Source organism: Erpetoichthys calabaricus, chromosome 3 (assembly GCF_900747795.2).
Source record: "Erpetoichthys calabaricus chromosome 3, fErpCal1.3, whole genome shotgun sequence".
NCBI classification, from domain to species: domain Eukaryota; kingdom Metazoa; phylum Chordata; class Cladistia; order Polypteriformes; family Polypteridae; genus Erpetoichthys; species Erpetoichthys calabaricus.
The window spans coordinates 19408598-19469545 of record NC_041396.2 but is presented as its reverse complement, the minus strand read 5'-3'; the positions used below and the strand labels follow the sequence as shown (position 1 = coordinate 19469545).

At 41.5% G+C, this 60948-nt stretch overlaps 2 protein-coding genes across 2 annotated transcripts in view; both read left to right on the top strand.

Moving 5' to 3' along the window:
- Positions 1 to 482: 482 nt before the first annotated feature.
- rabif (RAB interacting factor) lies at positions 483 to 13713 on the top strand. Its single transcript, XM_028796418.2, has 2 exons — positions 483 to 644; positions 13203 to 13713. Exons 1-2 carry the CDS (start codon positions 522 to 524, stop codon positions 13455 to 13457), a joined length of 378 nt encoding a protein of 125 aa, XP_028652251.1. The 5' UTR covers positions 483 to 521; the 3' UTR covers positions 13458 to 13713.
- Positions 13714 to 40599: 26886 nt separating this feature from the next.
- The window catches only part of LOC114647783 (tubulin alpha-8 chain), a 20459-nt gene continuing 110 nt past the window's right edge, over positions 40600 to 60948 (top strand). The window contains exons 1-5 of the mRNA XM_028796417.2: positions 40600 to 40761; positions 51960 to 52182; positions 52423 to 52571; positions 54747 to 55427; positions 60593 to 60948. The exon at positions 60593 to 60948 is cut by the window's right edge and continues 110 nt beyond it. Coding sequence (XP_028652250.1) covers positions 40759 to 40761; positions 51960 to 52182; positions 52423 to 52571; positions 54747 to 55427; positions 60593 to 60886 — 1350 coding nt within the window. The 5' untranslated portion in view covers positions 40600 to 40758 and the 3' untranslated portion in view covers positions 60887 to 60948. The remainder of the gene's footprint in view (positions 40762 to 51959; positions 52183 to 52422; positions 52572 to 54746; positions 55428 to 60592) is intronic.

Here is a 60948-nt window from a genome sequence, read left to right as displayed (position 1 = left end):
GCCAAATTTTTATACCGGATGCCCTTTCTGACGTATCCCTCTCCATTTATCCGGGCTTGGGACCGGCACGAAGAAACACTGGTTTGTACATCCCTATGTGGCTGGGTTAATAACAATATTTTCTCTCATTCAGTTTTTAGATTTAGAAATAGAAAAAAGAACAGATACAGAAAAAATAACTATATTTAAACAGACTGGGATAGACTTTTGGTCATTCTAGAAAGTAATTATGTAATTCCAAAATAAACTGCTCAAAAAATTAAAGGTACACTTTTTCAGTTTTGTACTTGAATGTGATGAAAACAGTCTAGTTATATCTATTTATTGTGTCCATGGATGTAAATAACAATAACTATTCACAATTTAACTTTTTGTTTCATTAGTGTAATTTTTGCAGACCTGTGTAAGCGGCCATTCGGAACCATAGAAGCGTTGCATTGCGTTGCTGTGCTTCCACCCGGTCGTGTATAACCGAAGGACGCGATCCCGTGTGTAGCTGCCCTGCTGAACAAGTTGCCGCCATGGAAGCGTCGGACCGCTCCGCGTTGGTGTCGGAGGACGGCAAGAACAGCAAAAGCGTGCAGTGCGGCCGCTGCGGTTCCACTGTCCTTAGTGCGGGGGCCGCGCAGTTTGCGGAGAGACAGGTAAGCCCACCTGGGAATGTGTGGTTCTTCTCTTCGGCATGCGATAGGACAGCGTCTGAGGCAGTTGACTCCGGTATTTGTAATGCCCCGCTTTTTAAATGTATTTCTGCATGCATAGCTTTTAAATAGTCGACGTAGGGAAGTGTAAACTGAATTTTCGTATCTTTAGCGATAGTTTTCAGGCGCAGTAATATGTGATTGATTAGGCGTATGTTTTTAATTCTTCATATGTATGACAAAATCGTACATACGATACTATACAAAACATTTAAATATATGTAACAGTACTACGGAAGCGTATTGGGACCACAGTGAAGAAAAAGAATACGGACACAATGAAAAAAAAAAAACAAAATGTCGAGAATAAAGTCGACATTTCCACTTTATTCTCGTAGTTTATTTTGTCATTAAAGTAGAATGTCGTAAATTAAACTTCATCTTAAAATAAATATTTAATGTACTAGATTTTCTCAAACCCCGTCATGTTATGTAGCACATTAAAATGCTTTGTGTTAAATGTTCCCCTACCCAGTTGTTAATCACTACGCTACGCGCTTCTTAAACGGACTTCCTCTTGCACTGAGGAGGCGCAGGCAGCGATCGCCGCACATAATCTATTCACTTCATGATATTCCTGCTCTCTGAATATTTAGAATGCTAAGATAAATACTTGATATGATTTTCATGATGAAATGCATTAAAGCATGTATTAAACATGCACGGAGTGTTCAGAACTTTTAAAAATCTTCATTATACATTTTTAAATATGCCATGCATTCAGGGTTGCGCCCATCCCAGCAAGCATCGTGTGCCAGGCAGGAACAAATCCTGAACGGGACGCCAGCTCATTGCATGGTGAATACGAGCAATACATACCCCAGGGTCAATATAGCATAACAAACTCCCACTGCCTACATGACTTTGAAAGGAAACTGAAGCACGCCGAGTAAACCCACCAGGAAAACATGCAAACACAAGGCAGGGTACACCCGGGACCCCCTTGCTGCCAGGCAGCAGTGCAACCTCTATACCACCGTGCCCCTACATGATTAGTACATGCTTTAAAGCATTTCATCATGATAATGATATCAAGTATTTCTCGTAGCATTGTAAATGTTCAGGGAGCAGGAATATCATGAAATTAATGCGTTCTGCATGGTGATTGCTGCTTGCGCCTCCTCTTAGTGCAGAGGAAATCAGTTTAAGAAGCACGTAGTGATTAATATGGCTTGAGGAATGCTTAACACAAAGCATTTCGTGCGCTACATAATTTATGACGGGGTTTGGGAAGATCTACTAAATTAAATATTCGTTTTAAGAAGAAGTTTAGTTTACAATGTTTTACTTTAATGACAAACTACGAGAATAAAGTCAACATGTCGACTTTATTCTCATCATAAGCATCGAGATTAAAGTGGAAATGTCGAGAATAAAGACATGTCGACTTTAATCTCGACATTTAGTTTTTTCTTTTTTTTCTTTTTTCTTTCACCGTGGCACTAATACGCTTCCATACAGTACAAATAGTACATTCGACTATTAAATGTGTATAATGGAAACTAATAAAACAGACATCAACAGTAATCTCATTAGAGTAGAAATCATTGTACAGATCGAAAAGCTGTATTAAGCAACTTTTTAGCTTTGTGGCTTATAATTTCACTAAAGAAATTTTACATATATAAATCATTCAGTAAGGAAAAGATTACATGTGATCAGTTTGCAGTTAGGAATGAAACTAATATTATTTAAAAATATGAATTTGCGTAAGTCGTCTTAATTACGGGTGTTCATAAGAAATGTAATGGTTTTGCACATAATAAGAGTAGCTGCTCTAAGCATTTGTAATATTAACATTTTCAGAAAGAAAGAAAAGCTTCTGATATGGCTAAAGAGAGCTGTCACAGTGGGGCATTCTAAGGGCCATTGATATGAAGGAGCCCCCGTGAGGTTTCTTTACACACTTCTCTATTGACTAGTCATTTGCTCAGTTTCTAGCCCACTTTTTAGTGAACAGGGTCATGGTGGGTGTGCTGGAGCCTCCCCCAGTTAGCATAGGGTACAAGGCAGGAAAAAACCCTGGAGAGGACACCAGTCCATCGCAGGGTGAACACACACACACACAAACTGGAGACAATTTTTAGTGTCACCAATTCATCTAACCTGCATGTCTTTGGACGGTGGTTGGAAACTGACAGTAGCATTGAGACTGTAGAACTCTGAGTTCTAATACTTGATGAAAGAGCAGGAAAACAGACACCTCAAAACGGTGACAGCAGGACACGGAACTTCAGAATGAAGTATAGTCTACTGAACAGGGTGAAAAACGCCCATGATAAGGACAGCAGGGATAAGGATCTTATGCATGTAGTTTAGTGGGATTGCAAGTGAGTTTAAAAAAAAAAAAAAAGGACAATATCTAGAAGAGGACACCAAGTCTTAGACTGAGTATAGTTTACTGGACGGAGGGGGAGATGACAGATCAGGACATGGAGAGACTCGAAACTCCAGCTAATTTAGACATCAGTCCCACTGTCTCTGCTATGCTTTAATATTGAAGTTTAGTGCCCTGAATTTATGATTGGGACTGTAGAACTGTGGACTTTAATACACAGTAGAGCAGGGGGTTCTCAATCTCAGTCCTAGGGCCCACTGTGGCTTCAGGTGTTTGTTTCCACCAGATTCACAATCACTGACAACAACTGATAACTCTGATCTCATTTAGTTAGCTTGTCTTTTTCTATTTTCAGCAGGACATGGAGCTTTAAAACTGAGGAGAGTTTGCAGAGCAGGTTGACAAACACCAATAATAAGCATAGCGGAGTTTGGAACACTCAAGACAAGAACAGGCCATTCAGCCCAACAAAGCTCGCCAGTCCTGTCCACTTATTTCTTCCAAAAAAACGTTGAGTTTTGAAAGTCCCTAAAGTCTTACTGTCTACCACACTACTTGGTCGCTTATTCCAAGTGTCTATCATTCTGTGGGTTAAGAAAAACTTCCTAATGTTTGTGTGAAATTTACACTTAATAAGTTTCCAACTGTGTCCCCGTGTTCTTGATGAACTCATTTTAAAATAATGGTCTCGATCCACTGGACTAATTCCCTTAATAATTGTAAACACTTCAATCAGGTCTCCTCTTAATCTGTAAAGGCTCAGCTCTGTTAACCTTTCCTCATAACTCCTCTTCTGTAGCCCCTCTAATCCAGCTCTTCTCTGGACATTTTCTTCTGCTGTTATGTCCTTTTTGTAGCCTGGAGACCAAAACTGCACCCAGAACTCCAGATGAGGCCTCACCAGTGTGTTATAAAAACTGAGCAGAACCTCCTGTGACTTGTACTGCACACATCAAGGTGCTATATAACGTGACATTCTGTTAGCCTTATTAATGGCTTCTGAACACTGTTGGGAAGTCGATAGCTTAGAGCAGGGGTCGCCAACTCTGGTCCTGGAGGACCACTGTGGCTGCAGGTTTTCATTCTAACCCTTTTCTTAATGAGTGACCTGTTTTTGCTGCTAATTAACTTCTTTTAAACTAATTTTATAATTGATTTGCTCTTGAAGACTCAGACCCCTTAATTGTTTTTTTCCTTAATTAGCAGACAAACAATAATGATATACAAAATGAGCCAAAACAGCTGGTGTCTAAAGTACAGTATCTGAAAATAAAGAAAGATGACGGTCTCGGAAATGTTGATCTGCTCAGGTCCCCAAAACATTTTAACAGGGCTCTTATAGAAAGAGAAAATCAACAATTTCAGAAATGCCTGCAATTGCACCACAAGAGTAGCAACAAGCCACAAAATTAATGAACTGGTTTAATTAACGACAAGAATTGGAACCTCATTAAGCAGCTGATTGGAGTTTGAGGCCCTGACTTAGGTGGTCTTCTGTTGCTCACTCACTTCACATTTCATTTCTGTTTGGGCGCCATTTAAGGAAAGTAATGAAGCAATTCAGAGGAACGATGAAGAAATTCAGGGAAACGAATCTTAAAAAAGCAATTCAATTAAAATGAATTCACAAGAAGTTAATTAGCAGCACAAACAGGGCACTCATTAAAAAGAGGGTCAGAATGAAAACCTGCAGCTACGGTGGTCCTCCAGGACCGGACTTGGCGACCCCTGGCTTAGAGTCCACTGAGACTCCTAAATCCTTCTCATAAGGTGTACTCTCGATTTTCTGACCGCCCATTGTGTATTCCAACCTCACATTTTTACTTCCTATGTGTAATTCTTTACATTTACTGACATAAAATTTCATCTGCCACAAATCTGCCCAAGCCTGTATGCTATCCATGTCCTTCTGTAATGATATAACGGAGTCCAAATTATCTGCTAATCCACCTATCTTGGTATCATCTGCAAACTTAACCAGCTTGTTATTTATATTCCTATCGAAATCATTTACATTTATTTATATAATATATATTTATATTATCTTTAAAATAGCAGTGGGCCTAGCACTGACCCCTGCTGGACACCACTCTTAACATCAGCCAATTCTGAGAAGGTTCCTCACACCCTCATCACCCTCTGCTTCCTGTGTCTGAGTCAAAGATGGCAGCACTAGGGCCTTTGGGATTCAGTTTAGACATTTTCTATGTGTGTTTTAATATTTTCTGTTGTTTAGCATTGGTTCTCATTGACATCCTTTGTATTAGGATTTGTTATTTTGTTACAGTAACCATTTTTCTTGGCTGTCACAAAGTACAACACGGGGTAAATAACATTAAAGAAATACTTTTAAAACATTGATTTAATTATTAGAACCCAGGAAGTGTAAAAACAGGTGCTTCACAATCATAAAAAAAGAAAGGAGACTTCGAGCAAAATCCAAAAATGAAAAAATATAGCCAGAGCAATTTACTATGTCAAAAGACAAGATGTACGACAGTAAACACTGAATTGTTTAAAACTAAATAAGTAAAAATTTTGCATCTCATATTGATTCCCGGGTGCTGGGATATGTAACTGACATGCTCTCCTTCATAGTACAGCACGTGGGAATTAAATGAAGATGCTTAAATAAGGCTTTAACAACTGTAAAGGGCCTACTCAAGCAGATCAAGCATTGACTCAAAAACTAGTAACCACTGGCTGACCTCGCCAGAAAAACCATCCAGCCTTTTAACTTGATAGTCTTGTACAAATATTCTGAACTCTGTTCTGTTTCAACTAGCCAAGTGATCTCCCTCTGCGGTTTTTATCCTAAATGGTTATACAATCGTGTGAAAAAGTAAGTGCATCCTGTTGAAACTAAACAGAATATCTTTATTGTCATTGTAACAAATACAATAAAATTAGGTGCAGTCCCTGCGGTGTCAAAATATAAATAAATATAATTACAAAAGGATAAGAAATAAGGTAGAACACAAACATTCAACATAAGACCTTAATTGTACATGAAACACTATTGCACAAGATGTCATCTATTGCACTGCTGCATTGGAGGTGCTTAGGTGGCATTCAGTGCCCTAATAGCAGCAGGGTAGAAACTGCTGTTCAGTCTATTAGTCTTTGTTTTGATGCTCCTGTATATTTTGCCTGATGGCAACAGTTGGAACATGTCATGAGCAGGGTGTGAGGAGTCTTTTAAGATGTTTTCTGCTTAGGCAGGCAGTGTGGTGTAGTGGCAAAGGCTTTGGGCTTCAAACCCTGAGGTTGTGGGTTCAAATCCTTTTACTGACACTGTGTGACCACAAGCAAGTCACTTGGCCTGCCGCTGCTCCAATTGGAAAACCAAAAGGTATGTAACCAAGTGTATCATAAATGTAAGTTGCCTTGGATAAAGGCATTGGTCAACTAAGTAAATGGAAATGGAAACCGTTGACTTTTCCAACATGTTTGAATGGGTAAAATGGTAGATCGATCTTCATGCAAACGGTGCCTAAAGATAAAGGTGATCTATTTGAATGAAAATGTAAGGAAAATCTGCTTTTTTTTATTTATTAATCCTATTTATGTTGAGTAAATCAATAGATGTAATGGTCTATTGTGGAAAAAGTATATCCACCCTTTGCCTCAGAAACTGGTTTTACACCCATAAGCAGAAATGACTTCTTGTAGATATTTTGTGTAAAAGCCCACCAGTCTCAGACAGCGACTCGGTGAAATTGTGAACACGTCCATGCAGTTATTTCAGTTGCAAGATGTTTGTGGGTTTCCATGCACTTACTGCCTATTTTTAAATCTCACCACAACACTTCAATGAGATTCAAATCGGGGCTTTGACTAGGCCAGTCCATCACCTTCCATTTCTTCATTTTAACACTAGAATTACCAGAGTCTATGAAAAACCTCATAGATCCGGCCCACCTTAAAACCATTCGCAGCTCTCTTTTGTCTTCTAAATGTGCCGATTAAGACGAGCCAGCAAGCAGCCGGCTATTCCATCCCCCACCGTCGCAGAGCGTTCACTAAGTTTTCCCAGCTCTTGCCTTGTTTGATTATCTGGGAGTGACTGATCTGCTAGAGTTTTAGTGTAGAAATAATAGATCGCTATTTGAAACACACACAGTTCATGTGTGTTCCATTTCTACAGCAATCTGTGTAAACACATTTTTAAAACAGAAACGTTTTTCATATTTTAGTAGTAAATGACAAAATGTAGGCATAAACTATATAATGTATGAAGCCTGAAGTCCAAAGATCAAGTAAAAACACTTCCACAAAAGGTTCAGGACTGATACAATAGCTTCCGTGGCGTAGCGGTAAGATTTGCTGACTTGTAATTGAGAGTCCCCGGTTCGATCCCCACTCACTCCTATATTTGCCGTTTTCAGTAGTGAGCTCCTCTTTTTGTTAATATTATACAGTACACACATACATTTGGTTTGCATCTGTAACACACGGTGTGCATTTATAGGACTTGTAAAAGTTACCGTTTTTTTTATACTTTTATTCTCTCTAAATCACTATCACGATACATACTACCGCCCCCCCACCCTCCAGTGATCTGACGCTGTTATTTTTTATTTGAAACGGAATAACTGGAGATGTGAGTGGTGTTTTGAGACAATGGAACTGGACATTCTCTCATATGGAGGGATAAAAGCTGACACACAAACGCTGGCAAATCTGCCTTCTTCGTATCTCACCGTCACTTGATTTTTTTATTCGGTTTTATTGAGTGTTCCTGCTCATGCTGAATTAGAGTGCACCTTATGGTGAATGATGTCAAAACAACAAAAAAACACAGACGTAGGTATATATGATATTTGGAATTATTCGTTTTATGACCTGTATAGTACATTTCGGAAAACTTTGTGGCACGGATGCAACATTATTCATATTATTCATATTCATTCGCATAACATCTTGCGTTTTGTAATCAGTGAATGCGTATTTTTTTTTCCCGATCTTGCCAGTCCCGACATGTTGCTGTATGCTGTTTCTTTTGTATACTCCAGGACATGCAGAGGATAGAATAGTACAGAGCAGTAAGTTCAGCGTTATATGCAATAATCAGATTCAAATGTTAACTGTTCACACACACGCAAGGATAGTCTTTCCTACATTTACAATGTGTGTACCTGTTACAATGTACACGCTTCTCTCTATGCTGTGGTTCCTATTACACACCTGAAAGAAAGCGACAATATATGTGAAAACATCATCGCACTAATGCAATATTATTTGAAAACGAACAGCGTCAGATCGGGTGTGGATTTATGTTGGCGCTATTACTGAAAGAAAAAAAGATCAACATATGCGTTGATCCAGCAGAACTAAATAAGCTCACGTGCTTGTTAACTTTAAAATGTCAATTGCGGTTATTTCTGTTGATTAATTCATGCTTTTTTACTTAGAGTCAGAACAGAAGCTTTTTCAGCTTATTCAGCTTCTGATCTGACTCAAACAGCGGCTGTATAACTTCACATCCGATCTGACGCTGTTCGTTTTCAAATAATATTGCATTACTTCGACGATGTTTTCTGATTGGTACTATTCGCGTCATAAAATGATTTCTTCAAAACGTCACATATATTTGTCTCTTTCTTTTTTTTAAAATGTGCATTGTAGCACTCAGCAACTGGCCACCTGCATGTTCTTGCGCACACTGAATAAGACAGCGCTATATGCAATCATCAGATTCAAATGTTAACAGTTATATAGCACGGAATGGAAATCAGCAGTTCTTAGCATTCCACCACGCAAGCTGTCATATCAACCGCCTACTGTAACTTGCTTTCTGTTTTCTTCGGTTATAGTCTTGAATAAATGTGCACTTGTTTTGTTATACTTTTACATCAACATATGTTCCTGTGTTTGAGCTACGTGGGCATGCTCAAAAAATACACGTGTAATGCCACGAAAAGTGCATGCAGACACTTCAGTTCGCAAGCATTGGTATGACAATGCAGCCACAAGTACACTGCAGAGCTTTAGCGCGTCTTTATGTGAAAACAGCAGTATCAGATGGGGAGTGTCTGATGATTGCATATAGCACTGAAGTTACTGCTCTTTACTATGCTTTCCTCTGCATATCCTGGAGTACAAAAGAAACGGCATACAGCAACACGTGGGGACTGGCAATATTGGGGGAAAAAACATACGGTCGTATGTATCGTGATACACTGCAGAACTATAGCGAGTCTTTATGTGAAAACAGCAGTGTTAGATGGGGTAGGAAAGGATCCTGAACGCGACTGAGACAATGAAAAGTGAATTTAAAAAAAAAAATAAAGCTAACCTTTACAAATATCATAAATTACACTGGCTGTTACAGACTGAAATCAAATGTATCTTTTTATTCTAAAATAGTGAAAATAAGAACACTTCTCAAAAGGGAGTTGTGCAGGATCGAACTCATGACCTTCTGATTCCCAGTCAGCGACTGATACTGTTGCGCCACGGAAGCAGTGATAGCTAATGCGTGTCATGTCACACACTAAGGCGGCTTTTTTTGGCGGTGGCTTTTTTTTTTTTTTTTGTACCTTTTGTGAAAGTGTTTCTTTGATATTTGGACTTCAGGCTTCATACATTATATAGTTTATGCCTACATTTTGTCATTTGTTACTAGAATATAAAAAACGTTTCTGTTTTAACAATGTGTTTACACAGATTACTGCAGAAACGCAACACACATGAAATGCGTGTGTTCCAAATAGCGATTTATTATTTACATTCTAAAACTCCACTCACTCCCAGATAATCAATCAAAGCATTAGCTGGGAAAAGCTCGTTTACGTTCTAAGTCGTTGGGGGGATGGAATAGCCGGCTGCTGGCAGCATGTGTTTATCAGTACATTTAGATGACAAAAGACGCTGGCGGAGAGGTGAGAACGGTTGTAAGAAGCGATTCAAGGTGGGCCGGAACTACGAGTTTTTTCGTAGGCTCTGGTAATTCTAGTGTTAAAGGCATTCCTTGGTTTGCTATTGTACTTCTGATCATTATTGTGCTGAAAGGTCCATATCCATATCCAGTTCAGGTTCAACTTTCAGACAGATGGCTTCCAATCTCCTTAAGTACATTTTGATATGATGCTGAATTCATAGTGAATTCTTGACTGCGTAGTCCTTGAGGCAGCAAAGCAACCTCAAAGCATAACATTTCTACCACCGTGCTTCACAGCTGGTACGAGGTTCTTCTCCTGAAATGCTGCTTTCAGTTTGTGACAAGCAACTCTTATCTTTGATTCATATGTGCAGCGCACAGTATTCCAGTTGGCCCAAACTGTCGGTCACAAACAGTTTATGCAGTGTCTAGCGATGAGTCGCCACTTGCAGCTTGAGCAAGTGTCATTGCTCCATTATGACTTTCATCTGTGATTCCCCTAGGGTAAATGAACCCTTTCCATGGTGAAGATCAGCCACAATGCAACGGGGGGAAGGGGATGACGATTGGTGGCTATTCTCTAAGGGCGATCCCAGGATGACGATTCTGGGTTGCAAAGACACACGAAAGGGAAAAATTGGGTTGCAAGAAAAAAAAAAAAGTATAAGAACCACTGGCCTTGATGTTCAATGACAAACTGTAGTTTTGCTCTAATGTTCTCTTTGGACCACACAGGCTTTTTCCAGGCACACATTATCTGCAGGTCAAATTTGTGCAGTCTCTTTCCGATTGTACAGTAGATGCATGTACTTTGACACCAACAATGCAAGATGTGAAATTTTGAGGTTCTTGGGGACATCTAAGCAACGGCTCTTGGATTGAATTTGCTGGACTGAACAGTCCTGGACAAATTAAGTCGTTGGGTACTTGTGTAGTAAACAGACGGAATGCCGAAAACAAGTGTTTTGACGAATTCAGATATTTGAATATTTAAATATTCGTCCAAATATTCATTTCTCGGGTTGGAAAACTAGAGATACAAAGGTTGTGGCACCAAATTGAAGAGGGGAGTTTGCATAAGGTTTCCCCCTACCCATTCTAGCGTTAGGCTCCGTGGGGGAGGTTTCACTGCCGTCCATTTAGTACACAAGTACCATCGTTTGAAATCTGTACCACTAGTAGATTATTTTTCTTGCAGTGGAATGATTAGTTTCAAATAATTTGGCGATCCTTTTAAATCCCTTGCTTCCTCCTAGATATCCACAACCTTCTTTCTGAGGGTTTTACAGAGTTCTTTTGATTTTAGCATGATGACCCCACAAATGCAAGAAGCAAAGAGAACACCAAACCCTTAATATCTGCACATTTAACTAAGACAGGGTCAACCTGCAGATTCTCTAAGGAAGTTCTAATCATTGGTACCTAATCTTGAAGACCTGATACTAATCTGATGGATGTAAAGTGCTGATAAGTGGATTTACTTTTTCCACATGACAGATCTGAATTTTTGTTCATTTTGATTGTGACAATGAATGCGTCATGTCAATTTTATGTGCCATTCATTCAGGATTTATCAGTGGGCACTGTTTGCATTTTGCATGAATATCTGTTTGACTGCTAAAATATTTTGGGGGAAAAAAAATCAACAAATTCCATGGGGTTTACTCGCATGACTCTCTATATTACGATGTGAGAAGTACAAGTCAAGGGTGGGTTATATTTAAGTTATATAATTAATTACTAAGGTCTCCACTGGAGTAAAGTGCATAGTTTTGGTCTCCAATTTACAAAACAAAATGTGAATTTCCCATTGGGATTAATAAAGTATCTCTCTCTCTCTCTCTCTCTGTCTCTGTCTGTCTGTCTGTCTGTCTGTCTTAGTAGTGCTACAGAAAGTCCAGAGACAATCAATGACGCTGATTCTGAGAGTACAGGGAACAAGTTATGAAGAAAGATTTAAAGAGCCAAGCCTTTTCAGTTTAGTCAAAAGGATATTAGGAGGAGACATGATTGAAGCATTGAAAAACATGAAAGGAATTACTGCAATCGGTCCTGGCAGTTAATTTAAAATGAGTTCACTTTTGGAAACGTAAGGGTTATTTTTGCACAAGAATTGTGATAGATAGATTGATAGATACTTTATTAATCCCAAGGGGAAATTCACATACTCTAGCAGCAGCATACTGATAAACAATAAATTAAGGTGATAAAAATGCAGGTATAACAGACAATAACTTTGTATAATGTTAACGTTTACCCCCCTGGGTGGAATTGAAGAGTCGCATAGTTTGGGGGAGGAACGATCTCCTCAGTCTGTCAGTGGAGCAGGACGGTGACAGCAGTCTGTCGCTGAAGCTGCTCTTCTGTCTGGAGATGATCCTGTTCAGTGGATGCCATGGATTCTCCATGATTGACAGGAGTCTGCTCAGTGCCCGTCGCTTTGCCACAGATGTCAGACTGTCCAGCTCCATGCCTACAATAGAGCCTGTCTTCCTCACCAGTTCGTTCAGGCATGAGGCGTCCTTCTTCTTCATGCTGCCTCCCCAGCACACCACCGCATAGATGAGGGCGCTCGCCACAACTGTCTGATAATGGCAAGTTTTTCTTCACACACAGAACATTTCACACATGGAAAAAGTGACCAAGTAGTGTGATAGACAGCAGGACTCTAGGGACATTCAAAACCTGAATCGATGTTGTATTGGAGGAATTGCATGAATAGGATTACCAAGCTTGGAATGGCTGAATGCCCTGTTCTCATCAAAAGGTTTTATAATGTTTAAATAGGGCCAGGGTAGGATCATCCAACAAAATCATGGTCTAAAAAGAGTGTTGGCTATCCAGGATCAGAGTTTGACACCCCTGTTGTAGGGCATTCCCAAATCATTCTTAAGATGTCTATAGATTTGGAAGAATAGAGAAAAAAAAAAAGGATCTTCAGAAAGACCAGGTTGCCACCATTTCTATGTGGGTGCAAGTGATGTTGCAGTGTCATGCCATTCTTTCACCTGATTTGCTGTACCACCTCTTTAGTGGGATGCTTTTATTTTTTGCTGGTGCCTTTATTCAAACTAACTTTCAAGGTCTGGGTGTTTTTATTTATTTATTTTTTGATCAGTCCAATTGGTACCCTTTTAGGTTAAAGTAATTTGCTCATAGGTACCCAGTGACTCGGAGGTTTACCAGCAGCATTGTGGTTTGTCTTTGCTATTCTTTTGTTTTTTTGTTCTGTAACCCATCATTCTTAGTAACCTATCCTTTTCTTTCCCATTTCCATCAGTTGTTTCTCCCATCAATGCAGAAAAAAACATCACTGGGTGGTGCTGGACATAAAGGAGATGGTGATGGAGACCTGCTGACAGACCACTGGCTCGTAGAGGACATGTACACCTTTGAAAATGTTGGCTTCACGAAAGATGTAGGCAACATCAAATACCTGATCTGTGCGGACTGTGAGATTGGACCCATTGGCTGGCACTGCCTGGAAGACAAGAAGAGCTTTTACGTGGCACTTGACCGGGTCAAACATGTGTGAAGGCATCTGATGCATGCATGGAGAACTGGCTCTTCATTATGTGTTTTAAACCCCAGTAACTCAACATTAAATTGAATCTGCCTTTCCCAGTGGTAGGTTTGTGTTTTAATAACCACTTAGAAAGTTTTTATGTAGAGTCGCCTCGTAAAACTCTTAAAAATCAGCCCTGCTATTATTTGACACTCATTAAGTGTCTTCAGGCTGTTAATGTGTAGCAGGGTGCAGTCCATTCCTAAATACACTTTTTTATTCAACTGTTTTTGTGTGTTGTGTCTGCCTTGACATTTCTTCTCCATATTGAGTCATAGACATCTGTTGATCTAAAAATATGCTCACTGTGGCGAGGTGATGTTGGTCAAATCAGGAAATCCTGTAACGTCAGCAGGAAATCTTGAAGTGATGCTTCAAAGGACAGGATTATATGGTACCTAGCTGAAAACAAGTCTCGTGTTGTTTAGACATTGTAGACATCTGGGTGTGGTCTTAAACTTTTTCTTTATCTTAAATTTGCCATGAAGTGATTCGAACTTGGCTGTTAGTTTATTAGCCTCTTGCATCTTTTGTTTCAAGGACTGAGCATCAGTGACTTTGTGTTGAGCTATAGAGTCAATCTTGCATCCAGAATAGAGACCAGTGCAGACTAGTTTAGATACAGGTGTTCTAAATTTAATACAAATCAATGACAATTACAATGGAGAGAAAAAAAGCAACAACTCGGAAATACAAAACAAGATAGTTTCAGTAATAATACTGGGCCTTTCTGTAAACCTCAATAAACAACAAGAGAATATTGACATGTTTCTTCTTCCCACCTCCTAACATGGCACTGCCAACATTGCTGGCCTCCTGTTCCTGCTGAACGTTTGAGCCCTCGCCATTCCTCCACTCCAGATTCACTTAATTGTGGAGATGGAAGCTCTTTATAAGATTGGTTCTGGCATCACCCCTGACTACTAGGAATCATTTCCTGGTCATCCATGTCGACAGAGACTTCGGTAAACGTATTCCCTAGCCGTCTCAGAGTGGGATCTTTAAATGTGGGGGTAGGAAAATGCCACTGCCTTCTAGCGGTCTTGGGGAATATACTGAGCGTTCAGAAAGTATTCAGACCCCTTCTCTTTTTTTCATTTTGTTGCTGCCTTGTGCTAAAATTGTTTAAATTCATTTTTCCACACGTCAAGCAACACTAAATACCCCACAATGACAAAGCAAAAACAGGATTTTTAGAAATCTTTGCAAATTTTATTAAAAATATAAAACTGAAATTTTACATGCTCTCAGCCCCTTTCCTCAGTACTTAGTTGAAGCCTCTCTGTTGTTTTCTTGGGTTTAAAGTGATCAGCTTTGCACACCTGGATTTGGGGATTTTCTGCCATTCTTCTCTGCAGATCCTCTTGAGCTTGGAAGGATAGCGTTAGAGGTCCACTATTTTAAGGTCTCTCCAGTGATGTTCCATGGGGTTCAAGTCATTGCAACTAAAGGGCATTCACAGACTTGTCCCTAAACCAGACTTCTGTCTTTGCTTTGGTAGGTGAATCTTTGGTCCTGTTTGTCCGTAGCACTCGAGTAGGTTTTTACTAAGGACTCTGTTTTTGGGGGTAGGGGTTATGGGGTGGTGGACTCTGCATGAATTATTACATATGCATTATTTTCACTTTAAAACTTTGGTAAAAACAATATCTGGAATTAACTTTTCTTCAAGGTTGCATTGAATTTTGATTCCGTGTTTGGACGTATAACTGCCTGTGAGTAAATATCATTTCTTTCTCTCTAATAAATAAAATGACTTTCTCGAATGTTTGTCCATGCTCTTTCTTCTTTGCTTAGTCGTTGACCTGTCATATAGAACGTATAAAATTAATTTCCTGATAAATTTTATAAAAGCTGAGAGCACAAGAAGTGTGTCTTGACAAAAGCATTCACACGACTGAGGTTAGATGACGGTGGTCTTGTTTGAAAATAGTTGTATGTAGGGCATGACTTGAAAGAATCTCCTGTTTAAAGTCTCCGTCTCACAGGACTTCATACCGCACCAACGTTTTTGGAATCTTTTAATTCTTGCTGGCAACACGAATTAGACGATCTACAAGTCTCTGACTTAACGTTTAAATCTGAACAATATATTTAATACATTCAATCTCTTTTAGCTGTTCCGTTATTTCACTGAGTAATAAGTGTGTTAATGCAATCTTTGCTATCCTTTTTTTGAGCCTTTTGAATTTTCGTACTTCCATTATCTCTAACCTGCTCTGCATGTGTATCGCGCCAACGTTTTTGAATTCTTTGACATTCTACTTTGTCATCTACTCTTTGTCCTTTATTTCCAGCCCCGGGCATGGACTCGTCTCACTGGACGTAAAAGTGACTCTCCAAGAAAATCGCGTCTCGTCCCAAGATTTTTTTTTTTATAATATTTTTATATATCTTTATGCTTTTCACAGTTCAGTTTTCCCTCAACCATGATGGGTTTCACAGCCCCAAATTCAGCAGCATGATGTGCTACCAACATGATTCACTGTTCAAATGGAATTGGTGATTAGTGGTGCCTGCTTTCTTCCAGATATGAACTTTAGAAACTAGGTCACACAGAGTGTCTTGTTTTTCACACTCCGAGTCCTTTAGATACCTTTTTGCAGACTTCAAGTGGGCTTTCATGTATCTTTTACTGAGGAGAGGCTCCTTTCTGGCCTCTTTGCCATAAAACCCAGAATGGTGGAGTGTTGCAGTGATGCTTGTCCTCTTGGAAGTCCCTCCCATCTCCACAAAGGTTATCTGAAGCTTAACTAGAGTGGCCTAGTGTCACTCTAGTTGGTCACCTCTCTTACCATGTTTTTTTTTTTTTTTCCTCCCGATTGCTCAGTTTTGCTAGGTGACCAGCTCTAGGAAGAGTTGTTGTTTTTTCCAAACTTCTTCCATTTAAGAAATATAGAGACCATTGTGCTGTTGCGAACCTTCTGTTCTGTAGACATTTTAGTTTGTAGCCTTCCTCAGATCTGTGCCTCAACACAGTCATGTTACTGACCTCTGCAGGCATTTCCTTTGACCTCATGGTTTGGTTTTTCATTAACTGTGTATATTCTGTAGAGTGGTGTGTGCTTTTCTTAATCACATCCAGTCAGCTGAGTTAACCACAGATGGACTCGGAGCAAGGCATAAAAACTTCCTTTGGGGGGATTGAGTGTTGCTTGATTAGGGAAAAATGAATTTAAATGATTTTAGTAGAATTTTTCAACCGAACAAAATGTGGAGAAACGTGAAGGCGTCTGAATGCTTTCTGTAGCACCTGAATCAAGGTGGATGTGGACAGGATGAGATTTCGAGGGGGGCCGAAAGGATGTGGTTGTGGGTTTGTGTTAAATAATATGAAAAGAATGTGTTTCACGCCAAAGGATGTCCAAGACTCATGGGAGTGGAGGGAAAAAGATTTGAGGGATTCGCCTGGTGATAACACAGCCTGCCACCAGCCAAACGTTTGACAGTACACCATCCAGGCTGGGAAAGGGGATCTCTGTTGTGATGTGTGCCTCTGGTGGGCTTCCCCTTCAATGCCTGCTTCCATTCACACAACCATAGGGGAAAAATATCTAGAAATGTGGGAATGAGAAATGCATTTCTGGAATCTTTACACCCCTTTGTCATAACATTTGGTTTTCATTTCAGTTAAAAGAAGATTCCACCCAAAAGTGATATTTTTTTTAATATTACTTGCCCCTGTACTTTTAGTGATGGGTGAGAAAATTTTTTTACAATGACTAATAAAGTCTCTCGTTACTCGTGTCGCATAATCCTTGTGTTTGTTATCCAGTAGCTTGCTCAAAATGTGTATAACAATGCATGTTTTGTTAAATTATTGTTAGTTACTTCCTGAATTATCAGCTCCCACAGAAACATAAACTACAGTTTCTTGGGAAAGATGTTTTGAATTGAAGACAGGACTCCTGACCAATGAATGACAGGGAGAGGAGGCTCTTCAATTAAAAAATTGACTCCCATGAGGCTTTTGTTTTGTATTTATGATATGCGTGGATTATTCTGGAAGTAATTATTTAAAAATATTTTAGTAAAATAAAGATTAGTTTTGCTCACATTGAACATATGGCTGGATAACTGACATGTGGATTATACAACACAAGTAATGTGAGTGTTTTTTTTTTTTTTCCTGTGTGTTTTCCCCACATTGTTTGCTGTTGTACTGCACTGGTCGCTATTGGCTTCTGTTATATAATAAACTTTATTCTCTCTGTTCTACATTAAAAAATTTCCTCAGTCATTTCTACAACGTACATGGGATACAACACAAAAAACATTCCATTTTTGGGTGGAGTAGTCCTTTAAGTATAAAGTCTTATTTAGTGTAAGTCCAGGCCAGTGTGCTGTGCAGTACTTACACATCGTTTGGAATGTCACCATTACTAAAATTGTGTTCTGCTCTCCCCCGGGTCCTATTCATACTTTTTTGTTTGGAAATGGTATTTTTCTGTCTTTGAGAACAAATTTATTTTCAGTTTTATGCCTTACTTTATTGCATTGCTGTATTGTTTTTCGATGCGCTCTGCAATTTTGTAAATTGGCAATCAAGATGCTAGTCTGAGTTGACATGATTGTGTTTTTGTACAACGTAATGTGTGACGCAAAAAATTTTATATACCAATGTGATGCTGTTTTATTGTGGAAAAAGTGTTTACAAAAGGCAGTTTAACCTATGAAGTTTGTTTTCTACTGGTGGACAAGTTAATACTGGAAATGCCTAAATTGTTAACCTCAATTTGTATGCAGGTCTCTGTTTTAACTTAATCTTCACAGACAACCAACTACCAAGCAAAAATACAGGGGGGATAGAAGTGGATTCGTAAAAGTGACGATCCGTCGTCTGATTGCTTCCCCAAACCTTTAAAGGGTTCCAGTCCAGAATATCCTCACAAAAGCCAAGAGCCACTGTGAAGGCTGCACCTGCCACTGTAAGGGGCTAAGAGCTTCATTGAAAGCCTTCCCAGGACACAGTGAGCCACCCTTGAATCACTACTTGTGAAAGAACTTACCATGAACAAACTCGGCTTTAAACTACCACTCATCAGTTATTGCTAATTGGCAGTAAACAACCAGACACAATCCAATAAGGCAATACCCAGAGTTTTACTCTTACAATTATTTATATTTTATTTGCAGAAAACACAGGCATAAATGTTAAATATGAAGACGTCCAACCTGAATGATTCAAATCAGAGTCGCATGGCATGCATTGAATCAGTCGCCCGCTTTATCCATCCATCCATCCTCTTCCGCTTATCCGAGGTCGGGTCGCGGGGGCAGCAGCTTGAGCAGAGATGCCCAGACTTCCCTCTCCCCGGCCACTTCTTCTAGCTCTTCCGGGAGAATCCCGAGGCGTTCCCAGGCCAGCCGGGAGACATAGTCCCTCCAGCATGTCCTGGGTCTTCCCCGGGGCCTCCTCCCGGTTGGACGTGCCCGGAACACCTCACCAGGGAGGCGTCCAGGAGGCATCCTGATCAAATGCCCGAGCCACCTCATCTGAGTCCTCTCGATGCGGAGGAGCAGCGGCTCTACTCTGAGCCCCTCCCGGATGACTGAGCTTCTCACCCTATCTTTAAGGGAGAGCCCAGACACCCTGCGGAGGGAAACTCATTTCAGCCGCTTGTATTCGCGATCTCGTTCTTTCGGTCACTACTCATAGCTCATGACCATAGGTGAGGGTAGGAACATAGATCAACCGGTAAATTGAGAGCTTTGCCTTATGGCTCAGCTCCTTTTTCACCACAACAGACCGATGCAGAGCCCGCATCACTGCGGACGCCGCACTGATCCGCCTGTCAATCTCACGCTCCATTCTTCCCTCACTCGTGAACAAGACCCCAAGATACTTGAACTCCTCCACTTGAGGCAGGATCTCGCTCCCAACCCTGAGAGGGCACTCCACCCTTCTCCGGCTGAGGACCATGGTCTCGGATTTGGAGGTGCTGATTCCCATCCCAGCCGCTTCACACTCTGCTGCGAACCGATCCAGAGAGAGCTGAAGATCACGGCCTGATGAAGCAAACAGGACAACATCATCTGCAAAAAGCAGTGACCCAATCCTGAGTCCTCCAAACCAGACTTTGATAAGGAGGTGCTGCTCAGAACACCACCGCAGAAGAACTGTAACAGAAAAGAGAAACATAAAGATTATAGAATCATTTAAGGCTACAGTAATTCTATGCATATCTAGTTTATTAAAGGTACAAATTGTAGTTACGAGAAGGCCAAATTAATAAAGCGGGATATTTTAAGAGCTTTTTGAAGTTGTCTACACTCTTAGCCTGGTGTATCTCTATCTCTGTGTATTGCAGATTTTTAGTGCATAACAGCAGAAGGCTTCTTCACCACTTCTTTTATGCTTGGCTCTTGAAATAACAAGTAGACTACTATTAGAAGATCTAAGGTAACGACATAAAGTGCAGAGGGACAGGCAATCCAAAATATAGGAAGAAGCAATGATTACTAAAGGCTTTATGTACCATTAGTAATATTTTAAAAGTAATTCTAAAAGATGACACCCGTCTCCCAAATGGAAGCAAAGATTGCTTGCACTGTCAGGAGGACAGCCTTACCATCAGCATGGAGAAGTTCGGATACCACAGATCCCTGCAGCCTTCCCTATCTTCAATTGGTTCAACACCTATCTAATCTCAGTGAGATTGGGTGGTCCACAGCTAATTAGTGGATCAGCCTCAAGAACCGTGGACCCAACGTCCTAGCCAGAGGATGAGCTTGAAACAGCAGCTCAAAGTAGCCAGCCCAGCGGGTCACAACTGCAGTGTCACCTGTAAGGACCATTCCATCATCCACCCTGAGACATAAGAGCTGACAAAACTTCACTCTGCCTGCTTTGTTCTCAGCAGGCGTCTCTACTGAACTGATTTCTACTCTCACTTCCAAAAAGTTGGCAACAGAATCATTTTTCTCGCTGTACATCACCCATGATCTACTTATCTTTTCTCAATTTTACATTTGTATATAATGATTAGTGTTAGTAAATTGATTGTCATTGTTATTTACAGGAAAAACTTTTCTTCTAACTTGTCCTGGCCCCTTGCTCACCAGTGATCGGTGGTCTTTATCTGAAAACTGTTTCAGGCCAGAGAGTGGGGTCGTCATTCAAAATGGCAGTGTTGTTTTGTCTGTGATATTTCACCCAGGGTTCCTTCCCTGGCTGGGGTTCATATTCTTGTTTTCTGTACTTTTTTGTCCACTTTTGGTTCATTGTTTTATGTTAATGTTACTTATGCCTTGGTTATGTTCTGTGTGTTTTGTGGGTGGTCCCCCAAGAGGGGACATAAAGAGTGGGGAGTAGGTGAGATAAATGGAGAAAGCGAGAGGATAGTAGATTTTGCTGTGGCATCTGATTTGGTAATGGTTAACACATTTTTTGAAAAGAAAGTAAATCAGCTTGCGACTTCCAGTAGTGGAGGAAGTCAGATTGTCATTCTAATATGTGGACAATCTCGTTTGAAAGAAGGTCCTCCTTGAGGATCATACCTTGGGGAGCTGGTGCTGATAATCATAACAGAGCAATGTTGCTTGTTTAAAATGTCTGTGACGACTAATGATGAGACCCTTCACAAACTGTACGCTCTATGAATAAAGTGGTGAGTCACAACTCCAAAGCAGGAGACCCCCAATCCAAAATGAGTCACGAGCTATACTTTAAGAACCAATGTCATACTGTCACATACAGTGTGTGTGCCTGGGGATTACCTTCCAGGCTCTGCTGAGGTTAGCAATACCAGTCTGGGACAAAAGGGGATGTTCACATTAATGATGTCCCTCCTTTCTCACATGCAGCTCCAAGGAACCCCCTTCTACTCTTCTTCTTCTTCTTTCAGCTGCTTCCGTTAGGGGTCACTACAGCGGATCATCTTCTTCCATATCTTCCTGTCCTCTGCATCTTGTTCTGTTACACCCATCACCTGCATGTCCTCTCTCACCACATCCATAAACCTCCTCTTAGGCCTTCCTCTTTTCCTCTTCCCTGCAAGCTCTATCCTTAGCATCCTTCTCTCAATACACCCAACATCTCTCCTCTGCACATATCCAAACCAACACAATCTCGCCTCTCTGACTTTGTCTCCAACCGCCCCACCTGAGCTGACTCTCTAATGTCCTCATTCCTAATTCTGTCCATCCTCGTCACACCCACACCCAATGCAAATCTTAGCATCTTTAACTCTGCCACCTCCAGCTCTGTCTCCTGCTTTCTGGTCAGTGCCACCATCTCCAACCCATATAACATAGCTGGTCTCACTACCGTCCTGTAGACCTTCCCTTTCACTCTTGCTGATACTCGTCTGTCACAAATCACTCCTGACACTCTTCTCCACCCACTCCACCCTTCCTGCACTCTCTTTTTCACTTCTCTTCCACAATCCTTATTACTCTGTACTGTTGATCCCAAGTATTTAAACTCATCCACTTTCACCAACTCTACTCCCCTCATCCTCACCATTCCACTGACCTCCCTCTCATTCACACACATGTATTCTGTCTTGTTCCTACTGACCTTCATTCCTCTCCTCTCTAGAGCAGATCTCCACCTCTCCAGGGTCTCCTCAATCTGCTCCATACTATTGCTACAGATCACAATGTCATCAGCAAACATCACAGTCCACGGGGACTCCTGTCTAATCTTGTCTGTCAACCTGTCCATCACCATTGCAAATAAGAAAGGGCTCAGAGCCGATCCCTGATGTAATCCCACCTCTGTCACTCCTACCACAGACCTCACCACAGTCACACTCCTCTCGTACATATCCTGCACAACATTTCCAGTAGGGGCTTAATAAAACCAACTGGTCCCATAGGATGGCATCTGCTGTTGAAACCTGGAATTATGACCTGGAGAAATCTCTACTGTGTTGTTATAGCTGCCAACCGACTGAAAGCAATTCTGTTTATCGGGTTGAAATGCCATCTTTTGTTGGAGCCTTTGTGCCCACTTTTTGTTTCCTTTTACTTTGTTAAACGTGGTCTTCGTGTTGGTGTCCCACCATTTTGTAGCAACTCACTTGTGCAAGTCTATCCTCAGGTCACAGTATATTTAGAATGAACCCCACAACCTTTACAGTTTCAGTGCAGGTCTGCAGCCACCAGACCACCCAAGTTCAGGATTATTCAGAGGTGTCTCAGCTGGTGCTGAACCCTGCGAGTAAACTTTCCAGTTGAAAGTGTGGCTGCAATAAAAGAGATTGATCTGTATTTAAATAAAAGTGGCGTCTATTTACGTCCAGAGTGTCTCTGCCCACTCCTGCTTTATATCAAGGCCCGTCAACTGCAGTGCTGATTTAGTGTCCACAAGTGACAGCGACTCTCTGAAGCTGTTGATCTCCTTAACTACATGCTTAAACACCTCACAAGAACTTGGTGAAATATCCATGAAGGTGGACCACATGTCATATTAGCTCATCTGAGGAAAGGCAGGGCTGCTGAACGGCTTTCCTATTCATAGTCACGTGTGTGTCCTCATACAGAAGACATGATCTCGGCAACTGACTAGTGACCTGTCACGTGGTCTTCAGAACCAAAATACTGAATTTACATGAGCCAGATAGATAGTCTGACAGATAGATAGATAGTCTGACAGACGAAGGTCTATCTATCTATCTATCTATCTATCTATCTATCTATCTATCTATCTATCTATCTATTATATAGCACCTTTTCTATCTATCTATCTATCTTATAGTGCCTTTCACATCTATCTATCTATCATATAGTGCCCTTCATATCTATCTATCTATCTATCATATAGTTCCTTTCACATCTGTCTATCTATTATATAGTGCCTTTCACATCTATCAAACTGTCTATCTCCTGTATATTGCGCTTCCTATCTATCTATCATATGGCACCTTTCATGTCTGTCTATTGTAGATGCCGCATGGGCTGGATGGTCATCCTGGCCAGGAGAAGGAGCAGACCTGGAAGGAGGGAACGGAACGGTTGGACGGACAGCCCATTAAAAAAAAAAGATATCGTTGGGGGTTTTTTATTCCCCTGGCACACTATATGTCAGCAGCCCTGGTTATCGGTGCCCAGTGGGAAGTCAGCAGGGCATGCCGGGAAATTTAGTCCTGCAGGGCAGGCCTGCTGCAGGTCAATGGGTACCGCAAGAGGGCGCTGCAGGGAGGCAAGTTCCCTACTGTGATGGATTTCCGTGTGACCCGGAAGTACTTCGATCAGGCGATCACCCTGGCACCAGAAGTACTGCCAGGTCTGTAATAAAAGGGACCGCACTGTCTTATCCAGGAGAGTCGGAGCTGGGAGGATGGAAAAGCAACACTTGACTGGAGGAGGGCAGTGGGGTGGTGAGAAAATTATTGTGAGGAGAAAAAACAACTGTGTTTTTGTGCTTATTGTGATATATTTGAGAGGAGTTGGTTAATAAATCAACCTTTATTTGAATCCGGGACTGTGCTTGTATGTTTGTGTCGGGGTTTGGGCTTGCTGACGCCCGGGTTTCCTTCACACCGCACGCCGATAACCAGGGCTGCTGCCATCTAGTGTGCCGGGGGAATAAAAAAACCCCAGCGATATCTTTTCTTTTTAATGGGCTGTCCGTCCACCCTTTCTGGTCCTTCCTTCCAGGTCTATTCCCTTTCCTGGCCGGGATGCCCATCCAGCCCAGGTGGCATCTACACTGTCTACTTACCCCTGAGAAAACACCTCAGTAATATACTGTCTGAGAAGACAGCCATCAAAGAAGAGGTCAGGCACTGCATCAATTGTGCATCCTTCAGGGGGTCTTGCAGAGATTTAGTGACCTGGCTATTAAATGACTTCTTTATGGTCACTAAAAGTGAGAAGATGTTGGGGTTCATCACACACTGGCATTCTCATCCACTGCCTTAGATTATGCAAGTCACTGCTGCCGGTTTGCTGGCCCCTGTCTTCATATTAGCACCGCCAAGACCTGTGATGTTCACTGTGCTGCCTCGTCCGTCTCTGGACAAGCTCTCAAGACCCAGTGCTGGTGTCCCCACAGCCACAGAGCTTCTGTGGCAGAACGGAAGGAGCTGCTTTATTTCAACTAGCAGATCTCCTTAACAAAAATGTTTTGCAGAGCAGCAAAAAAATTGACTACAGTGTCAGCGCTAAAAGACAGAAGGCCTGTCACCAACATATACAGAGGAAAAAAACTGACTGAGGGGTGAATGAAGCCAAAGACTCGGCCAGCTATTGCCATTTTTCATCCTCTGTGTCAGATGGAAGAAGCAGCCTCGCCACAAACTGATCCCGGACTTGAACCCAATCCATTACATATTGTCTTAGAGAACAGCAGTTCTATCTTTGTATTGTTAATTAGAAGTTGCAGATTCTTAGTGGATGGCTGGTTGATTGAGGGCAGCCAACCTACAAACAAGCCACCTTTTATTTGTCTGTGAGTTGGCCAGACTAATGCAGCATTCCATTTGAAGTGGAGAGTCAGAATTTTCAACTGGAATGCCCCCTTTAAGTCAGATTTCCAACTCGGAAACTCGGTCTGTCAAGTCCGAGTTTATCCGAATTTAGATCATGACGTCAATCCAAAATGGTGACGTACACCTCAAAATTTAGAGAAAGCTGTAGTAGTGATACATCTGGCTGTTTGTGTCTCATTAAATCAGTGGAACACACAGTGCTGCCCAACCTCAATCCGGCTGTCTGTGTCGCAGCATTGTTTGGATACACAAAATACTACATAATGTCATGTTATAGCAACAGCTATTTACTCTGATGGAGCAAGTCAAGTCGGGGAGCATGCACTGGTACAGAAACAACTCAGGATCCCGGTTGGCAACCCCCCAGGCAGACACGCGGTCCAGTCCCACCCTTCGGAAATGACCCTCTATCTGCCGCAGCCAGGTGTTACGTGGGTGACCCCTTGGCCTGGTCCAGCCACTCGGGTCCCCAACAATGAGGATCTTACGAGCTGGATCACCCTCGGGGAAACGCGCCACATGGCCGTAGTGCTGTAACTGACGCTCCCTCACAATGTAGGTCATGTGCCTCATTCGGGACTCCATGAGCAACACAAAGTCAAACCAACAGTACCCAAGGATTTTCCGGAGAGACACAGAACTGAAGAAGTTCAGTTTTTGTCTCAGGTCATTGGATAGTGTCCAGGTCTCGCAACCATATGGCAAGACAGGGAGCACCAGGACTCCAAAGACTTGGACCTTCGTCCTTTTCCAGAAATATTGGGAGCGCCACACACCCCTTTCTAGCAACCCTATGACCCCCCATGGTCTCCCAATCCATCTACTGACTTCATAGGAAGAGTCACCAGAGACATGAATGTCACCACTAAGGTAAGTAAACCTCTCGACGAGGTCGACACTCTCTCCACAGACAGACACACTGCTGATGGCCGTGCCCAAGAGGTCATTAAAGGCCTGGCTGTTGGTTTTTATCAGGACACTCGCAAGCCCAGACACTCAGACTCCTCACTCAGTCTCTCGAGAGCCTCCATCAGAGCCTCCAGTGACTCCGCGAAGATCACAGCATCGTCAGCAAAGTCAAGATCAATGAACCTTTCCTCACTAACAGATACCCCACAGCCGCTGGACCCCACGACCTAGCCCAACCTGCAGTCCATACAAGCATTGAACAGAGGAGGAGCAAAAACACACCGCTGACGAACCCCAAAATCAACTGGGAAAAACAGAGAGGGTCTGCCTCCACTCTGCACAGCACTCCCAATACCAGTGTACAGGCCGGCCATGATATCCAGCAACCCTCAGGATGTCCCACAGGGCAGCTCCATCAACTGAGTCGAACGCTTTACGAAAATCAACAAAGGCTGAAAAGAAACTCTGCCGATATTCGCGTTTGCGCTCCATGAGAACCCTCAGTGCCAGGATGCAGTTGATGGTAGACTTCTTAGGAGTAAAACCAGACTGTTCTGGTCGCCGGTAGGTGAGCAAGTGATCATGGATCTTATTGTGGATGACCCTAGCAAGAACCTTAGAGAGCAGTGTTATCCCCCTGTAGTTGCTGCATTTTCAGGTGATCACCCCTTTCCAGATAGGGACGACAAGTCCCGTTTTCCAGTCAGTTGGGATGATGCCCATATCCCAAATGGAAGCAAAGATTGCTTGCAATGCCAGGAGGACAGCCTTACCACCTTCCTGGAGAAGTTCACCCCGGAGATCACAGATCCCTGCAGCCTTTCCTCCCCTCAGCTGGTTCACCACCTGCACAATCTCAGTGAGCTTGGGATATTCACAGCTAATGGGAGGATCAGCCTCAAGGACCGCGGACCCAGAGATATCCAACGTCCCAGCCGGAGGATCAGCTTTGAACAACTGCTCAAAGTAGCCAGCCCAACGGGTCACAACTGCAGTGTCATCTGTAAGGACCGTTCCATCAGCCGCCCTGACTGCGACTCTCCGAGGAACAGATTCAGATGTGCATAATGCTTTGATTCCTCTGTAAGCAGGACGTGGGTTGCTAGACCACAGATGGTGTGTCACTTGCTCATAGATTCCTTTAACAAACACCTCTTTATCTGCCCTCGCAGCCGTCCATCTCAGTTCCCAGTACAGGCCAGATTTGCCATTGAGCCGTGCGCTGCAACTCCTCTCGATGATATCCAGGGTGCCCTGCGAGACGAAACACCTCCTTCTGGGAACACCGGTAACACCAACACAACCCTCAGCAACCTACTGGGTCTTGTCACGGAAGGTCTCCCACATCACATTAGTATCATCAGAATTAGGATTAGGAAATGTGGATTAGGAGCAAGCACAACAACAATTTTCCTGGATGCATCCAGATTGGTTTTCCAAATGTTTTTCCAATGAGCCTGACAGCGACTCTCTGAAGCTATTGATCTCCTTAACTACATGCTTAAACACCTCACAAGAACTTGGTGAAACTTCCATGAAGGTGGACTACATGTCATATTAGCTCATCTGAAGACAGGCAGGGCTGCTGAATGGCTTTCCTATCTATAGTCACATATGTGTCCTCATGCAAAAGACATGATCTCGGCAACTGACTAGTGATCTGTCACCTGGTCTTCAGAACCAAAATACTGAATTTACATGAGCCAGATAGATAGACCTTCATGTGTCTGACTATCTATCTATTATATAGTGTATTTCACATCTATCTATCTATCTATCTATCTATCTATCTATCTATCTATCTATCTATCTATCTATCTATCTATCTATCTATCTATCTATCTATCATATAGTGCCTTTCATTATCTATCTATCTATCTATCTATCTATCTATCTATCTATCTATCTATCTATCTATCTATCTATCTATCTATCTATCTATCTATCATATAGTGCCTTTCATTATCTATCTATCTATCTATCTATCTATCTATCTATCTATCTATCTATCTATCTATCATATAGTGCCTTTCATTATCTATCTATCTATCTATCTATCTATCTATCTATCTATCTATCTATCTATCTATCTATCATATAGTGCCTTTCATTATCTATCTATCTATCTATCTATCTATCTATCTATCTATCTATCTATCTATCTATCTATCTATCTATCTATCTATCTATCTCTTATATAGAGCCTTTCATATCTATCTATCTATCTATCTATCTATCTATCTATCTATCTATCTATCTATCTATCTATCTATCTATCTATCTATCTATCTATCTATCTCTTATATAGAGCCTTTCACATCTATCTATCTATCTATCTATCTATCTATCTATCTATCTATCTATCTATCTATCAACATCCAGATGAGAGGCAGAAGACACATGCAAACATGTAATGGAAAAACAGATCCAAAAAATAAATAGAGGGATGAATGGATGTTTATCAGTCAGTGACAGCATGAAAGGCTTACAGACTCTGTGGTTGCAGGGTCTCCAACATTCCAAGGGCACTGTTATGGCGTGAATGTGTACACATCAGTAAACGCTGACTATTAATCTTGCCTATAACAGTTAGCCATTTTGCCGTATATGAAATGGCATTGCGAATAAGAAACAAAAAACTAACCCTAACCAAAAATTCTAAAAGTACATAATTAAGGAATTTCTGAATGGAAGGACAAGAAAGACTAGTTCAGCCCTGTTTTCTTCAGGGAGAAGTCACAACACACTTCTCCCCTTGGCTCCAGGCATATTGTCCAACGGGTTTTTCTGCACTTCAAAACATTTCCTGTTATTGTTCAAAATATTTCAGAACTAAATCTTTCACTGACTCCTCCTCCTCATCCTCCTCCTCCTCCTTCCAGATTTTATGATTTCAAAATTGAGACACCAAAGCTGTCTAAGCTAAGAGGTGGAATGTAATGTAATGAGGTGGTGTGATCTTTGGGAGGTATTTGTCAGTGATCACCAAACCAGACAGATATACAATACAATACAGTTTATTTTTGTATAGCCCAAAATCACACAGGAAGTGCTGCAATGGGCTTTAACAGGCCCTGCCTCTTGACAGCCCCCCAGCCTTGACTCTCTAAGAAGACAAGGAAAAACTCCCAAAAAAACCTAGTAGGGAAAAATGGAAGAAACCTTAGGAAAGGCAGTTCAAAGAGAGACCCCTTTCCAGGTAGGTTGGGCGTGCAGTGGGTGTCAAAAGAAGGGGGTCAATACAATACAGTACAGTACACAGAACAGAACAATTTCTCAATATAGTAAGAAATAAAAAATATAAATTTTAGAAGTACAGAGTAGAATTTAACAGTAGATGATATATCCCATAATAAGATTTGGATTTGTGTAGAGTCCTGGAGACCTCATCCTTCAAGCTGCCTCCCCCATTTGGCCATTCCACAGCTGAAACAGTGCTGGGCCAGCCAGTCCGATGAAAGGACCCCTCTTTCCCATGATTCCTGCGATCCTCCATCAGAGATGACTTTACCTTAGGCAGGCAAAACAACTTGGCAGGTGGGCCGTGGCACCAAGTGCCACATTTGAGTACCGAGAAGAAAAACAGAATAAGTGAGGGTTAGTATCCAATTCTAACTATCATGTTACTTGTGTTTAAGTGCTAATGACTAACAACAGAGATGCAGTCTGTACAGTTAATCAGCAGCTCTAGTCAGGGTGTCCTAAACTGAAGTAGTGAGTCTTCAGCTGGGATTTAAAAGCTGAGACCGAAGGGGCATCTCTTATAGTAGCAGGCAGACCAGTCCACAGTTTAGGGGCCCTGTAACTAAAAGCTCGACCTCCCACTGTTATTTTATTAATCCTTGGAATCATAAGCAGACCGGCATCTTGAGATCTTAATGTGCGCTCTGGTTTGTAAGTCATGATAAGTTCAGACAAGTAAGCCGGACCTCGACCATTTAATGCTTTATATGTTAAAAGACGGATTTTGAAATCCGCCCTAAACTTAACCGGGAGCCAGTGTAAGGATTTAAGAACTGGGGTTATGTGTTCGTATTTTCTTGTTCTTGTAATAATTCTCGCAGCAGCATTTTGGATTAACTGGAGGCTGAATAAAGAACAGTTTGAACATCCAGTGAACACCGCATTGCAGTAGTCAGTCCTACTAGAGATAAATACATGAATTAATTTCTCAGAATCCTGTTTATTTAGAAAGTGTCTTAATTTCCAAAAATTTTAAGATGGAAGAAACATGTTTTGGACAACTTTTGTAATATGCGCTTTAAATGACATGCTAGAGTCAAAGATAACTCCTAGATTGCGGGCTGATTCAGTAAAATTGACTGGGATTCCAACTGAGTTAAATGATGACAAAATATTGTTGTGGTCAGCATCATTCCCTCCAACAATTAACATCTCTGTTTTATCTGTATTTAAATACAAGTAGTTCTCATTCATCCACTCCTTTAATTCGCTAACACAACTAATTAAAGACAACATTGGAGAAACTTCATCTGATTTAAATGAAAGGTATAACTGGGTGTCATCTGCATATGAGTGAAAATTAACATTATGTTTCCTAATGAGAGATCCCAGTGACTGAGGTTTGTGTGTATAATGAAGGGGGGGGGGGGGGTGGTTGATTAACTAAAAGTCAAACTGCAGAGGTTATCACAAAATGAGTTAAAACAAGTAATATTAATAAAATGTAGAAGACCTGTGCCTCTCTGGGCATGGCAGTCATGAGACAGGGACCCATTTGGATTCTGGGGTAAAGAGTCCAATTTAGGAATACAAGCAACATCTCCCTTCCTCTCACCTACACTGTTCTCTTAAAATAACACTGACCTCTGTTCCTTCCTGACATTTAGCATTAATAAACTGATCGATTTAGCACCACCTGTTTCAAATTGTCCTTAGAGTAAGGCATGCCGGATTGATTGAATGTGTTTGTGCAACAGTTTAGTTGGCCAGTGTGACCTAGCGGCTTCAGTGAACAAATATTTAAACAAGTGGATGTACCTTGGGATGACTCACTTTGGAAGAGAGCTATATAAAATTAAGAGCAGTACTTTGGTGGTTTTATCCCTACTAGTGATCCCATGTTTGAACTTAAAGTGAGTCACTTGACCTACCGGAGCTTCATCTGAAAGAACGTGGCACAACTGATCATCATCTATGTGGGTGTGGGAACAGACTGGGAAGGGAGGAAAAAAATGAATCTCCTCAGGTAGGAAAGAAGATGAAGTTTTATCAGAGGTGTTGTAGAAAGTACCCAACAATCACACGAGATTAAAAGTGGTGCTACAATTCTGGAAAAATAAGAAAATTTTCCCCAGAGATAACTACTAAAGGAAGAATTTTAAAGTAATGAATTGTAAGCGTATGTATGTACAAAAGTACAAGTGAATATAGGATATCTTCTTGTTTTTTTTATATATAAAAAGTCCAAAAAGTTCTTACGTCCTTGAAAAGTTCAGGCCCCTTTCTTTTTGTGTGCAAGTCTGTGGTGAAGTGTGTCCGGGGTCTGTGACACGATTAGAAGATGCGGTTGGTGCATCATATTTTAAAGAAGTGCAAAGCTCAGATTTCATGAGTGTAGGTTTTTGTTTCTTACTACTGTGGCAGGAGGCTGGGGGCCAGACCCAGCTGGGACGCCTGGAAGGACCAGGAGGCAGTTTATACAGGGGTAGGATTCAAAAGTAATGAGCCTTTGTTCAAAAAGACAAATTTATTGAGCAAATCGGTACAACTAATTAATAGTCTTCAAAATAGGCACCTCCTGCATCAACACACTTTTGTAGGCGGCTTTTCCATTACATCCATGTACTTGAAGGCGTCCACGTGGGCCTGTTCCGGGATGGCTGCAAGGGCTGCCTTGACATTTGCTTGGATGTCCTCAATCGATTCACGGTCTGTCCTTGCGGGACAAACTCATAGTGGATGATCCCCTTCACTCCGAAGAAGGCAATGAGCATGGTCTTCGTCTTCGATTTGCTCATCCGTGCTTTCTTGGGACAGGGTGAGTTTGAGGTGTGCCACTCAGAGCTTTGTCATTTTGTCTCTGGGTCGTACTGAAAAGTCCAAGTTTCGTCGCAGCATTGCAAACATTTCAGAAGGAGACTTGCCCAACCGGAAGCAGAAGTTGTTGGCGTACCGTTGCTCTAACGAACTTTCCATTCCGCCGTGTAACGCACTACCGCACAGAGGTTCCCGTCAAGGCCGATCCTACCGCTCCGAAAGCTCGGAGCAGTAGGAGCTCCGTTGCGTTGTGAAGCCAACGCCCACCGTCGCCGTCGCTGGCAAGTGGGGCGCGCGGCGAGGTACGTTCGCGTCAGAACAAAATGAGGCTCATTACTTTTGAATCCTACCCTGTATGTCCCCCGGGCCACGAGGGGGCAACCACCCTGGATAAAGAGGGGACCACGGGGATGGAGCAAGGAGGCTCAAACCCATTGGGGCCCATGGCCGCCGCCAGGGGGAGCCCTGAGCATCGTGAAGCCAGGGAGATCTGCACTTGCACCACACCTGGGAAGGTGGAGGAAGGACCTTCCAGGTACGCCCGGAGTGTTTCCAGGGTGCTCAGGCGGCACTTCCGCCACACCAGGAAGTGCCGCAGGAAGCTCATCAACAAGCACCTGGAGCACATCTGGGTGACAATAAAAGGGGCCGCCTTCATGCAGTCAGAGAGCTGGTGTCGGGAGGAAGGAGACAAGGCTTGGGAGAGTGGAAAGAAGGCGGCCAGAAGAGGAGCGTTGGGAGGCTCTGCAAGGAGGGTGATTGGTGCTGGAAGCACTGTGTGTGGTGCGGGACTGTTTATGGACTTGGCATTTGTAAATCGTTTAATAAATCATGTGTGGTGGATCTAAGAAGGTGTCTGTCTGTGGTCGGGCTAGCTTCCATACTGCGTAGAAGATTAGGTGTTAGAACCAGCATTTTGGCTCTCCGAATTTTGAAGAGCAGTTGCTGCTAAAGCAGAGGAAATCTGTATTTAAGATATTTAACATTGTGCATATTTGTTTTTTGGTTTTATATTGAAGTACCAAATTGGTCCAGTAAAATATATTGGAGCAAAAGTAGCTATTTAGATAGATATAAAAAGCACTCTATAACAGATAGATAAATAGATAGATCTTCATTTGTCCTCAGGAGGAAGTTTGGCTTTTTACAAAAGCTCAATAATAATTACATAAATAGATAAACAAATAAATAAAATTATTATTTTATCACAAACAACAAACTCCTCTCAAATACACACCAGAATGACTAAAAAAGAAGAAAAATCAAATGAAAGAAAACTTCTGACCTGGTAGTCACAGTACAATACAATATACAATACAATTTATTTTTGTATTTGCCCAAAATCACACATTAAGTGCCGCAATGGGCTTTAACAGGCCCTGCCTCTTGACAGCCCCCCAGCCTTGACTCTCTAAGAAGACAAGAAAAAACTCCCAAAAAAACCTTGTAGGGAAAATATGGAAGAAACCCTGGGAAAGGCAGTTCAAAGAGAGACCCCTTTCCAGATAGGTTGGGCGTGCAGTGGGTGTCAAAAAGAAAGGGGGTCAATACAATACAATACACAGAACAGAACAAATCCTCAATAAAAAAATTAAAATTTTTTAGAAGTATGGAGCAGAATTTAACAGTAGATGATATCACATAATAAGATTTGGATAATTTTAGACTCCTGGAGACCTCATCCATCAAGCTGCCTCCCCCATTTGGCCATTCCTCGGCACAAACAGCGCTGGGCCAGCCAATCCGATGAAAGGACCCCTTCTTTCTCACGATTCCTGCGATCCTCCATCAGGGATGAGTCCCAGTGAGGCACAATACAGATGAATTGCCTTGGGTATAAAGGAGCCCCCTGTAGTGTTTCATGACACACGTCTGCCGAATAATTAATTAGCTGAATGTCCTCAGTGTCAGTGTGTCACAGAGAAGATGTGCAGCACTGTTCATAATGGCACTCAGTTTTGTTTTAATTTTGTCCTCCTCTGCTACCACCAGGGGGTCCAGATTGTGTCCAATGAGCCTGCCCCTTTAATGACCTTAATTCGGTGGGCCTCTCTTGAAGTGATGTCACCTGACCAGTACACCACAGTATAGGACATCACACTTGTCATCACAGAGTTGAAGATGTTTGGGAGTAAAATTAAAAGTAATCAGTCAATTGTATACTCGAGTAAAGCTGAGGTATTCTCAAAACCTATTCAAGTAGAGTAACAAAGTATTTCTACCTCGTTACTATACAACACTGCTTATCAGAAAGGTCAGTACAGTCTATTTGTGTAACTGGGCACAAGTTCTATAAGAAGCACAGAAGAGATAAGGTGGGGTGCGAGGTCCACTGGCTTAACCGATGTGTAAAAGGTGGACATTAGGCAAGTGTGAGTTCAAGATCCTACAGACGGACTAGGATTAATTTCAAAAGCAAATCTGAAAACCTTATTCAAAGCTTCTGAAGTATTACATGTCCTGGAGTTCTTTGATTTGAATGTTTTTACAAAAACAATAAAAGTTTAATCGACTGTAATTTAATTGTATGAATAAGTTGTCTTGGGATGATGAGTAAAGTTAATTAAACATGAACTGTTAACCACAAAACGCATCACATTTTCTTCTTATGCACAACCTTAAATAAGTCACTTAATCTGCCAATACTGCAGTTAAAGTAATACAAAAAATGAATGTATTGTACCTATAAAATGTTAAGAGTGTGTGAATAAGTGGGCAATGCAATAAAGTGGCATCCTGCCCAGGGTTGGTTATTGCCTTGTGCCTGATTCTTCTACAGTTATACAAAAAAGTTTGGGACCCCCTCTTAATTCTTTGGATTTTTGTTCATCATTGGCTGAGCCTTCAAAGTAGCAACTTCCTTTTAATATCTGACATGCCTTATGGACACAGTAGTATTTCAGCAGTGACATTAAGTTTATTAGATTAACAGAAAATATGCAATATGCATCATAACAAAATTAGACAGGTGCATAAATGTGGGCACCCTAACAGAGATATGACATCAATACTTAGTTGAGCCTCCTTTTGTAAATCTAACAGCCTCTAGACGCTGTCCTCCTATAGCCTCTGATGAGTGTCTGATTCTGGATGGAGGTATTGTTGACCATTCTTCATACAAAATCTCTCCAGTTCAGTTCAATTTGATGGACAGTCTGCTTCAAATCATCCCATAGATTTTCAATGATATTCAAGTCAGGGGACTGTGACGGCCATTCCAGAACATTGTACTTCTCCCTCTGCATGAATGCCTTTGTAGATTTCCAACTGTGTTTTGGGTCATTGTCTTGTTGGAATATCCAACCCCTGCGTAACTTCAACTTTGTGACTGATGTTTGAACATTATCCTGAAGAATTTGTTGATATTGGGTTGAATTCATCTGACCCTCGACTTTAACAAGGGCCCCAGTCCCTGAACTAGCCACACAGCCCCACAGCATGATGGAACCTCCACCAAACTTGACAGTAGGTAGCAGGTGTTTTTCTTGGAATGCGGTGTTCTTCTTCCGCCACACAAAATGCTTTTTGTTCTGACCAAATAACTCAATTTTTGTCTCATCAGTCCAAAGCACTTTGTTCCCAAATGAATCTGGCTTGTCTAAATGAGCATTGGCATACAACAAGCAACTCTGTTTGTGGCGTGAGTTCAGAAAGGGCTTCTTTCTCATCACCCTGCCATACAGATGTTCTTGGTGCAAATTGGGCTGAATTGTAGAACGATGTCCAGATACACCATCTGCAACCAGATGTTCTTGCAGGTCTTTGGAGGTGATCTGTGGGTTGTCTGTCACCATTCTCACAATCCTGCTCATATGCCGCTCCTGTATTTTTCTTGGCCTGCCAGACCTGCTGGGTTTAACAGCAACTGTGCCTGTGGCCTTCCATTTCCTGATTCCATTCCTTACAGTTGAAACTGACAGTTTAAACCTCTGAGATGGCTTTTTGTTAGCCTTCCCCTAAACCAGGAGACTCAACAATCTTTGTTTTCAGATCTTTGGAGAGTTGCTTTGAGGATCCCATGCTGTCACTCTTCAGAGGAGAGTCAAAGTGAAGGAAGCACAACTTGTAATTGACCACCTTAAATACCTTTATATCTCATGATGGACACACCTGTCTATGAAGTTCAAGGTTTGACGAGCTCATCACACCAATTTGGTGTTGTAAGTAATCAGCATTGAGCAGTGACAGGCATTCAAATCAGCACAATGACCCCCATGCAATGCCCCATACAATAATTAAACATATAAGAAAATTAATTGAAACATTAACGCAAAATATTTTGTTGTGATTGTAACAAGTTTGGTGCTGAATTAATTAATTAATCCACCTGGAAGGGGTCCCTTTCAAGTGAATGAATAAATGAAAGAACAAAAAGGAACACGAAAGGATAAAATATATTTATTAGTGCTAGCTATAAACCCATATCAATGATTGCTATAGGGGAACCTTACAACAAACAACATTATTAGAGTGAAAACAATAAATAAAACAAAACACATCCATCAAGTTATATATTTTAGTGATAACAGTAAATATAAGTGACATCAAATTAAGACTAAATATACATGACACTCACTGAACAAATTAATACTACTATTAAAAGGTAGGGGTTGGCCTCCTTTTGCTGTCAAAACAATAGGCATGGATTCCACAAGATGTTGGAAACATTCCTTTTAGTTTCTGGTCCATGTTGACATAAATTCATCATGCAAGTTTGCAGCAAATCTCAAGTTTGACCACATCCCAAAGATGTTCCACTGGATTTAGATCCAGTGACTGAGAAAGTCACTGAAGGACACTGAACTCATTGTCATGTTCATGAAACTAGTTGGAGATGACTTTTGCTTTGTGACCTGGTGCAATATCATGGTGCTCATGTAGTCATTAGAAGATGGGCAAATTGTGGCCATGAAGGGATGCACTTGGTCATTCTCAGCAACAGTGCTCAAGTAGGTAGTGGCATTCAAGCAATGATTGGCTGGTGGTAATAGGTCCAAAGTATGCCAAGAAAACATTCCCCGCACCATTACAACACCACCACCAGCCTGGACTGTTGATACAATGCAGGTTGGGTGCATGGATGCATGCTGTTGGTGTCAAATTCTAAACCTACCATCTGTGTGCTTCAGTTGAGATCAAGATTCATCAGACCAGGCTGCGTTTCTTCCTGTCTTCAACTGCCCACTTTTGGTCAGCCTATGCCTACTGCAGCCTCAGCTTTTTGATCTTGGCTGATAGCAGTGGAACTGAGTGTGGTCTTCTGCTGATTTAAGGTTCGACATGTTGTGTATTCTGAGATGCTTTTCTGTTCACCACAGTTGTACAGAGAGCTCATCTAAGTGACAGTAGCATTTTATTGCCAAGTCAAACCATTCTGGCCATTCTCCTCTGACCTATGTTATCAACAAGACATTTCCATCTGCAGAGCTGTCACCTACTGAATGTTTCTGGTTTCCCTAGAGCAGGGGTTCTTAACCTGAGGTTCGTGGACCACTGGGGTCCATGAATGGGTTTCATGGGGTCCGTGAGGGTCAGATAAAAATTAACATATATATTCACTACACAGCTTGGTACTGTTGATTTAGACTAGATGTAGTAGTCATAGTAGTAATGGTAGTAGGAAACGTAGTAGTAGTAGATCTGTTTTAATTTGGACAAGAGGATTGTATTTCATAATTATAATGAGTCGCCATTTTTGCATAGAAAAGGAATGTTTTTTTTTAGATTGATTACTTTAAACATTAGTAATACTTTGTTATGTCATATGCATGAGACAATCAAATCTCAATAAATAAAGTACATTTTATTCATTGTATGCAAAGTTGTGTTTATGTGAATATTTTTGGAGAAGGGGTCCATAGCTTTCATCAGGTTCTTAAAGGGGTCCGTGACTCAAAAAAGGTTAAAAATCACTGCTCTAGAGGCTGTCATAAGTGAAAATCCCAAGAGGTCCGCAGTTACAGAAACACTCAAACCAGCCCATCTGGCACCAATATTCATCCCACCGTCAAAATTACTGAGATCTCATTTTTTTTCCCTGTTTTGGTCTTAGATGTGACCATTAACTGAAGTTCCTGACTGGTATCTGCATAATATTATGCATTGCATTGCTGCCACATGATTGGCTGATTAGATAATTGTATGGATAAGCAGGTATCTTATATATAAACATCTATGGGTGTAAGTGTGTGTGTGTCTGTCTGTCCGGCCCGGAAGTGCGAGGTTACAGCATGAAGCTGAAAGAAATCGACTCTGTCGCCAAAGTGAAGCCAGCGAGAAAAGAGAAACTTGCTTAGCCGCTAATACACAACCGATGAGGTTGATTGAAGTGCCAGAATCAGAACCAGAACCAAGCCATGCATGGTTTCTAGGAGCCCGGGCTTTTTACAGAATGGGTTTACACTGCTAGTTCTTAATAATTTCCACAATGAGTATATGTGTAGAGGGAGATAAATAAAAATTAACTAAACGTTACCGATTCCACTCGCCCAATCTGACATTATGCTCACCATACAGGATTAGAATATTATCCATCCATTCATTATCCAACCCGCTATATCCTAGCTACAGGGTACGGAGGTCTGCTGGAGCCAATCCCAGCGCGCAAGGCAGGAACCAGTCCCGGCCGGGGCACCAACCCACCGCAGGACACACACACACACACACCAAGCACACACTAGGGACAATTTAGGATCACCAATGCACCTAACCTGCATGTCTTTGGACTGTGGGAGGAAACTGGAGCGCCTGGAGGAAACCCACACAGACACGGGGAGAACATGCAAACTCCATGCAGGGAGGACCTGGGAAGCGAACCCGGGTCTCCTAACTGTGAGGCAGCAGCACTACCCACTGTGCCACCGTGCCGCCCTAGAATATTATCCATCCATTATCCAACCCACTATATCCTAACTAGATAGATAGATAGATAGATAGATAGATAGATAGATAGATAGATAGATAGATAGATAGATAGGAAAGGCACTGTATGATAGATAGATAGATAGATAGATAGATAGATAGATAGATAGATAGATAGATAGATAGATAGATAGATAGATAGATACTTTATTAATCCCAAGGGGAAATTCACATACTCCAGCAGCAGCAGCATACTGATACAAAAAAACAATATTAAATTAAAGATTGATTACAATGCAGGAAAAAACAGACAATAACTTTATATAATGTTAACTGTAGGGTCACGGGGGTCTGCTGGAGCCAATCCTAGAATATTATATGACTGTAAATAAAAAATATCAAATAATGAAAGCAAAATAATATTAAAAAGCTGAACTTAAAGCAACCTTTACCAGTAATCATACAAAGAGTAATATTTAAAAACAATAACATTAAAAATTGTATAAAATTAATAGCATTATTTAGCAATCTTTATACTGTATAATATGCTACCGTGGCTGTTTGTTTGTCTGTCCAGGATTTTAAATCACTTGTAGCTCCCAAACCGTTTGAACTATTGACCTGAAATTTGGTAAACACATATACTATGTGACGTCTACTATCCACTTTCCGGGTGATGATTGACTTCCAAGTTTATTCCTCTTTTTATTTTATTTTATTGTAGAATCAACTCTCAGCAGCGTGCGGCGCATGCGTACAGGCGCCGTGCGCCGTTCTCATTCCATACCACCTTCGCCTTCACTACCTCTTCATATCTTAAATCATTCTTGAAGCAGATTGAAGACTTAAGTGCCAGCTTAAGTGAAAAATGAAAGAAAACGTACTAAGTAATTGCAACACAAACGCTGACTTAATCAGTTTTAACGGGGAAAGTTGCGAATGAAAGAAGAGAAGAAGCAGACCACTAGGGTGGAGAAAAGAAGAGCTGCTCAGGAAGCAGCAAGGGCATGAACCTCTGAGCAAACGGATGCTAAACGTACATAGAAAGAGGATGAGAACTAGGAATGATCAAGTCAAGTGTATTTGTGCAGTGCACCGTTACTGGACATTTAACTATAAGTAATAGCATTATTTAGCAATAGTAAAGCAAGAGCCGACAAACTCAAAAGAAGAAGAAAAACAAGCAGTTAGTATGCCAACTGCATAAAAAATGAAAAAGCACCCCTTTTAAAAAGCCTTCAGGTTCTCTCTATCAGATACCAGCGATCAAAAGTGTGTTTTACCAAATGACCAGGCAACAAACTCTGCCTCTTTTCCACTACCCGCTGGTCTTATTAATGGTGACTGGTAAGTTTCTCCTAAATCTAATGAAGTCACTCAGTTACACGACATGAACTGACAAACATCACGTAATATATACAAAAAATAAATATGCACTGAGTGCCAAACTCTAACTAAGCAAGTATGAAAATAAAACATTCATACAAAAATAATGTAAAATTAACATATGCACATCATTATTCTTACGGGGTAGCTTTAAGTCCAAATGCCAACTAAACCATTTACTTAACTTGCCTTTCCAGATTTTTTTGAATATGAAAACAACGGTCCTATTACTCCACCTCCAAAGTGCGTTGAAATGATGTTCCGTTTGGAGGACTGTTTGCGTTGGTTGTAAATTTTTAAACCGTCCAGATTTTAAGTTGTTATTTGTCACTTTTGACCCCTTTTTTCTTGTCACAATAATGCGTTCAAGTTGAAACGACACACCGAAGGTGGGGCTGTGGGTGAGTCTAGGGGAGGGACCAAAAAAAAGTTTAAATGTATCAAGTGATTTCCTATTGGCTGTCTTGGCTGTCAGCAGAGCAACGCATTTTTAAAGTTGGTGACCCAGACTATAAAAGCGAACTCGCGCCAACAGTCTTCACAGTGCTGTGTTGGCGGAGACCCGTTGCGCGTCTGTAGTCAACGTAGCGTCCTGTAAGAAGACTGTAAGGACTAGAAAAGTCTCCTCAAAGTGAAAATAAAAAGTTCCTCGTCTCTTTGTTTTACCGCTAGTCACAATGGTGAGTATCGCGCACATTTTAGTCCTAGTCGGGTGTAGCGGAAAGCGAAGGAGGCACGCGCGAAGTTTTCAGGCGTGTAAAGAGCGCCAAGACGCGGAGTGCAGCCTAGCTGTCTGCCGGGGAATTGTAAAATGAATGAAGTAGGAAGTTCAGCAGTAGGAATAACCCAAGAGGACAGGCGGAACAGAAACGGGAGCTTTTCGCGTTTACCGGAATGGGCTGAAAATTTAATCGCGTGAAGATCAGTGCCTATTTTTTTTTTTTAGCCGAGGTAAATTCAGTCAGCCTGAAATAAAGCCTCACGTGGCGGCAGAATGTTGGGAGAAGATGGGTTAGTTTAAAGAATCGAGTGTGTGTGGCGATCGCATGCGATGTATTGTCTCCCCGCGAGCACTCGTTTAAATCGCCAAATCGACGCTTCGGTAATCTCTTGGTATTTTGGCGGAAGCGAATGGATTTGTACCTAACAGACGGGCAGATACATGGATTAATCACTTTGGTATTAGAAAAGGAAGGTCGATTTACAATGTGCTCTTGCTTATTTATTGCGTAGAAAAATGTTTTTAGGTTTCTTTGTCTCATTTAGCCGGTTGCACGTGTGCGCCCTCTGCGTACAGAAAGTAAAATGCCGGGGCCGGGGGGTTGACTGGCATACGGATATTCAGTTGTGAAAATGGCTGTTTCTGAGCGATCCTTCTAACATGTGTCGTGAGTGTAAGATAATGCGAGTCTGCCACTAGCAATCCTCTCCGCCATCGCCTAAGTGCTTGGCTCTCAAATGAGTTATAAGGATTGGCGTTTGATCCCAGAAGAGGGAGGAGTCGAACTCGGCTGCGCGATGGGTGTGCTGCAGCACTTTAAACTCCCAATTCGAATTCTTTCATCCGCCCATCCATTTTCTTGTTCAGTTTATCTGGGGCATGGACATGGAACAGTTAGAGCCTATCGCAGCAGGAACAATACCCGGACAGGACGAACACATGCTCTTTTAAGTCTTTAATAAGCGCGTTTTCATGCCCTGCGGTTTTCGGCTTTCAAATGATTTTTTTTTTTGCAGATTTTAGTTAGTCTCGATGTTTGACGAGTTTTTTTTTTATATATTTTTCTTACTTGTGTGCTTCAGTTATTTACATTTTAAACCCAGAAGGCCCCACTCAGGAAACACTGACAGCTTGCAAACTGCCCTCTACCGATGAAATCGGGTTATATCGACGTGGAATGCTCTGCTATATAGGGGTTCTGAGTTTGGTTCCTGTGCCTGTTTTCATTATGGAGTTTGTACGTTCTTTCGGAATGGATTTTCCCCAGAATACCATGCTTTTCTTGCTGCTTAAATTGACAAGTCAGAGCTGGGAGTGTGCGTGAGTGATCCTTGTAGTGAGCTGGTGGCTTCTTCAGGACTGTTCTGCCTGCTTGGGCTTGAAGCTGTAGATTTAAGCACTGGCCAACAGCTTTTCTGAACTGGATTCAGCTGGTTTAGGAATGATTGTTATGGCGAAAGGGGGGGGGGGGTCCCCTCCGCTTTTTTTTTTTTTTTTGGGAAAGGGGCGTTGCATTCAGATGGTGAAATCGAATCTGCTTTCAAAGGGGTGGCTCTGTAAGATTGAGGGTGTGTAAAGCTGAATCTCACAGCAAGTCCTTAGATAATGAAGAGAGCACATTCAAGAAATGGCTTAGCGTGAAGACTGCTGTGGTTCTAAAACCGGAATCTGTTTCCCACTAAATTGAGGTGGTGGTCCTTTAATGGTATTGTTACTTCTATAGGTTGTGAGTTTGGTTTTTGGCCCATTACAACTTACATGTTTTCCCTGTGGCTGCAGGGGCCTTTCTTTCTAGAGATGAGTATGTTAGGTTAACTGACATCAAAATGGTTAGTTCTTGTGTCATACTGCTATACGAGGGGGGACCCAAAAAATAACCGGAAATAAATAACCTGACAACAACAAAATTCCGGTAATTTTTGGGTCCCCCCTCGTATGCAATCTCCTGTCCTGTGTTGAAGCTGCTTTGTTTGACAGTGGTTGAGGTAAGGGTGGGGCGGCACGGTGGCGCAGTGGGTAGCGCTGCTGCCTCGCAGTTGGGAGACCTGGGGACTCGGGTTCGCTTCCTGGGTCCTCCCTGCGTGGAGTTTGCATGTTCTCCCCGTGTCTGTGTGAGTTTCCTCCCACAGTCCAAAGGCATGCAGGTTAGGTGGATTGGCGATTCTAAATTGGCCCTAGTGTGTGCTTGGTGTGTTTGTGTGTGTCCTGTAGTGGGTTGGCACCCTGCCCGGGATTGGTTCCTGCCTTGTGCCCTGTGTTGGCTTGGATTGTCTCCAGCAGACCCCCGTGACCCTGTGTTCGGATTCAGAGGGTTGGAAAATGGATGGATGGATGAGGTAAGGGTGGTGCTCACTTGCATCATACTCACTTTTGTGTCCTGTTAATTCTGGGTTATCCTTGGCAAGAAAAGATTCCCTTACTACTCCAATGAATCCTTAATTTGCTGATGTGAAGGTGATCAAAATCATGTTTTCACTCTGAAGGGCACACCCTCCAAGAATCGAACTTACTCTTTTTTCAGTTTTACTGGATAGGTGAATTTAAATATTTTAATTTGACCTTCTGAGTTGCGTATGTCCGCAATCGCCAGAACTGACATTTAGCTCAATGGGAGCAATGCTGAGTTTCCTTAGCTGTTGGGGTAAAGTATTCCCATGAGTAATGCCAACATTTTTTTTTTTTTTTTTCCTGCATATTTTCATTATCTGCCTTCCTAGGAAATGTGACCTGTCCTGCAGTGAAGTCCTTGAGCTCCTTAATTTTCAATGCCTATTGTGTTTATAGGTCTTTACTACGATCTTCAATGCGAGTCCTCACTCCCTAGCACCGTACCACTTGGGCCGTGTCCAAAGAAGAAAGTGTACTTTTGTTATCTTTTGTCTGCTCTTGAACACACAGCTGTATTTAATGTACCAAACTGGTGCAGATGATTGAAGTAGTTTTTAAAGATCTAGCTTATCCTAATGATATGACACTTTGTTAACCTAGAAAGATTGATAGTGCCTCCAGAAGCCTACTAATGACTGATGCTCATTTGTCTGTTAGTAGTTTGAATAGTGTCATTCTGCAGTAAGACTGTTATATTACCTGATAGTTAACATTCAGATATGCATTATACAGATTTGCTTTTCATGCTGTATTTATATAATTTATCATAGTGCATTTGTGAAGCATGTAGTGCTTGTGGTTTATGCACCATTGCATGCATATCTATATGCTTTTCACAAAACCTGGATTTTCTGTGCACACACTGACGGTGACAAGTTCACTGAGAAAGCAGAGCTCAGAACACTTATGGCCAATGATGCACATAACAAGCCTAAACAAATGGCTCCTATTAAATGCAGTCATTATTTTTCCCCCATCCCACCCCTGCTCATGAAGGAATATTTCAGAGAAAACTTGTCTTGTGAAATGTGACAATAGGCAAATAAAAATACCATGATATGTGAGCATAAGTAAATGTGTCATATGAGATGTGACATTGCTTTATTTTTGTTTTTTTATTCTAGTGATGCTGCACACGTTACAACATTCTTTGAAATGAGAATTCATTTCCACCTATCAAAGTTGAGCAGGTGGGCTCTAGAAAATGTTGTTTTGATTGAACTGTTGTGTGAGCTACAGCAGGGGTGTCAAACTCCGGTCCTGGAGGGCTGCAATGGCTGCAGGTTTTCACTCTAACTACCTTCTTCATTATTGACCTGTTTTTGATGCTAATTAACTTCTTTTTCTTTAGTTTTAAGTAACTCAACTCAGACCCCTTAGTTCTATTTCCTTAATTAGCAGCCAAACAATGAGACACAAAACAAGCAAACAGGTGATCAACTAACCACATTATCTGAACATAAAGAAAGGTGAGGGTCTCGGTAAGGTTGATCTCTCAGGTCAATAATCAGAAAAAGAAAATCAACAATTTGGGAAATGTCTGCTGTAGCAGAATGAGAGTAGCAGCAAGCCGTGGAATTAAGTAACGGTTTTAATTAACAGCAAGAATTGGCTTCTCATTAAGAAACTGGTTGGAGTTTGAAACCCCAGTTTAGCTGGTCATCTGTTGGCTCGTTTCACATCTCATTTGTTTGGCTGCCATTTAATAAAGAAAATAATCAATTTAGAGGCGCAAATCCTTAAAGACCTGGCTATTAAAATGAATGGAAAAGGAGTTAATTAAGCAGTGAAAACTGGTCACTGATTAGGAAAACGGTTAGAATGAAAACCTGCGTCCCTTCAGGCTGCCAGCAAGTCATGTGCTTCAAGTTATGCCTGCGTGTCAGTGGTGGATGTGAGGGCAAGAAAAAAAGTTGCCTGGGTCTGGCATGTAAAGTGGCTACTTTCATTGAAGAAGCTGTGAATCATCCTCATCATCACTTTACTAATGATTCACCAACAAAAAGAAAGTACTTGCTGGAACATACCAACCGAACTTTGACAGGTGAAAGTGACGGCTTTCTTTTCAAGGCATATTTCATGTTATGTGCAGAGTCACTGAAATAATTAAATAAGGAAACAAAATAAATAGACAAGCAACAAATTGTGTTGTCATTTATTTATGCTTGCATATTTTGTTTATTGTAACATAATACTTTGTCTTATTTGCATATTTACTTTTGTTTGAAATATTCCTGAATACCCATCATTGCTGCTATTTGTTCCCACAGGCAAGGACATACAGTGTTGCAGGAGCAAGTGGTCAAGAAATAACATGGAAATAAATTTGACCTTTTTTGCTTTCATTATAGCAAGAATGTGACGCGAGTGACCTACATGCGTGTGTACATACCATTTACACTATTTTAGGCTTTGTCAAGTCCGATGGCGTATAAGATGCAAACTACAGGTTGGCTAAATGAGCAGAGCTTAAACTTGAAAGGTGCTTTCATGGCTTTGTTTACTGTGATGGATGCTTAACACGTACAGTATAAAATGGCAAGACGTTCCAACTTCCAGTTCTGGAATGGGATCGGGGCAGTCATTTTGGGTACTGAGGAACTAAAACTAAATTAGTTTTTAGCACAATTGTAGACTGAGCAGTAAGGTGCAGAGAATCTGATCAAGTATGCATTGTGTAAGGGCATTGTAAGGAACGAAGGCTTGTTCATTTTACAAATGACCACGTGAGCTAGCTAAACAAACTACAAAAGGCAGATTGTGAAAGTGATGTGCAAAAACATCTGGAGTATACTACAATAAAGTGTCTGGAGTAGCATGGTGCCAAAATTATTGTGAGGTAAAACAAACTCATGTTCTTTTACATTCAGATGTCCGTTTTTGGTTTTAAGACTTTTGAATATATTTGAATTATATTTGAATGGTGACATTTTATCTGGTAGTTCCCTTTTCAGAGTGCATCACATTATCTACAAATGCAGAAGTCCACGTCATTAATTTGTCAAGGATTGGTCATCCCATCTTGTTTAGCTTGTGTACTAACTGAACAATGCTTTTTAAGTCCTAAAGGATCAAAGGCGATGCTTGCCCAATGCCAAAGTGTAAAACTTAATTATTTTTAAAAATCATGCCAGTCCATGTTCATTATCTTTGCTTTCCTTTGTAAGGATAAGACAGAAGCAGAGCAAATTTCTCTTCTAGATGTAGTGTGGATTCTTCAGACTACATAATTTATTTGCACTGCAGTTTTGAAAACCGTTCACATTCAGGAGTTTGCTTACTTGCTTATGAAATGTTGATGTTGCATAAATTAGTGGATATAACTCAAAGCTAGACTTTATTTTAAAAAAATATATATAAATTGGAGTAAACGATAATGCATAAAAGCAAACACTGAAAAGTTGTTTTTGAACTTTGCTAATCTGGCATGAGTTTATATTCTTTACATGCGTCTCATTGTACTCTAATAGCCTTACCTACAGTAGGGGCCAATGGATTCAGTTTTCACTGAAGCGAAAATTGCAGAATTTGCACATGGAAAAGTTTCTGTATAAGCTGTTACGCAGAATTACAAGTTTTCTCCTATTTTTCAATATTTAATTGACAAACCATTTTTTATACATCTTAAAATGACTCAAGTCATCCAATCTTGTTGCATGTGAAAGTAGGGTAGATTTAGTAGTTAAGTGTATCAAATTGCACTTTGCAAGTCAGGCATGTGGAAAGCAGATGACTGTTTTGTTCGAGTTCCTTCAGCTGGCTGACGCTTTGACATGTTCCCTTTCTGAAACCTCCGAGCCATCGAAAAAGTGAGAAATTTGACACTGACAAACTTATGGCTGAGTAGTGTTGTGGCAGGTACTGTAAATCGGGTAGTCCATTATTCTGCAAAGCCTGCCAACACCTCATTGATTAGACCTGGAACGATACAATGACCACCTTAAGTCTCGCACATCTCTTGGAAATCATGAACGGAGGGTTAGCCCAATTCTGCAGCACTTCAAACTACAGTCACAAGTACATTTAAGATTATTTCAGACACAAGTATTTTGTTTGGTCCTTGTGATCATTTTTAAGATACCTATTGGTTTATCCCTTATCATAAAGGTATCATTTCCTGGACAAAATATGGTCCAAGACTGGACTTTTTTCCTGAAAAAAGCTTGACATCTTGCATAACTAGATGTCAAGCCGTATATCCTACATTATGGAATTCCTCATACCACAGAATTATAAGGTGCCAGAAAACTTCAGATTGTTTGGAAGCAGTTCTTATTAACCCAACTGGAGCCTTCGGTCCCTACTACAGCTGCTCACTGGAAAATGTAGAATTTTGTTAACAAGATCTAGGCTAGTGCTTAACCTCGAGCTGGTCCAGCTTAATTTAAAAAGTTGTGTAGAAACTTTATTAGGAAGTTGTTGAGGTTACAGTAGCAATCATGCAACACAGAAGTGGTACATAACCCTTAGGATCTTTTTATTTTTAAAGAGGAAAAAATGCTTGTACTCTTTTAGAGCTGAAGCAAGCATTTTTCAGTTTGGTTTAAGTAAACTCATTTTAGAAATGTTCTGCTGCTTTCATATGCTATTGGGGAAATCGTTTCCCAGTGAGAAATTCCACACGCATACAGTGCCAATGGGACAACCCAGAGAACAATTGAGCTATTACGCAGCACTAACCTCTCACCCATTTCATTCTGAAGGGAAAAAAAAATAGGTCAGCCAGAAATTACATTTTGTAAGCATGTGGGTGTGTTGCTTTTTATTTAGGGGAAATTTTTACAGCTGATCTTTAATTGCTTTTTGTGTGTATTGAGGCACAAATCAACCACAATCTTGGCACTGCTTTCAAAAGACTGATTGGAAAGTTACATACTTGGAACAGAGTGGGAAGGCGAGACGTTAAAAGGAGCAACTTCAAATTCTGATAGCACATGGAAGTGACATTACATCCACATTGCTAAAGGGGTTATTACTTGTCTGGCTGAGTCTTTGCAGACCTTGAAATATGCCATTGGTTACATTTCTTGTGCTCCAATTGAAGATAACAGGGAGGGGAAGTGACTTGCTCAAAGTCAGTGTCAGTAGTGGAATTTGAACAGACAAACTCGAGGTGAAGTCCAAAGCCACACTGCCCACCTGTGTGCTTATGGCAGAAGATAACCGTTGTGGCATATCTGACATCCTCCGCATTAACCATTCAAATGTTTGCCTCTTTTTTTGGTCTCAATCAATGTCTTTATGTTGTAACATTTTACTTATTTTGCCAAAACATACCTGGAAATGTAATAAAGTAAAATCCAAAGGTAATTGGTTGCCCCTTTGTGCTTGGAAAGCACCCGTTTGTTTAATGATATAACATATAGACGAATAGCATTTAGAGTTATCACATAAATTATGGTTCTGTTTATGTGATTCTGTTTTTTACTAAGCCTGCACATATAGGACCCTTGGTATTCTGGTTAACAATTTACTCTTTCAAGAATAAACTTGGCAGCGGATCTGGAATTGGGTAGTAAAACTAGTTTTTATTGCAAACATCTGATCTTGGCAGACTGCTACCATCTACAAACTTGCATCTTGGCTGCAATGTCCAAGAGTAAAAATGCTTTGGAGAACAGTATAATCACATTTTTTGGCTTTTTGTTCCGACGTTTGTTCCACAACTCGCTTGCCAGTGTCGTAAATCTAGAGAGGAGTTCAGACTCTGCCAAAAGTAAAGACTACTGTATATTCAATAAATGGCAAGGTGGAATGGCTGAGATGTTTAGCTATTATCTTACCAAAATAACACCATTGTTACAGATCAGTTCTTTGGAACTGACCACAAAGTCTTCATGTTTTCTTTTCACGTTCCACTACACCCCTAAAAGGTTTATGTACTTTTCACAAATATTATTTAGCGACATTTCAAATTCAATACTAATCCATGTCATCTCCCTGGTCTTCTGTACACGTACACAAGCAGCTTATGGGCTTCTGAATGCTTTGACAAAAGTCTGTAGGCAGTTACTCGCTAAACTCAAGAATGTCTTGTGCCAACGAATGACTCCTTTGTCATTCCCAACTTCTTCCTGCATAATTGTCTCCAGTACTCCGCATACTGCACACTATTTGACCATTTTTAGACATGTTTGTGCAGTCACACATTGAAGTAAACCATTGGCCCCCTACTAACCACATAAATGAGTGTAAATTTCAGCTTCTTTAACATATATTCTGCCTGTAGTACTGTAGGAATTTTACTACAGTAAATATTGCTTCAAGTTACTTAAAACGTAATTGGACTACATGCCTATTTTTAACGTGTTAAAGCTGCTGCTTGTGATTGTTAATTGAGTTTAGCACTATATTCAGCTTATTAACATAAATCTAGCAGTTTCTGAAATATTGAGACATAGAATTTTATACTGGAGAAGGAATGATGCAATCATCTTAACATTTACATCAGGAAATTTAATTTTGTGGATGCTTCTACCAGTGGCTGCTTGAAAGCATGTGCAAAGCAAATGTGAGCAGGCTGACAGAGTGCAGCAGATATCTACAGACTACGCAATCCTTAACAGTGACTGGGTATTCATAGAGAAATCTACCTCTGTTAACCGGGTTCTTACAATTGGAATAAGGATTTACGTGGCATTTTAGAGACCAGGTTTCTGTGAATACGTGTTTTTGAGGCGCATGTAAATGTGTCGTGTCTTCTGCTTCTTGCAACTTTTTAGTCAGCATCTGCAGATGGCAGGTTACCGGCTGCTCAGTAAGCACAAGACTGGCAACCTGCAGCAGGTTTCTTGCTGTAGGTGGAGTTAAAGAATGGACTGACCAAGGGACAATACCTTTTGTACCAAGCCAATTTAGTGTTTGAAAAACTCTGCTGCAAAAGCAGTTGAGAATTAAACTTCATTTAAAAGCAGTAAAACAGTAGTGTAGTCTGTGCCATGTGCCTTTTTTACTTCCTTCAGCCCACATTGTCTACTTTAATTTACCTTTACAGTGACGCCGGTCCCCAACAAGCATGTGTATGAGCAACAAACTAAATATAGACAGCTAAAGTGGGCAGTATACAGAAGGTTTAGTGGTTAAACATACTTTTCCTAGATCACAATTAAGAAAAAAATAATTTATATTTTCATAGTCTGAAACACAATCTTATTGTATAGGTGGTTACCTACCAGGTAACGCATGTGGTTGGTGTGCAAGTCGGCAAACATCCGCCACGCCCTCATAATGTGTGTGTGTGTACTTGGTGTCTCAAACTCCACAAAGAGCCATGGCATGGTTTGGGGCAGCCACCCATATATTTGGTTTCCTGGCTGCAAATTGAGGCTTAAATGCTGTGCACAAAACCGAGTCCAAAACAGAACTTGGGGGAAAAAGTGGAGGCTTTTAAAGGGGAAGACAGGAAGTGAGGTCAAAGGGGTCGGGCTCATGAGGGTCTTCAACCATAAGCTTGAGCCCGGACGTGACATCACAGGGGCCAGAGCTGGCAAGGTCTTTTTCCATAGGCTTGGACCCGGACGTGACATCAAGAGGGCCAGGTGGAATCTCCCGTGAATGGTCTGCAGGAAAAGGAGAGAGAGTCAGTGCACTCTGTCACATCCTGGTCTGATTCGGAATTGCCGTCACTCAAGCCCTTTAGCTGCCTCCCATGCGCACATGTGTGACAATGGACTTGTGAAAACCCAGACTAATCGTGCTCTGATTTGTTTGTGCTTATTATGTAGCCTTTCCTCATTACAACATCCCATTCCCTGATTGGTCACCCTTCATTGAAGAAAAATCATATTCCAACATTGCAGTTGCTTTACATGGTGCTTGTTACTTGCATGCATCCAAATGCAATTTGTACGGTTTGTATGCTGCATACATGTGCAAAAGGCAAATGTTCACCTACACCAGGTGCGTATGCATAAATGGAAAAAATCTCTGAAGGGATGGAAGTGCTGTAGGACGTACTGTAATCTGAAAACTGTAACGGTTCGTACAAATGTCATTTGGTTTTTAAATATGGTAGTATGGATGGAAATATTTCACAAACAATATGAAAACATTGGCATGGATGAAGATCATTATTAAATTGTTTTTAAATAAAAAAAAACAAACTTATTGGTGTTTATGCAGAGTTGCTGGGGACTGGAGCCTATCCTTAAACTATGTCGGTCCATCATATTGCCTACGCTTGTGCACACACAGCAGCCAATTTCAAGTTGCCATTTAACATAACTGGCACATCTTTGGAGGAGGTTTAAGAATTCTCTAACATGGTTACATTGTGCACACTTTGCCAGGCTCACCAGTTTAAGGCAGGAGAGCCAACCACTGTGTCACCCTCCATTGGTCATGTTTACTCACAATCGTAAGCAGCTTGCTTCACATTGCAACAGCTACTTAATGGTTTTTCACCTTACATGGTAGTGAAGATGACCCAAAATACAGGTGTGCTTGAGAACATCCAAAGTTAGTGTGCTGATGACAGAATTGAAGATCTTGAATATTTGGAACAATGTCCAGAGTAGTGTAATTAAAATCATAACCATGCTTTTTTTGAAATCTAGCATTCAAGGGAACCTCTCTGACACTACTGGGCACAAGTTGGGAACCAACAAAAATGAGATGTTGGGATATCTGTTTTACAGCAACTAAATGAGCCTAATATGCTGAACTGTCTTGTTTCTAAATTGTTTCCAAAGAGTTTAGTAACAGTATATGAAAGAAATAATGTTTAGAAACACAAATCTGACTGGTGCCTCTGATTCCATCTCTCTGCAGCGTGAGTGCATATCGATCCACGTTGGTCAAGCTGGTGTACAGATTGGCAATGCCTGTTGGGAACTTTATTGCCTGGAGCATGGAATCCAGCCCGATGGCAATATGCCCAGTGACAAAACCATTGGTGGTGGAGACGACTCCTTTAATACTTTCTTCAGTGAAACTGGCTCAGGGAAGCATGTCCCAAGGGCAGTTTTTGTAGATCTGGAGCCTGCAGTAATTGGTAAGAAACCAAAGATCTTCAATGTGGGGGGAGTGCTGGTACAGTGGTGTGTTTTTTTTATTAAGAAACTCCATTTTCACTGTACTTAAGCATCTTGGGGAAATTTCAGTCTTCAGTGTGGTCTGTTTTTCTTTATAAAGTAGAAAGCATCTTCTGCTGCTCCTCTAAAATTAACATTTAATTTGCTGATCATGTGAATAGGTTATGGTGATGGTTTTTAATTTTATCTACCAATGTTAGATGAAGTAAGGTCTGGCACATATCGTCAGCTGTTCCACCCTGAGCAGCTTATCACAGGCAAGGAAGATGCAGCTAACAACTATGCCCGTGGCCACTACACTGTGGGGAAGGAAATCATTGACCTGGTGCTGGAGCGAGTTCGCAAACTGGTAAGTTGTGGCAAAGGAAATGGTCATTTTCCATAGCTTAACATTTTTTTGCTTAGTAAATGGTATGACGGAGTTCTGAATTGAGCTCCTTGTGCCTTTCTTTGTCATGTTTAGGAATGGTTTTGATCAGGTTTTTTTAGGGCTAGTCAGATTCCATGTTCCTAGAATTAGCCAAATCAGATTTGTTTTCTTTATCCTTTTAATTGTGTTTGTTTATTTTTATACACTAAGCTTGTGTTTAACCAGCCATCTAGATGTTAAATTGGTATTTTTACAATTAAACTGCAGACCACAGATGTGTTACTTGTTCTGTTTGTTAACAAAACGAAATGTAGTGGTAATAAAATACTGTAAATCCCCTTAAAACATACTTGTAAGCTAATAAATCATGTACTTGATATTTATTCATAATACTTGTGCCGTAAAAGAGAAATGCTCGTCAAAATTACAAGTCTCAGTTCTGATAAGCATTTTAGTCTTGTTTCTTCTTGATAAACAAGTTTACATAGGGCGGAGTGGTGGCTCTGAGGCTAGGGATCTGCACTGGCAATCGGAAGGTTGCCGGTTCAAATCCCGTAAATGCCAAAAGGGACTCTGCTCTGTTGGGCCCTTAAGCAAGGCCCTTAACCTGCAATTGCTAAGCGCTTTGAGTAGTGAGAAAAGCGCTATATAAATGCAAAAAATTATTATTATTATTATTACACAAACTCTAAACACTTGGCTGTTAAGCAATCAAGCGTTTACTAAGCAGCAAGAGAAACTTCTTTGTTGTTTTTGTAAATGTGAGCTGCTTATTAAACACAAGTTTGCTCACTATCCACACTCTGAACCCCTTTCTGCCAGAGGAGGGTTTTATTTATTCCCCCTTCTCCCCATCTTAAGCTTCAGCTGGACAACATGTACCTCTGCTGTTCCCCTCCATGCACCAGATGACTCGGATAACTTCTCAGTTTATTACTGCATTTTTTTTATTGTGAAAGGCAACATTCCTCTCTTTTAAAGTTTGACCGCCCCTTCACCATTTACAGGAAGTGAAATGATTGGGTAGCTTCTCAGCCAATAGCGTCCCTTGTATGAAATCAACGGGGCAAACCAACTGAAGAAGCATGTACCAGAAATAAAAAGAGCCATTGTCCGCAGAAATACGCGAACCAGCGAAAAATCCGCAATGTACATTTAGATATGCTTACGTATAAAATCCGCAATAGAGTGAGGCCGCGAAAGTCGCTGCGATATAGCGAGGGATTACTGTATCCCGTATTTTGTGTACCACAGCAGCAGTGAGGAAAAGAAAGGGCAAAGATTGCTTCTGAAGTCTTCATACCGGTTAACCCTTTGAACTGCCCCACCTTGGTGATGCAGCATCTTATTGGCTAATTAGATTGCTAAATGTGACATGGACAGGGTTCAGCAAATCTGATATGCCCAACAACTGGAAGTTGCATAGTGTGACATCAGCTTAACACAGACACACACTCTCACCTTGATCAATTTAGTTAATCTAAAATGCATTTTTGCCATGGAAGATCCTGATGAAAAATGCATTTGGATAATTGTGCAGTACTCGCGTAAATGAAAGAGGACAGGATTCAAATTTAGGATACTGGATCTGTGCAGCATCTAACCACAGATGCCACCATACTACCTGTGTTTAGAACCACTTTTTTGGAATTAATTTGAATAATCTTATTTGAAACGGGTCAGGAAACAACCGAGTAAGATGTTGAATCAAACAGTTCTAGAACTTTCTGACTTGGCACCATATAAACTTGATTCAGGGATTTCAGTTTTGTTGAAAGTTCAGGACTTGCATTTAGAATGCAAGTTCTGCTTTCCCTTTCCAAGTCTTTTCAAATGCAGAGTAACCCTAAAGCCAGATTGAGTCTGATCAAAGAACTAGAAAGTTAGATCCTATTGTTCTTACTTCCCCTTTAGCACTGCTTCTCATCCTCCCCTTTCTGCCCATTTGTTTTGCTGAAGTGTTTTACTTGCTGCCTGTTTTGAGGCAGATATGAATAGAATAGCTTCTAATGTTTCAGATGTGGTCCCACCTTATGAAAAGGATAAGCAGGGAGATCAACTAGTAAGGTATTCAGCTGGACTTACAGTATCTTAAATGTGGTGTTCTGCTTGTTCTCTTCTCATTGGCTGTTAATATCCCCTTGTATTTTTCAGTCTGATCAATGCACTGGTCTTCAAGGATTCTTAATCTTCCACAGCTTTGGTGGGGGCACTGGCTCTGGTTTCACTTCACTACTCATGGAGCGCCTCTCAGTTGATTATGGGAAGAAGTCCAAGCTGGAGTTTGCAATCTACCCTGCACCACAAGTGTCCACTGCTGTGGTTGAGCCATACAACTCGATCCTGACCACCCACACCACCTTAGAGCATTCTGACTGTGCTTTTATGGTCGACAATGAAGCCATTTATGACATCTGTCGCCGAAACTTGGACATTGAGCGGCCAACATACACCAACTTAAATCGTCTCATTGGGCAAATTGTGTCCTCCATCACTGCCTCTCTTCGATTTGATGGTGCCCTGAATGTGGACCTCACAGAGTTCCAGACCAACTTGGTACCATATCCCCGCATCCACTTCCCCCTGGTCACCTACTCTCCTATCATTTCAGCTGAAAAAGCTTACCATGAGCAGCTGTCGGTATCTGAAATCACCAATGCATGCTTTGAGCCTTCCAACCAGATGGTAAAGTGTGACCCACGACATGGTAAATACATGGCCTGCTGCATGCTGTATCGAGGGGATGTGGTGCCTAAGGATGTCAATGCTGCAATTGCTGCCATCAAAACCAAGCGGACAATCCAGTTTGTAGACTGGTGCCCAACTGGCTTCAAGGTAAGTTCTTTGGTCTGAAACAAACTAAATGTACACCGTACCTGTGAGACAACAAAATCCCACCAGATTAAAATGTGGTTAGTGTAGAGTTGAAGAGATGGCCAATTATGATGTCTAATCAGTGTGCTGTGATAAGACTTAAAGCTATACTTGTGTATGTATCATCCATCCATCCATTTTCCAACCCACTGAATCCGAACACAGGGTCATGGGGGGTCTGCTAGAGCCAATCCCAGCCAACACAGGGCGCAAGGCAGGGAACCAATCCTGGGCAGGACGCCAGCCCACCGCATGTATGTATCGTGATATGTTTCAAATAAGGGTGCACGCTGCTCTGGTTTAGGCTAATGCTGTTTGAGTGTTTGTTTTTTGAACACCTTCCTCAACACACTTATGACCATGTCAGTTCACTAAACTTCACACCTTTATAGGGCAGCAGTAATATTTAAAGTGGGGATATTGCTCGAAATTGAGGCTTCTGTCCAAAGTACTGTCTTCTTTGAAATCTATCAAAAGTTAATGTGATCCAAAAGTGTGACGTATAGCACACACAATGGGGCTGACATAATGGAAAATGCATAGGTGGACCACAGTTGGCTAATTTTGGCCTAAATATCGTAAGTAGGAAACTTAAGTTGCAGTTAATGAAATGTTACTTCTTTTAATTCAAGAAGATGAAGTCTATCATTATGGATGAAGGCTTTGAGAAGGACTGCAAGTAAATGGAAGTGTTTAGAGAGATAATAATTTTCATCATCCCCTTCTGGAAAAATTCAAAATGCACTTCTTTTAGCAATTTTATTTTTCCACTTTTTACATAATCTCAGCAAGTTGGGGGCATTCACTATGAACTCCTCCGATTTACCAGTCGTGTAGTTTGAGACTTGGTCTTGGTATTGCAGTGCCCAAGAAAGCCTGATAACTTAAGTTCATTCATGGCAAGTAAGCTCTTCAGGCATCACTCGGGTATCCTAAGGTGGGCAGTAGAACCCTTGAGGCCCCATGATATTACAGTATTTCCTGTGATCTGCACTAATAAACTTCACTTACAATGGCGCCTTGACCAGCAGTCGTGTAGTGTGACATACACAGCAACTCGGACCAACTAGCCTGCAATTCACCTTGACAGCCATGGGGGTGGGCTTCTGTGTGCATGAGAGCAGGCAACCATTGAGTGCCACCTGGGAGCACCATACATATGATGCAGGTACGAGAAATAAGGAACATGGGTGTTTTGGACATGACCAACAGAATAGAAACTAGTCTGTCAGTTTTTTACGTATTTGGACAAAATGTAAAGAAAAGGGCAGAGATCCCTGCACAACTAATCGTGTCTATACAGCCATCCTGCAGGGCACCAACTCTTTTAGGCAGCATAGTACTGGCTGTCTAACCAAGGAGTGAAAGCGCAATATGAAACTGTACTGGAAAGTCGTCAGTCATTTAATTTGACATGCCCTGCAATATTTACAAAATGGAAGTATGTCGGACTGTGTGACTAGAGCAGCAATTACTGCAGTTGCCAAGTTTGAAATCATCTTGGATTAAATTTCCTGTAATGTGACATTGGCTTATATTGGAGGGTTTTCATAGTCCCCTTCTGCTCCAGTTGGTGACCCATAAAGCATACAAGTAATGTCAAACCAATGTGGGGTGCCATGCATAAAGCCTAACATGTAACACTAGATTAATGCAGTTAGTTCAGGTCGTCTTCATTCATTTAACTGTATAATTTACAGTAATCCCTCGCTACTTCGCGGTTCACTTTTCGCGGATTCACGACTTCGCGGGTTTTTAAATATACAGTGGAACCTCGGTTCACAAATGCACACTCGGTATACGAATAGCCGTGCTGCTGAGAGAGAGAGAGAGAGCGCCAGAGTGCGCGTACAGCTGAGAGGAAAGGGGGGAGGGGGGGTCTGAGTGCTGCTGAGAGAGAGAGAGAGAGAGGGCCAGAGTGCGCGTGCAGCTGAGAGCGAGCGAGCCTGTTTCTTTTCAATAAAGTCAGGCGTTAGGCAAGTGTCATCATTTTTACTGCGCAGCATATTCATCACCATCATCACGTCATATATAGCTACGTGTACTTCGCTATACAGTAAGTGTAAGCTTATCTACCGATTTCATATTGCTTAGCAGTTGTCCCTGTTATTAACAGAGTAAAGGGTGGGTTGTAAACAATACAGGGAGGGTTTAAAAACGTCCAAATACACGTTAAATAAATAAATATGGTGTCCCTACTTCGCGGAAATTCAGTTATCGCGGTCGGCCTTGGAACCTATCTCCCGCGATAAGTGAGGGATTACTGTACTTACATTTACATCTTCAGTTTTTTTTTATAATATTCCATCCTCACCTAGGTGTGTTTTTACTTTTTAAGATGTTATTAGGGAGGGTGTGGTGAATTTCCAAGGAAGTAGAAATAAAGACTACATCCACAATATATATATTTTTTTTAACTGACCGTCTGTTCTTGCCTTTTGTGCAATCTGCCCTGGTGTTTACCCCCTAAAAATGGAGAGTTTTGAAAATGCTGTCCAGAATTGTAGACTTTGGGATTGGAGTCTGTTTTGAGATTCGTTTGTGGCCCTTCAGTAATTGGATCTGGCTCATTATAGCGTCTCCTTGTGGCTTCACGACATTCCAACACGGAGGAGGTCCCGTTTTCCGTGATGGTTGTGTATGCATCTACACTGAGTTTTTGTACAGCTTGAACGCTGCATACATGCACAAAAGGCAAATTTACTGCTTGCTACAATTTTGCAATAAATTCAGTGGACAAGTAGCATCACCATCTCTTAAAGGATTTTTCCAATGCCCAATATTGCCTGTTATACCTGCATTGTTATCACTCTTTAATTTAGATAGATTTAAATTTTTTTAGATAGATACTTTATTAATCCCAAGGGGAAATTCACATACTCCAGCAGCAGCATACTGGTACAAAAAACAATATTGAAGAGTAATAAAAATGCAGGTATAACAGTTAATAACTTTGTATAATGTTAACGTTTGCCCCCCCCCAGGTGGAATTGAAGAGTCGCATAGTTTGGGTGAGGAACGATCTCCTCAGTCTGTCAGTGGAGCAGGACAGTGACAGCAGTCTGTCGCTGAAGCTGCTCCTCTGTCTGGAGATGATCCTGTTCAGTGGATTCTCCATGATTGACAGGAGTCTGCTCAGCGCCTGTCGCTCTGCCACGGATGTCAAACTGTTCAGCTTCGTGCCTACAATAGAGCCTGCCTTCCTTACCAGTTTGTCCAGGCGTGAGGCGTCCCTCTTCTTTATGCTGCCTCCCCAGCACACCACTGCGTAGAAGAGGGCGCTCGCCACAACCGTCTGATAGAACATCTGCAGCATCTTATAGCAGATGTTGAAGGACGCCAGCCTTCTAAGGAAGTGTGTGTCCGTCCTTGGTCACCTTTCGTCTCCTCCCAGGAGCTTTGTCCTGCTCCCACTCCTGACTCAAGCTCCCAGACTGTGGGAAGGCAGCCCTTTTTATTCCCACCTGGATGTGCTCCAGGTGTCTGATGTCCTTCTGGCAGCACTTCCTGGTGTGGCAGAAGTGCTGCCCTTTGCAGCAGAAGCACTCCGGGCATCCCTGGCAGTTTCTTCCACCATCTTGCCAAGTGTGGCAGAAGTAACTATTTCCGGGTTCTACGAGGCTTAAGGCGCCCCCTGGCAGTGGCCACGGGTCCCAATGAATTGAAATGTCTTTCCTCCTCTCTCGTGGTCCTCTCCTGCTCCAGGGCAGTTGCCCCCTCATGACCCGGAAGACATGCAGGTCACCTTTCAGTCCTTCTAGGCGTCCCGGCTGGGTCAGAACCCCAGCTATCTGTGACACTATCTTATCTGTGTGGTGTGTTCTTTTGCCCCCCTCTCGGTTATTTTAATGTGGCTGGAGACTTTTGTCAACAATATGAAAACACTGATGTGGATGGAAATAGTTCTTGGTTAAAAAGCACAGTTTAAATTGTAACGTTGTGTGGATGTAGCCAAAGACATTTCAAAATGTAATGGGGATTTGTGACAATAACTACCTTTGTAATGAAACTGCTTATAGTGGAAATTCCTGTGAACAATCGCTAAGCATGAAGTGGTAATCCACAGCCATCCTAGTTTTCACTCCAAAATGCCAAGTGGAACTGACTTCTCTCTGATCGACCCCAAAAACTGGCATAGCTGAAGCACTTGGTCTATTTTGAAATGAGAGCAAAGATCAGACACCATGGGCACAGCTCTCTTGGAATAACCTGCTAAAATAAGTTCTCTCTTCAGGAAAACCTCTTCAGCTTAAAGAGTTAAAACATTAGAATTTACATTAGATGGACACTGGAGCTCAACAACTTTGGCAAACCGAGAGAAATCACTAAGCATTCTGCCCTCCTCTTCAGCTGGCAGGACACCACTAGTGCCTTCATGGGGTCTCCTTGGGTTAGTTTTTTGTCGTTCTGCTCATATTACATCTATGGAGGTGGCACATACTATACTATATAGTTAGACAACCATTCCAACTTGGCTTGTTTGTTTACTTTAATACAAATGTTTTTTACGTCTTAGAAATGGCATTAACTTATCGGACCCCCACCGCCCAACATGTTACATTCTAGTTGTTTTCGTATGTCACAATTGCCAAATGCTGATCTCCTTGCTAGACAGATTGCAAGCCAACCTTCCAGCACAGCGGTGCCTGTGTGCCCTTCCACCCCTCAAAATCTGGCCAGTAGGGTTCGGAGGTAAGGAATGCCACCCTCCGTCTCAGCCTGAGATATGACACCAGGCAGACAAACTGCTCTTTTTTGTTAGCGGGGGTCTAACCTACACATTCCTTATTCCTTGTTGCCCCATTTTGTACACTACCCCCTGGATGAGCATTTTATTGGTGGTCAGCTCTCATTCACACAGAGCCCACCCCTAGGACTTAAAACCTGTTTGATTCAGTCTGGGTGAGTTGATGGGTATGTCAGACTACACGACCGAGCTTCACGGGTGTGTGCCTCCAACTTTGCTAAGACTTCGTAAATGAAGTCTACAAGTCGGGTCCCCCATGGTGATGTGGCCTCAAGTCACAGAAATCCCTGGCCATTTTCTTTTAATGTACTGGTTTCTTTTCTCCTCCTCACTTTTGCTAATCTCTTGGTGTCTCACTTCTCTGACTCTCCCACAACAGGTTGGCATCAACTATCAGCCACCAACTGTCGTTCCAGGTGGCGACCTTGCAAAGGTCCAGCGTGCAGTTTGCATGTTAAGTAATACCACTGCCATTGCGGAGGCCTGGGCTCGTCTGGACCACAAATTTGACCTGATGTATGCCAAGAGAGCCTTCGTGCACTGGTATGTGGGTGAGGGCATGGAAGAAGGGGAGTTTTCTGAGGCAAGGGAGGACCTGGCTGCTCTGGAGAAGGACTATGAAGAGGTCGGCACAGATTCAGTGGAAGGGGAGGATGAAGGCGAGGAATATTAAATGAGAAATCTGTCAGAATCCACCACCGTCTATTACGGTTAGAACACGGAGGATGAGGAAGA

What these genes read in the sequence shown, in the direction of transcription:
- rabif (XM_028796418.2), top strand. Translation starts at nt 522, where the DNA reads ATGGAAGCGTCGGACCGCTCCGCGTTGGTGTCGGAGGACGGCAAGAAC. An exon ending in CGCAGTTTGCGGAGAGACAG is followed by an intron (nt 645 to 13,202) that starts GTAAGCCCACCT and finishes CATTTCCATCAG; the next exon opens with TTGTTTCTCCCATCAATGCA.